The sequence below is a fragment of the Xenopus laevis genome, chromosome 5L (assembly GCF_017654675.1).
Source record: "Xenopus laevis strain J_2021 chromosome 5L, Xenopus_laevis_v10.1, whole genome shotgun sequence".
Taxonomy (NCBI): domain Eukaryota; kingdom Metazoa; phylum Chordata; class Amphibia; order Anura; family Pipidae; genus Xenopus; species Xenopus laevis.
Window position 1 is genome coordinate 80,506,330 of NC_054379.1, and position 72,089 is coordinate 80,578,418.

A 72,089-nucleotide genomic window follows, 5' to 3' on the forward strand; every position below is an offset into this window, starting at 1 on the left:
CCTGCCATCTCTGTGGAGGGTCAACTCGAGTACGAGGTGGAGAAAATCTTAGACTCCAGGATCTCCAGAGGGTCCCTTCAGTACCTCATTCATGGAGGGGCTTTGGCCCTGAAGAATGCCCTGTTGCCTATTCCTGTTATCCCTGAGGATATTCCTGTTTGATCTCTTGTTGTTGACCCCCTGCCTGGACTTTGGACTTTGATTATATTCTGCCTGCCTTGTGACCTGTTGCCTGAACTCGATTACCCTTTCTGCTTAATCCCTGGATACCACGATCCTGATCCCTCCTGAGGGGCTTCCTCCTAAATCTGGACTACTCCCCAGAGGGAACTCCCGGTTCCCTGACACATAGTTGGTAAGGTTGGAAAATTTTTCATCTACATCCCCACCATTGACAAGGTCTACAGGCAAACACACCTCCCTCCCAAACATCACCATGAATGGAGAATATCCTGTGGAGGACTGTACACTGCTACGGTATGCCATCATAACATATGGGAGAATGTCATCCCAATCCCTCTGATGGTCCTGCACAAATGAGGACAACATAGTGAGGAGGGTGTGGTTGAACCGCTCCACAAATCCATCAGACTGTGGGTGATAAGGGGTAGTTCTGGTTTTGTGTATGCCCAATAGGGAACACATGTCTTTAAAGACTTTTGATTCAAAATTCCTACCCTGGTCTGTATGGAGGGTCCTGTCTTGTGTCAATATGATGCTGTGCGGCTGTAGTACATCCTAAGTCATTGTCTCCAGAACTGAAAACACATTCGTATTGCATTAAGAGATTAATAGCATTTTGCATCTGGCCAATGTCTAGTCCTCTATTATCAAGTCCAAGTTCTTTTGTTAGTAGGTCAGGTGTCCAGGTGCGATGGTTGCTGTGACCAGAGTTAAAGCTGGTAGTCTGTACCTTTGCCTTTTTAGAAGTGGTTAAAACATTTGAAGAGGCCACAGAAATATCATGGTGTAGAACACCCAACAAGGTTCCGGAATACATGACCTGAGTCTCTGACGTTACATTTGCTACCCGGACAGGTAATTGGCTATGATGAGTACAGGCCCGAGATCACCCAATGATGAGTTCTGATTTTCCATTACAGAGAGGTTCTAGGAAGACCTCCTTCCCGGAGTATTGTTGGCCTTCCACTTTGCCATGAATGATGACTTCGCTTCTGGGTGGTATAACTGTGTTTTTATCAACCACCACACGTTGAATCTGAGCCCTATCATCTGAAGATATCAGGGAAAACATTCGTCCCATCAGTGTGCAGGATCTGTCAGCTATATTAATGGTTCCAGCATACTGCTGTAAAAAATCAGCACCAGCCAAGGCATCTTGAAGAGCATCTTCTGCAACAACAAATTCAACTGCAAGGTGCAAATTCTGAATTGTCACAATAGTTTTCCATTTACCAATTACATGCATAGTTCCACCATTAGCAACTGTTAGTATGGTATGGCATGTCTGCATTGTTTGAGGGTTTCTGGAGTTAATCGTATCCCAAACACGCTTGTGAATAATGGAAACTTGTGCGCCACAGTCAATTAACAGATGACATGGAGCTTCTCCTATATGAACAGGTAAGAAGTAGCTGCATCCTACAGCTTGGAGAGTACCGCCTTCATTAGCACTGTAAGACTTTGGAGATTGCGTGTTCTTTGGTGCCTTACAATCATTTTTGGTATGGCCAAATCTCTCACAGTTCCAGCATTTTATGTTACTTCTATGGTAGCCTCTGTCTTGCCCAGCTACAGGTCTATTAAATGTTTTATTTCCTGATAGACCTTTCAATTCGGAGACTTCACGACGTAAGTTTTCAATAGCCTCCATGACTTCGCAGTTAGAGGGGCTACTGACAGGCTGAGCAGTAGTTGGAGAGCATTTGCTACTTTCTGCTAAGGATCCTGACTCTATTTTTTGCAAAATTTCTAGCTCGATAGCATGTTGTATGGCATCGGATAGTTTTTTTGGCTTAGATAATCTTAGCTGCATGCGTAATTCTTTATGTACTCCATGCTGAAGGAACTGGTCTAGAGCTAGTGAATCATGCATCTCTGGTGTAGCCTGAGGGAAAGCTTTTACTGCCAATTTCTGTAGTTCATATCCAAATATTGCAACAATTTCTCCTGGTTCTCGCCTTTTATTAAGAAAATTCTGGCGATGCCACTCTATCCCCAAGTCAGGATCAACAACTTGCTTTAAAGCAGCCTTAAGCAGTTGGTAGTTCCCTTTAAGTTCAGCATTAAAGCCTTGATACACTTGTCTGGCTTTCCCTTGTAGCATAAGGTGAAGCACTTGTAGCCGGGCAGTTTCATCCCAGCTATTGATAGTCGCAGTGAGTTCAAACTGTTCAAGCCAGTCAGTCCACTCCCTAGTAACTCCATCAAATGGATCAGGTCTAAAAATTGGTTTATGGATCTGGCCCCCAGTACCTGCAGGGCTGACCTGGGCGGGTTGGATTTCAGGTACTAACACTGGGGGGTCAAGGAATAAACTGGCTTGGTGATTTTCTGCCTCCATTTTATAATACAATGCAAATTGAAAAACAGAAGATTGCAGAAGTAAAGCAGAAAACAATTCTGTATATAGTAACCACGCTGCCACCAATTTGTACCAAATTACTTGTTACCTTCTGGGTAGCCTGGCAAGGTATGGGTTCCTTTAACAGCCTGGTACAAAGTAAACATGACACACTTGCTGAGTTTATAATAAAAGTGAATATGGACCATTCTGTTTTACTAGAACATGTAAATCAGAAGCATGAACAAACACAAACATTATCAGTAAAGAACAAAGTAATAGTCATTAACTGTTTATTAACCTCTGTGGTGCACCACATATAACTGACAGTTCAGGCCTGCTTGTTGTGTAACTTTACGTTGGTGCGCACTTATCTGTAATCCCTGATGTTGCATCCATGAATTCCAGTACATTTGTAATCCATATGGTTTTGCCAGGGAGTGCAGTGTCCAATAGTTAGTCCTGGCTCTCCTTTGGATAGAACTGGGCCAGTAACTAAGCCAGGGTGACTGATCCTAACGGGCGCTGGAACCTGGGGTCTAACCTACTCCGCTCAGATAAGGGGCCTGACTAATGAACCTTCTGGTTCTTATGGAGCAATTCCCTGAGTCCCTAACTGGGCCCTACATCTGCAATAGCTACAGTGAGGCCTATTGGAACAGGAACCTAAGGGGCCTAAATGGAGGGTGAGGTCCTTCCCTGACTGACAATCACTGACACACTAAGTGGAATCTGCAGTTGGTGCAGCTTTCCCTGCACTTTACCAGCTTTACCTCACAGGGGATCTCTCTCCCCCTGCTGCTGCCAGATCTGTGCCTGCTCTCTCCTTGCCTTCCTGTCTTGTCTTCCTCTTTCCCAGCATTCCTCACACAGTCACATGGCATCAGCCTTACTGTTTCCGGATTACCTAACACTGCCATCTGCAGGCTGGAAGTGACCTTTGCATCATCCTTATTTGCCTGTCTATTACAATATATAGAGGCTATGTATGAGCCTCTGAGTGGGCTCCCCTTATACTTATCTAGGGATGCAGGAACTTTGTAATTTTAAATAGCATGGCAGCAGCTCATACGCAACTTTTTATTAAGCAGAGTTTAATACACCACTGCAGCCCCTCCAATATTTTTATTGGCAGGTTTGGCTTCCAGAAAAGGTCATTCCCTAAAATGTATTTTAGCAGTGCAGGATCCCCATAACTTTAAACTGAAGATCAGAACCTCCTCCTTATGTCTAGTCACAATAGGACCTAAAGTTATGTACTGAAAGCAATGAATCAATTCTGGAGCACAAGGTGAGTGACAGGGTTGGGCTCCAGCTAAAGGGAAATGGCACACTGTCATGGAGTCAATAGTTGCCTTCCAGTCAATCAATTGGGAACATGTTGCTGATGTGGATTTGGGTGTGTTGCATATTTTATAAAGGTAACAACTTTTTTTATTTAGATTTTTTTGATAATGCATTGTTTTGTTCATATTTTTCTTTTATGCATTTTCCCCCATATGTAACAAAAGGCACCAAGTTTGCCCTAGTGCACCAGTCCATAGCATCCAATAAGATGATTTTAACAGGTGCCCAGTAAATGCTTCCAGATGATTGGTTGCTATAGGTGATTACACCAACTTTCCACCTTTTATTATATTTTCCTAGTCATTTAAAAAGGTAGTTCACCTTTAAGTTAACTTTTAGTATGTTATAGAATGGACAATTCTAAGCAAGTATTCAATTGGTCTTCATTATTTATTTTTTTATAGGTTTTTATTATCTTTCTATATAGGCCCTCTCCTATTTCTGTTCCAGTTTATTATTCAAATCAATGCATAGTTCACCTTTAAGCTAACTTTTAGTATGTTATAGAATGGACAATTCTAAGCAAGTATTAAATTGGTCTTCATTATTTATTTTTTTATAGGTTTTTATTATCTTTCTATATAGGTCCTCTCCTATTTCTGTTCCAGTTTATTATTCAAATCAATGCATGGTTGCTAGGGTAATTTTGATGCTAGCAACCAGACTGCTGAAATTGCCAACTGGAGAGCTGCTGAATAAAAAGCTAAATAACATAAAAAACACAAATAAAAAATCAAAACAAATTGCAAATCTCTCAGAATATGACTCTTTACATCATAGTAGTTGGTAGTAGGAGTAGTTGGAACTTCTATTTGCTACTCTGTGATACCAAGTAAGTTCACAAAATAATGTGATATCCTATTTAAAGCCGTCCTGTGCATCTGTATCTGAATGTTTTATTTCAAAATGTCATCTTACCTATGTACAAGTGGAAAGTGAAAGCAGTAATAAACATCAAATTATGTCAGGTATACACATAAAAGGATAATAATCAGGTTTAGCTACAGTACAGTACAACTGCCATTACTTTACATTACTGAAAAAATGTATTTGAAAAAAATATGGCATTCCACCATCTGATGCTTCCCTCATGGCTAAAAATAAACACATGGTTATCAAATTGCGGAATTGTTTCTGGTAGCAGCAGATGTCTGTTTCCAATGGAAAGTAAATACTTTAGTGACTACTAAATAAATTAACTAGATCATAATTTGGTTCTGTTTCTCATCTAACTATATTCTATTACCCGCTCTCTTGCAAAACAACAGGATCATGCCAATGAACTTTCCTTTTAAAACAAATTTTAAAAGCACCATATACAATGTTAAACCTCATTTCGAAATATAAATTGATCGGGGAGGCAGCCTGGGATGAGCAGCGCACCGCAGATATGACAGTCTGATTTAAGAACATACCCCTTCTGTGGTGTTTATACAAATGGCCTGTAGATGTCACTGTGCCCAGACTTATACTGTGCATACTTCCTGGACATCTTAAAAAGTGAAAGTTACTGTTGTGCAATGGCTGCATGAGAGCTTGCTAATAAAGCACTGTTATACTCTACTCATCCTCGGCTACCCAAAACTTAACACCTTCCTCTTCAAAAACGCTGCTTTGGACTACCATAAACACTGGGGCAGAGACAGTTAACAGTTTTAAAGTATCATGTAGTGTTGTCCTGCACTGGTAAAACTGATCTGTTTGCTTCAGAAACACTACTATTGGTTATATAAACAAGCTGCTGAGTACCAATGGCAGAAATTGAAAAAAGGCTATATGGCACAGGTTAAATAGTAGATAACACCATTATGTTCTACTGAGCTTATCTGCGATCTTATTTATATAAACAATATTAGTGTTTCTGAAGCAAACACAGTAGTTTTAGTAGTGCAGGACAACACTGCAGTATATTTTTATTACTTTAAAACACATCATTTTTTGATGTTACTGTTCCTTTAAGTCCCAAAACGTGCTGATGACAGTTGACACATACAGTATACTCTTTGGAAACTTATTCATACTCTCACTAAAATGTTTTGCTGTGGATGGGGTGTACATTTTTTTTCTCTCTGTCTCAATAGCTAAAACCCATTAGATATTCTGAACCAAAGATTCGGTTGGCAGATAAAGTGAAAAGCATAACTCCTTTATTTACAAAATCTGCCACCCTGATGTTTATTTTGCACCCAAGCAATATTCAGAAATTTAATTTGTGAGGACAGTGTTGCTTAAATATGTGAGTGAGCTGGAAAGTATGTCAATAACATTACCAGAGTTATACGACCTTATACAGCACTTGTTTGCTGGAAATACATGCTCTGTCTCCTTACAGCACAATCATCTGCTTAGCACCCAAGAAGTTAATGATTTAGAAATTAAATGTGCCATAATGAGAAGCTGTTTGAGAAAGAATATATCATCTTTTGTTATAATAATAATATTTAGAAACTTCCATTCAATTTCATGATAGTTCCCTTTTAAGATACCATAGAACAAACTATATATGGGCAGTCAGCAGTTAATAGGCAAATAAAATGTAATAAAAAAATCTTGTCAAAGATCAGCTGTCTCATAAATACATATTTATTTAAAGTATGTTTCAGGCAAACCTCCCCCACCACCTTTCAAGCTATCTACAGTACACCCACCCAAGTCTGCTTCCTATAATGTTACATCCCTGCCTCACAGCAATATGGGGTTGAAAGAATACACAATTTAGTTTCTAATGATATTGTAGTCAGACAAGTCTGTTATGTGTTTCACATCTGTGTATTAATATACCACTCACTAGCTTTATTTTTTTTAATTAGCTCTGTTCACTGCAAATTTGACATGACCTAGTGTTCTTATTCCTGTTTAATCCTATCCTCTGGCTAGTGAGCAGTGGGAGTAGATTATATGACATTAAGGGAGGGTGGTTAAATATTTCATTTTTAACTTCCCATGGCTTTAAAAATAGCAGTAGCACTTCGATAATACAGCCATAAAAAATGAATTCTTATTTTCTATCATCCCTTAGCATATTGTTGCTGTACATATGAATGGGAGAGACCATGCTGCTTGCCTCCCCTGTGACATTCTTTACCAGAAGCATTAACAAATCAAGGCACAAATAAATGCAATACTTAATCAGGCTTTATCCTTTCTTTTGCAGAATACTTAAAAATAACATTCTGTATTACTGAATAATAAACGTGTGTCTTTCAGAACACTATCAAAAAAAAGAAAAAGACTATGCAGTTTTGTAATGATAGTCAAAATTCACTTCTGTCCTTATAAATACACATACTTCTCGCTGATTCTTAGTTTTCACAGCCATCATAGAAAATAAAGGGGAATAATGAAGAGTCTTGCAAAAACCTGGAGCTGCATATACATAAGTTTGTATTAATGCAGCAAACAGAAGTACGTGATGTGGCACAGCTGCAATATTTCTTTCTATAACACTTCCCAATCTTTGTGACACCAGATACAAAATGAAATGTACTTTATGGTTGGACCTAAAAATCTTTTAACCTTATTGGATACAGTACATAAGTCCAGCTTTTCGATGTCTGGTTGTACAAATAGCACAAATTTTTAACAGGAAGCAATCGCCAAAAGCAGCAGTCTTTTAGCATGGCCTGATCCTGCCATAACTAGTTCACAAACACTGCAGCATTCCAGCTTTGGTGGCACTAATTCTGCTTAGCTTTCTTTGTGTTTGTTATATGTTCGCCTTCTGCTTCCATTATGTCTGTCTCTCTCTTTTTCAAGCCTATCATTTTTCTTATCTGCAGTTTACTAAGATCTTGCTTTTGCGTATGGATGCGCCCAAACTTGGTACCAAAAGCATCATGAGATATGTTCTTTTTCTTCTTTGCCTGTTCAAAATGAAAAAAAGTCAAAGTAAATAACTAACACTACAAGATATAAAAAAAAACCCTCATGGTGGATGAGATACTTCTAATTAGACAAATCAGCATGTACACAGTAACTCCATAGCAGAACATGGTAAAGAAAGTCTTATTCATAGAGATGCACTAAATACACTATTTTGGATTCGGCCGAACCCCCGAATCCTTTGCGTAAGATTTGGCTGAATACCGAAGCAAATCCAAATTTGCATATGTAAATTAGGGGAGAAGGGGAAACATTTTTTACTTCCTTGTTTTGTGACAAAAAGTCATTTGATCTCTCTCCCTGTCCCTAATTTGCATATGATGAAAAAGGCCAAATCCTGGCCTAATCCTGAACCAAATCCTGGATTTGGTGCATCCCTACTTATATTTGGGTCAAAATTTCCTTGGAAAAAAAAAAGCATGATTTAGATCCCTGATTTTTGCTAGGAGTGAGACATTTAACTGATGCACTGATCAGTCATCCTTTTATTTTAAACTCACTATTCATCTTTAAACTTTCATCTATTCTGGGCTCTCTTCCTAACTTTTAAGTGCAAAAAAATAATAAAGGAGGCCATTAAAAGTAATTTGTGTATTTCCTTTGATGACAGTAATGCTTGATACTGATTGAATATGAATTAATTACTTTAAGGACTTTGGGTTGTTTGAGGAAAAATCTATCCAAGTCATCAGAAGCCAGATGAGTCCTCCTGACCATAAAGTCAAACGAGGGTCCTATTTCTTCAAGTTCAATTCTTGGTGTCCTGCATCCAGATTTCTTCATTAGCACCCTAAAAGAGAAAAACATGTTTTTAATTTTTTTTCCTCTGTATTCCCCAGACACTGGCAAGCAAGCAGTAAAAATATAAACCTTACTTGTAGCTTTCCCATCAACTGCTATGAAATGCAAGACATGCTCTAGACCAGCCAGACGAACCCCAGTAATAGCGGGTCCTTGAAAGAAATCTGAAAATGTAAACAGGCATGCTAAGCAAAGCAAATCTATGCGTCGGTGACCCACCACCACCAGTACTATAGAAAACTGGAATTTCATAAGGCACAACAAATGTCTTTAGACTGCTAAAAGGGAGTTGTTTTTTTACAACGGTATTCTATATTAACAAAGTAGGAGTTGCAGGGCACATCACGGCTCTGCTGATGCAGCAGAACTATGCTCATGGGGTCTGGCAACAGTTGAATAGATTATTTCTCCCCACAGAGCAATTGGATCAGAAGATGACAATATGGGCAATAATGCTTTAACCTGCCAAGATGCCCAACCACATTAGTGTGGACAATCTGAGATAAGAGGTCGTACATGTCTTTTTACTGATTAACAGGTCAGAGGGCTTGTACTGGACATCACTCTATATGCACCTTGGTTCTCATTTGCAGCTTGTGAGAAACCACCACAACAAACACAGTATGGATATTTTATTCTATTCGGATACTGTTAAAATCCCTACAAGGTATTTACCAATGAGCAGACTTTTCAGCCGTCTGTAGTCTTCACTCATTTCAAAAGCATCTCCAGCAAATATCAGAAGTGGTTTGGTACCTTCAGGACACTTGCAATTCTGCAAAACATGGACTTGGTATTACATCAGGAATCTCCATTCAAACAGTATGATATACTAGTCTATTAGTTGTCCAGATAAACATTATAAAATTGATAACAATGCACATGGTTTAGTGAATAAAAGTATCTTTTAAAAAGCAAATCCAAAAATATACAGCCATGTTTATACTTGTATAGTTCCTACTATGCACAGGCTGCTCCATTTTCTTCCAGGAATAAACCATATTGAGTAACGGTAAACTACATGGGTGATTTTGATCAGGTTTTGTGGAAGTTTATCCGATCTTGCCACGCAACACCAGACAACAGCACAAGATATTGTAGGATGATATGAAATCTGATCCCCTAAAGCGAGTCTTTTGTTCATGCGTTTACATTCGACAGTCAATGTATTTCAATGAGAGAAAAAAAGTCTTTCCATCACCATCAGTTTTTCGTATGAAGACACAGCATATGTCGTATGGCAAATGTTTCATGTAGTTTACACATCATATTTTTGTATCAGTCTTGTTATATTTTAACCCATGCAACTACATCCGATTTGTAGGATGCATTGTGGATCTGACATCTGATATAATCGGACACAATCACTTGTGGAGTTAAACCATAAAGGTATGGAATCTATTAAGCACAATGCTTAGAAAATGGAGTTTCCCAGGGATTTTTATATCATGTGGAGCGTCATTCCTTAAGGCTACTATAAAAAAACAAATAATATTAACCCTATAGTACTGTTTCACCAGCAATACAGACTTATGCTTATAACTATGAAATGGGGAAAATTGTGCCCTATAGCACAATACATGCAAAAGAACCTGGCATATAGCAATGCCTATAGCAGAGCACGAATGAAACAACCAAATAGTACAATGATCTGTGTGCAGGTGGATCCTTAAAGGGGTTGTTCACCTTTCAGGTAACTTTTAGTATGAAATAGAGAGTGATATTCCAAGATAATTTGCAATTGGTTTTCATTTTTTATTATTTGTGGTTTTTGAGTTATTTCTCTTTTTATACAGCAGCTCTCCAGTTTACAATTTCAGCAATCTGGTTGCTAAAGTCCAAATTACCCTAGTAACCATGCATTGATTTGAATAAGAGACTGGGATATGAATAGGAGAGGGTCTGAATAGAAAGATGAGTAATAAAAAGTAGCAACAACAATAAATGTGTACAGAGCGTTTGTTTGTAGGTGGGGTCAGTGACCCCCATTTGAAAGCTGCAAGGAGTCAGAACAGGCAAATATTTCAAAAACTATAAAAATAAATAATGAAGACCAATTGAAAAGTTTTTAGAATTGGTAATTTTATAAAATACTAAAAGTTATCTTAAAGGTGAACCACCCCTTTAATGCAGATGTGCACTGCCAGATATTCAAGATGGGCATTTTCCTGCACTCATGGATCATTGCACAGTAATAAAGTGTCAGAATTCAGCAAAGTAAAAAGAGAATTTAAGTGTTGTGCAGTGGTTGGGTACAGGAGTGATTTAAAAAAAAAAAAAAGTAGCAGATAATAGTAGGTAAATATATTAGAGCATACATTTATTTCCTGTAATGAAACATACTTTTCCACTCCCAACTCAACCATATCTAGTACATGATAGTCATACATTCGGCCTGGCAAAAATAAACAAACATTAGTAGTATAGTACAGTATGCAGTTCATCACTTTGGCTAGAATGGCAGCCTAATTGTACTCGGGTCCTGACTAGGGCACTATGCCCAGTTTTTATGTTCTTCTAGTGTCTGTATGGGCTTCCTACAGGTACACACGTTTCCGCTCACACTCCGAAACAATGCAAGGGGGGTAAGCTCTAGATAAAACAGACCCTTGTGTGACCTATGCTGTACAGTGAGGCAGTGACTGCAACAAATAGTTTTTTCTACCCTTGCTTTCTTGTCTGCCATGGGTAACGCCATAGGAGAAAGGCCAGGGAAGGAGGGAGACTTAAAGCACGACTGGAGATTGAAGGCGGGAGGGGGAGCAAGAGTTGAGAGAGAGAGGTTCATTCCTTTAAAATAAATCAAGGATGAAAGTACAAGCTGTTTTGTATTTGCATTTTTTACCCAAGGGAGAGTGCCTGATCCCTTATCCAGAAAGCTCTAAGTTACGTGAAAACCATTTCCCAAAGAGTCCATGATGCCTTATCCAGAGAATCCCAGATCCCAAGCATTCTGCATAGTTGATCCCATACCTGTATTTGGTGCAGAGATCATACATGAGTCTTGGTGCAGGAAGGAAGGGTTTGGGTTCCTAGAGCACTGGGCTGATTTTTCGTTGGGGTACAACCTATACAGTCGTGACGGTTTGCACCTCAATGGAAGGGGGTCCGCGGTGCTAGGGGAAAGAATGGCTAAGAGGTTGGAGGAGTGTTTAAACTAGGCAAGAGGGGGGCGGGTGAGATAAAGAATTATGGGGAAGCTAGGGTAGACGGGGCAGTGGGGTTAGTAAGGGGTCATGGGGGAGGAGTAAGGGGGGCATACAGTTTACCAGCTAAGGAGGTCCCTCTGTTACAAGGAAAACAGAATAATACTAACTTAACGTATAATTCTTCACTAAGTAATGCAAATCTCAAAAGTAAAAGTAGTAACTTCCGTTGTATGCTGGCAAATGCACGGAGTTTGTCAGGTAAAATGGGAGACCTGGAATTAATTGCATGCTCTAAAAATTATGATATAATTGGTATCACTGAGACCAGGCACGTTTCAAGGGCTGCTGCCGCCTGAGGCAGCAGCCCCAATGCCGCCCCTCCTCCTGCTCCGCTCTTCTAACTACCAGCGTCGGAGCGGGTGGAGGAGGGGCCGCATCGCTAGTGCAGTGAGCGCTATTGTGCTCGCTGCGCTAGAAGAGCCGAATTTCCGTTTTAAAAAACGGAAATTCGGCTCTTAAAGTTACCAGAGGCGGCTTTTTGCCGCCCCTGGTAACTGGCCGCTCCGTGCCGCCTGAGGCAAGATTCTCACCTTGCCTCATGGCCGGAGCGGCCCTGACTGAGACCTGGTGGGATGAAACATGTGACTGGATTGTGAATTTAAATGGTTACACCCTTTTTAGGAGGGACAGAGGGATTAAAAAGGGTGGAGGAGTGTGTTTGTATGTAAAGCCTGAATTAAAGCAATGCGCTAAAGAAATAACAATAGCTGGCACTGGTGAGGGTGTAGAATAACTCTGGGTAGAGATTTTGACTGGGCAAAAGGTAACAAAAAGAATTATCATTGGTGTATGCTATAAACCACCTCGTATAAGTGTCGAGTATGAAGCCCAGCTACTCTTGCAGATACAAGCGGCTTCACAGCTGGGTCAAGTTGTTGCTATGGGTGACTTCAATTATCCAGACATTGACTGGGGTAATGGGGTTGCTAAGACAGAAAAAGCTAGTAGGTTTGTAAATATGCTGAATGACAACTTTTTATTCCAGCTCGTTCAAGAACCTACTAGGAATAACTCTCTTTTGGACCTTGTAATAACTAACAATACTGAACTCATCTCTAACATTTGTGTGGGGGAGCATTTAGGGAATAGTGATCATAACATGGTCTCCTTTGAGATTCTGTTGCAGAAGCAATTCTATAAGGGAGTAACTTAAACACTGAATTTCAGACATGCAAACTTTGACAGTATAAGGGCATCTCTGCAACATATTAAGTGGGAAATGCTTTTCTCAGGGTTAAACACAGAACAAAAATGGGAAGTCTTTAAAATGCTGCTTAATAAATATACTTGTCAGTATATTCCACTTGTAAGCAAGGAACGTCGTTGAGGTGGGTAAGAAAAGACGTGCTTTTAAGGCTTTCAAGTTAGCTGGTACAGCCGAAACATTTATAATGTACAAGGAGGCCAATAAATCATGCAAAGAAGCTATAAGGCAAGCTAAAATTGCTATAGAAAAGGATATTGCAGCAAGCAGTAAAAAAAATCCAAAATTATTTTTTAAATATGTTAATAGTAAAAAATTAAGCAGGAAGCGGTGGGACCCTTACTATCAGAGGGGGGTCAGCTGGTTGATGAGAACAAAATAAAAGCGCAGATTCTGAACTCATATTTTTCATCTGTCTACACAAATGAGGAATCAGTAAGTGAAGGTTTCCTTCTTAACAGTCACACATGAAGAAATTCAAAAGAGACTAGAACATGTTAAGATTAACAAAGGTCCAGGGCCAGATGGTATTCATCCCAGGGTAATTAGTGAGCTTAGCTCTGTGATTCCCAAACCTCTTTACTTAATTTTTCAGGATTCATTGAGATCTGGCATAGTGCAGAGAGACTGGCGAATTGCTAATGTGGTGCCTCTATTCAAAAAAGGATCCCGTTCTCAGCCTCAAAACTATAGGCCAGTTAGTCTGACGTCAGTGGTAGGAAAGCTTTTCGAAGGGTTAATAAAGGATAAGATACTGGACTTCATAGCAAATCATAATACTATGAGTTTGTGCCAGCATGGTTTTATGCTAATAGATCTTGCCAGACTAACTTAATTTCTTTTTATGAGAATGTAAGTAGAGACCTCGATTCTGGGATGGCAGTGGATGTGATTTACTTAGATTTTGCTAAAGCATTTGATACAGTGCCACACAAAAGGTTACTGGTTAAATTAAGGAATGTTGGCCTGGAACATAGTATTTGTACCTGGATAGAGAACTGGCTAAAAGATAGACTACAAAGAGTGGTGGTAAATGGAACATTTTCTAATTGGACCAGTGTTGTTAGTGGAGTACCGCAGGGCTCTGTACTAGGTCCCTTGCTTTTCAACTTGTTTATTAATGACCTGGAGGTGGGCATTGAAAGTACTGTTTCTATTTTTGCAGATGATACTAAATTGTGCAGAACTATAGGTTCCATGCAGGATGCTGCCACTTTGCAGAGTGATTTGTCTAAACTGGAAAACTGGGCTGGAAAATGAGGTTCAATGTTGATAAATGCAAGGTTATGCACTTTGGCAAAAATAATATGAATGCAAGTTATACACCAAATGGCAGTGTGTTGGGAGTTTCCTTAAATGAGAAGGATCTAGGGGTCTTTGTAGATAACACGTTGTCTAACTCTGGGCAGTGTCATTCTGTGGCTACTAAAGCAAATAAAGTTCTGTCTTGCATAAAAAAGGGCATTAACTCAAGGGATGAAAACATAATTATGCCTCTTTATAGGTCCCTGGTAAGGCCTCATCTGGAGTATGCAGTGCAGTTTTGGACTCCAGTCCTTAAGAGGGATATAAATAAGCTGGAGAGAGTGCAGAGACATGCAACTAAATTGGTTAGAGGGACGGAAGACTTAAATTATGAGGGTAGACTGTCAAGGTTGGGGTTGTTTTCTCTGGAAAAAAGGCGCTTGCGTGGGGACATGATTACACTTTACAAGTACATTAGAGGACATTATGGACAAATGGCAGGGGACCTTTTTACCCATAAAGTGGATCACCGCACCAGAGGCCACCCCTTTAGACTAGAAGAAAAGAACTTTCATTTGAAGCAACGTAGGGGGTTCTTCACAGTCAGGACAGTGAGGTTGTGGAATGCACTGCCGGGTGATGTTGTGATGGCTGATTCAGTTAATGCCTTTAAGAATGGCTTGGATGATTTTTTGGACAGACATAATATCAAAGGCTATTGTGATACTAAACTCTATCGTTAGTATAGGTATGGGTATATAGAATTTAATTAAAAGTAGAGAGGGGTGTATGTATGGATGCTGGGTTTTCATTTGGAGGGGTTGAACTTGATGGACTTTGTCTTTTTTCAACCCAATTTAACTATGTAACTATGTAACTATGAAGCAATTAAGGCAAGTTTACACTGCTGTGGTTGTCCACAAGGAAGGTCAGAAGATACACTTTGTCTTTGCCCCCCCCCATGCATATTTGTTGAAGGAGTACTTCATTCTCTACTGCAAGCTTTAGTTTTAGTTGTTGCTTTGTGTCCAACATCAAGGCTCTTGAAAGAAACTAAACCTCATCACGTAATTGGGTTCAAAATGAAGAAGATCTATACCTTCGATAATGCCTGCATTAGCACATAAACTTTTTTTCCTGGGCTTAGGGGTCAACTCACACTGTGCATATACAATATAAAAGTCACAATAAAAGGCTGAGTTTCACATTACATAGCAGATATAACCTCATTTTTTTCTGCTAATGATTTCCCACAATGCCTAAGCTTAGCTTTTCAAGAGCAACACTGAGCATGTGTAGTGCCACTGACATTAAAAGATGTGGAGCTACTGAGAAGAAACTTGAACACATGTTTCATTTATTTATAAGGCTGGAGCAGAAAGTTCACAATATAGAATGCAGCATATACTTTTGTAGGCTTTGGTTTTCCTTTTAGAATGTTAAGTATGTCAATCCAGAAGAGTGTTTGTCATTAGGGTAAATAAAGTCTGTGGCTGAAATCTAATGTGTCAAAAGCTTCCTTACAATAGACTAGCATTGACTAGGAGACATAGGCTTCAGTAATAGTGATAAGCAAGCTGGCCCTAACCTCTGCCAGCCCAACTTGAGACACTACAAATACTTAAATAACCTGTGCCTGCCATCACCAAAGAGAGCAGGGAGAGGCAGCCACAAATATATAAATTCAATTTGGCAGCAGTCTTAGACCAGGACAATTTGTTAGAGACAGCTAGAGTAGCAGTGTGGAGGATTCTGACCCTCTACCCAGTAAAGAGTCAACCTATGCACTGTGCAGGCCCGGATTTGTGGCAAGGCCACATAGGCCCGGGCCTAGGGCGGCGCAATTTCAGGGGCGGCCCAGCCGCATCAGTAACTAGCACTGGAGACTCACGTCAGTCTCCAGTGTTGTTCCCAAGTGTTAAGATGTGCGCATGCGCGCGCACACTGAGGGGGAAGAGGACGGCAACTGGAAGGGGAGGGACATCGCTGGACAGGGGGAAGCGGAAGTGGAGGTGACAGTGCTGGACAGGGGGAAGCGTAGGGGACAGCACAGTGCTGTTCCTGAGTGTTAAACTATGGTCCCTGTATAGGCCGAAGGCCCTGGAAGGCAAGGGGACATCGCTGGACAGGGGCAAACCAGAAGTGGAGGTAACAGTGCTGGACAGGGGAAGCGAAGGGGACGGCACCGGCAGGGGAGCGCAGGCGATGAGTAGAGCCGGCCTAGGGGTGGCAAGTTTGTAAATCCGGGCCTGGCACTGTGGATACTTCAAGTTTACTACCCAAATAATTCTCACCTTGGTGCTGAACACACAGTGTAGTAATTGCAGAACACAGAAATATATGCAGAATGAATGCATGGCCCATAGTGATACATTGTATCTTTATTTAAAAAAATATTGACAGTTCAGAAATTTCACATTTGGATGAGTGTTACATATTAACATTGCTCCATTTTCAGTACCACTTGCTGCACTAAAGTCCACATATCCGTATAAAAATGAAAAAAATGCCATGCAGCTTTATAAAATATCTCCGTTCTGGAATCGTGCAGCATTACAGCAGCATAACAGGACAGGGTTCTGGGGCACTGCAGGCACGGGAACGGCTCATAGAATTTAGAAGAGAACATAAGGCATTGGGAAGGAACGGGAACACAGATTTGGAGCAGACAACCAGCTACAAAAATATTATGGATATTCTTCCCTAAAAATCTGATTTTTGGTTTAAAGGAACAGTAGATCCAAAAATTAAAGTGTAATTCAAATAGAATGTACCGTTGCCCTGTATTAGTAAAATTGGTGTGTTTGCTTCAGAAACTCTACTATAGTTTATATAAACAAGCTGCTGTGTAGCCATGGGGGCAGCCATTTGTATTTGCCCAATACAGATGGTCCCTGTATTGTTAGAGAAGGTCCTTATACAGGATAGGAATTAACTTGTTCATATATGAACTGACTATTTTCTATCCCTGTACTGGACCTCATATGAAGTAGCAATAAAACAGCTGAGCACAGGATGATGGATTTCACACATCTTATATAAGAATAACTACTATCTCTAAAAATATGTCATTTAATGAGTTGCAAATTAGTTTCTATCTATTTAACATACCAAAAGGTTAATATATTGTGTGGGCCTTTACAAGGATGGGAAATAGCCAGCTCTATTAGAACAGACTAGATTCTATCCTTATTTGGGACCTCACTTTGAAGGTCCTTGTACTGGATGACATTTAGCTTTGTCAGTTTAGAATGGACTAATTCCTATTCTTTACTGGTACCTCACCACTAGAGGCATTTAGGTCCTTTCTAGGGATAGGAACTAGCTTACTGCCATATGAATCGTCTATTTCCTATCCACTAGAAGGATAAGCCTTTCTGAGGATAGGAACTAGTCACTACTGTATAGAATGGTCTAATTCCTATACTTTCCTGGTACCTCACCACTAGAGGCATTAGGTCCTTTCTAGGGATAGTTCACTGCCATGTGAATTGGCTATTTCCTATCCACTAGAGGGACAGTCCTTTCTGAGGATGGGAACTAGTCGCAACCCTTCCAAATCCTGGACTTGACCTGCTGACGTCATACGCAACGTCCGTCTATGGTACGCTCACCCAGGAACAGGAAGTGATGGCATACGTATAAACAATGCATTGTTATGAACTGATTAACTGGTACCATTTTATAGCTCATCTTCATAGTCACTGTATTGGGGTTGCTGTGCTATGCTTTTCACACAAGAATATCTCCTTCTGCGTTTTGGTTGATTACACAATACATACAACTTTTTTTCTTGCAGTGAATATAAAAGTACTTTTATTATGCTTATTTTTTTAGTTTCAGAGTTATTAAGCTTTTTAGTACAGGTAATGGGACCTGCTATCCAGAATGCTTGGGACCTGTGGTTTTCCGGATAAATTTATCTTTCTATATTTTGGAACTTCATGCCTTACTTATGATAGAAAATCACGTTAAACATTAAACGAAAAACATTAAATAAACCCAATAGACTTGCCTCCAATAAGGATTAATTATATCTTAGTTTGGATCAAGTACATGGTATTTGAATAATAATAATTTCAGATCACGTTGGTCAGCACTAGAGACTACGGAGAAAGGGAAAACAAATACCACTATACAAATACTCATCTAATGCAATATGTTGGTTTTTATGGAGAAAAAAAAAAAAAAAAAAAAATATATATATATATATATATATATATATATATATATGCACAGTTAAGTGTCTGTGTGCTGGAACACTGAGATCTATCCAACGTATTGCGCTAGGTGTGGTATTTGTTTTCCCTCTCTCTGTAGCCTCTGCCGCTGACCATTGTGATCTAAAGTTACTCTGTTTAGGAAAGACAAGAGAAGGGTCTTTTGAGGCTTCTGATCTTATGCCGAAATAGAGCAGATCAGAACAGTTTTCTGTTTTTGTTCTGAAATGTCTCTCCGACTGTATCCTCAATCTCAGTTACAGTTGGAGAAACTGACCAGTAAGTGGCAAATCATAATAAAAAATCATATAATTAAAAATCTTAGAGGAATTGTCATGGTTTTTATGGCATACTTCCCAACATGTGGCCCACACCCCCATTTTACACAATTGGAAGTTTATGGAAAGTCTGAACACATTTCTGGGGTTTTTAGGTTCGTGTTTTATGTGTTATTACAGTTTTGCTAATGAAGGTGACTTGCTTATATTAAATAGTTAAAATAGTATCTTTGCTTCTCTTATTAGTTACAAATGTATGTAAGTGGAAGCGCTGTGTATTTTGGGCTCTTTGCCAAAAAGCTTCTTGTTTAATTAAGTTTTAGAAACATTGTATCTTTTCCTGGCTTCAGTGCAGGAGATCAAAGGGAAACTCTGGACATTTCAGAAAGAAATCGAGACTGTCCTGGAAAAATGGGACAGTTGTTAGGTATGTCATGGTATAGTTTGTATTACTGAATTACACTGTGTACATTGCATGAATTCATTCTAATATTTAAAATGTTATTCTTGAACCAATAAATACATTTTAAATCTAAAGTTGTGTCTTAAAAGTCATTGGGGGAAATTTACTAAAGGACGAAGTGGCTAATGCTGGCGAAAATTCACCAGTGTGACGTCATTTCAGCACTTCGCCGATTTACTTACAGTCGCTGGCGTAATTTTGCAAAGGAGAATACATTACTGGCCTTGTGTAGTGTAATGTATTTGCTGCAGCATATACGCCCATTGTACTGTAACTGCACACCGTATGCTAATTAGCCAATGGTAGCGTAGCTTCCAACTGCTGAGCGTATTTTCACTAGCGCAAGTTCACCAGCATTCGTTACCCTGTGTGCAACTTCGGATCTTTGTGAATTAGTGTTGTCCAGGTGACTTTATGCCTGGCGAAGCCAGCGCTGGCAAATTTTCGCCAGTTAGTGAATTTGCCTCATTGTGCCTGGTCAGGTCTTTTCAGAAAGAGCCAGCATGTCACAATGGAATTGTATTCAGATAAGCTATTGTTTCTCCTACTCAGTGTAACTGAAGGAGTCTCAACTTGGGTTTGTCAAACTAAGAGAGAATTAATGAAGGTGTCAGGAAACTGTTAGCTGTTATCTGGTTACCTTCCCATTGTTCTATTCAGGGGTCACATGTCACATGACTAAGGTCATCTGGGAATCTAAGAACACAGATGTGTGTGCTTCAACCACCTCGTATAGGTTCCTTTCGGGCAGAGTGCAAAGCAGTGTATAGGCCCTTGCCATAGGCCAATTGTACAGCAAAACAGGAAAAACTGCAGCACCTCTTGTTTGAAAAATGTGAAAAATTTATTAAAGTTGGTCAGTAACAGGCAACGTTTCGGGCCTTGTCTTGCCCTTTCTCAAGCCTGCCTGATAGTGTGTGATACAAACATTTATCCCCCACACTGGGGGAGTGCACAATATCAGGACCCACCCCCAATTAAGTTTAACCCATCAAGTGAAGACTTCATGAAAGTCCAGTAAAGTCCAAGCGTTATGCATTCTCCGTGTATCTTGTCAGTCCAATTCCTTACTAGGTATTTAGTTGTACTTATAAGACAAAAATTTAAAAGTGACACTTAGTGATAAAAGTAAAACAATATATAAGGTTATAGACACTGCAGTACCTTTTACCCGGAGAGGATGGTTCCAAATGGAATCAAATGGAATCTCCTCGATGCAGTCCGGGATCATGTACCCATTCTTCATAAATGTTGATAACCTTAAAAGACAAAAATCATGTTCAGAAAATTGTAAAAATACAGTAAAAGGTTAAAACCAATCAGAACAAAAGAAGGTGTTGTCTGACCTAGGTGGAATAGAAAGGGTATTATAACTTAAATAAAGCACATAGGTGTATATTCCCTATTAAGGCCCTTGGGCCAAAGCGTACCCAATTTATTTATCCAGTACATTTCTTTTCTTTTGAGGACTTTCAACCGATCGCCCCCTCTTCTTAATTTGGGGACACCATCAATAATCTGAAATCTCAGCTGACTTGGTGTATGTTTTGCTGTATGGAAGTGTGCAGGTATAGGGAGTTCCAGGTCTTCGCATCTTATGGTTGATTTATGTTTTGAGATCCTGTCTTTTACTTTCTGGGTTGTTTCTCCCACATATCCTAGTCCACACGGGCATTTGATTAAATAGAACACATATGTAGATTCACATGTAAAAAATTCCTTAATACTGAATCTTTTCCCAGTGTGGGGATGTGTGAAGCTTTGTCCTTTGGTCACACTGTTACACTGTGCACAATTTAAGCAAGGGAAAGTTCCCGGTTTAATATCAGCTAGGTATTGCTGGCCCGTTTTTTTAGTTGGGCCAATATCTGCTTTTACTAAGGTGTCTCTGATATTCCTCCCTCTCCTATAAGCCATCAGTGGAGGAGAAGTGAACTCCTCAATGTCTGGGGAGCATTTTTGTAGTATATGCCAGTGTTTGCGTAAAACCATGGCTATGTGTTTACTGGCCGATGTATATTGGCTTACAAAAGCCAATCTCTTTTGTGTTTTGGGTATGTTTGGGAATCTAAGAACACGTCTAGCCTGACAGATTTCAAAATTCAGAATCCCTTTAAGCACTATTTTTAAAATATGTATATTGCTAAATTGCTTAAAAAAGCACCCTGAGCTATTTTACATTAAGCTTGAGTTTGGACAAAGTTGTATGTAGATGTATTTACCTACCATAGATTCTAAAAGCAGAACTATTGCAACAATGAAAATTTAATGAGTCATTTCATGGAAATAAGAGCTTTTCTAAATAGAAGTAAACATTCTGTACCTCTTATCAAATAGTTATTCTTTTCTATCCCACTCTTGCTAAGTTGTCTCCCATTTAGGAGGATTTATGTCAGTCTGTTATTTTGCAGCTAGCTATTATTGCTCACCCCAACGTAACCAGAAAGAGTGCACTTGATTTAAATGAATCACTTCTATAAACCTGCTTACTACATTAAAAGCTAATTCCTCATTGTGTTGAATGGGAATCACCGTAGGTAAAACATTTACATCGTTGGCAATTCCTGTTTAGCATAACAAAGAGGAATTCTTATACAGTGTTACACATTTAGTACTGAAGTCAGCCTGCAGGTGGCAGCTAAGGACTTCTAATGTGATTAAAAACTAAGGAAGGGGAAGAAAGCGGAGAAGAGAAATATTATTAAAGGGATACTCACAATGAATTTCTAGCTCTGCTTTGTTTTCAGGGCTACAGTAAACTGAATAAACAAAGGTCCGGGACTAGGGGTGCCACCTTTTAAAAAAAAAAAATTAACGGGCAGTGGTGGGGGCGGGAATTAAGGGGCGGACAGTGACGCAACAGGGGTGGAGCCATCGAGACGTGCCGCAAAAAGGGGCGGAGCCACTGGGTAGTGCTGCAACAGGGGTGGGGCCACGTCGCTTGAAGCTGAAGAAAATGTACGTTTTCAGTATTTTTTTTTTAATGTCTATTGGTTGACCTGTTTTACCAATATTTATTGAAATTGTATATGATCTGGGCCTCACGGGGCCCCTATAACTCCTGGCCCCCCCCTGCAGGGTCTGCTTCCTCTGTAGTTACACCCCTGGGACGGTGCAAGTTGGTGATCAGTCAGAGACATGGGTCTCCACAGATAGGGGCAAGGGCCCCCCTGGACATGTGTGTACGTGTGTGTGTGTGTGTAGGAACAGGTTGGCTGTGGGTTTTGCCTACAACATTCTCTTAGTGCATTTGCCCCTACAGTCCCTTGCCCTGCTGCTCCATTGTACCCCCCACCTATCCATGGCATCACTCTCTCTTTCCTCATTCTGCTGAGTTAACCCCACACTCACCTCTCTGTTGTTAATAACTCTCTGCCTCACTCTATATATCTGTATAGATAGAAATATCAATATTAAAGGAAAACTATACCCCCCCCAAACAATGTAGGTCTCTATAAAAAGATATTGCATAAAACAGCTCATATGTAAAACCCTGCTTCATGTAAATAAACCATTTTCACAATAATATACTTTTCTAGTAGTATGTGCCATTGGGTAATCATAAATAGAACATTGCCATTTTAAAAAATAAGGGCCGCCCCTGGGATCGTACGATTCACTGTGCACACAAACAAACCAAACAAACTATACTTGTTTGGTCACATGAGCCAATTAACAGACAGAGTTATGTCTTTTGTTTCAACACTTCTTCCTGTTACAGTTAGAGTTGTAGTATCAGGTGATCTCTGAGGCAACACACAGACCATCACAAAATGGTGGTTCAAGGCAAGAGATATAAAAGGGCAAGATTTGCTTAAATATATAGACCAGTTTGGTAAGATTCTTTAATATGCCCACTTAATATGTTGTAAACTGTTGCTTAAATATTCATTTTGGGGTATAGTTTTCCTTTAATATAATACAGTATATATTGTGCACCTCACCCCCTCTCCTGTCCTTTATCCACCTCATTGTTTTTTTTTGGATGACTTATCTTTTAACCTTTTTGCCACTCTGGGAACAAAGCAGCTTTCCCCTAGACTGAAATAGAATGTATAAACAGATTTTATACTAGTGAAATTTAGTTGTGCACAACCTCTTCCTGCTAAGGTTAATCTTCTTTATGTACAGGTTTTACATTTTTCAGAGCACCATAAAAAATGGTGTAGTCAGGAAATGTATTATGCATTTTATATTGGTGGGACCACAAAAAATGGTATAACATATGGAAAAATGTAACATTTTCTGCAGACGCCTATGGTCAGAGAAATGACTCCTAGCAACTGGTCAATGCCAGAATGTACTGTATATGAGTGGAAAGCAGCATGCTCAGTAGGATGTGGTATATGTGTTAACGGCAAGAGCCATTTGTCAGCCAATGCTTGCCTTCTGGGCACAAAGTCCGACTTGTTCAGGTCGATCAGGTTTTGTTTGATCTCTGCGGGTCCTTGCGCACCATTTTGGCATTCAAAGATTCCTGCAAATAAGTACTGTGGCATGACATTGTTTGAACACTACGGTGCAGCTTAAAGCAGATTTTTTTTTTTTTTTAAATGAGCCCTTTTTGAGGGTTTATTTAATAGCACCTTCCTGTACTAGCTCCTCCAATAATCCAAGGAGCACTGCAGGAGTTAATTATATATTGAATGAAGTACCCCCGATTGTAAAATATAAGGATATTATAAGAGTTGCATGATCATATAAAAGCACAAGGACGAAGGACTTCAAGAGGCCCATTTATCAAAGGTCAAAATTTCATGTGAATTTGAATATTCTCAATTCAACTAGGAGGTTAAGAATTTGAATGTCTAATATTCAATCAAATGGTTCCGACTCGAAAATTAGAATCACATTCGTTTTGTGCGAATAGTTTTTTCTCCTGAAAAAAAAAAAAAAACTCGAATGGCTCAACAGACCTCTGCCATTGATTTGTACATAAACTCGGCAGGTTTTAGGTGGCGAATATTCGAATTAGGACTGTTTTCATGGTCAAGGTATGATAAATCTCATTTAAATTTACATTCGAATAGGGGGATTCAAATTTTAATGAGTGAATTTTGAAACTGTGTACTTTATTACAATACACCATTTTCAGTGAATTGTGTGACAGAAATGACATCAGTAAGCACTGTTTATAAGTTATATATGAATTCCCTCAGATTCCTTTGCATGGGGATCCTTCACAGTTTATTCAGAGAGTGAGCCTAGTACAGAATTTTGGCTTCAGATCCCCTGCCGCAGAACTCTCTAAAACAAGAAAAATAAATGCTGGAACAAAAACAAATACACACGGGGTGCAGTACAACATCCAAGATGATGCAGGTTTAATTACAAATAAAAATCCTAAAATCAGGCCACTCTTCATGCACTGGATTAAGCATTATGTCTGCTGTATTTTCTGCATGTAATAGTATTTGCAACAGATGTAACGTCCCTGAACAAGTGTAGTTTAACCTTTAAACATTTAGCAAGTTGCGTGTTGCTTTCTACATGCTGCTGCTGTGTGTAATGCCAATAATCCAATCCCATGCTTGAAATCCTTCTAAACATTAACACTATCTCAATATAAAATCCACATATTTTATAAGCACACACAGCAAGTGAAGGGCACACCGTTTAATTTAAATTTTAAGAGCAAATGCCAAGGTTTATTGTTTGTTTAAATAGTTGTCCTTGAATGCAGGCATCTTACCTTTGTTATAGATTGCTTGCCGCATTCATTTTGTGTCCTGGATCATAGATTTTAGCAGACAGCCTAAAGAGTATATAGTGGGGGTCACAGTGGTGAAAGTCCAGGGATTTAGATATAATAATGGCTTAGGGGTAAACACATTTTACACATCATGCTAATATAAGAAGTACACAAAGAAGTCCTTATACAGTAGAACCCCAATTTTACATTCCCTGATTTTAAGTTTCCCCTCATTTTACATTGTTGTTTTGTGGTCCCACCTATATATTATGCAGAATACATTTCCCGGGATTTTACAGAATTCTTTTCTGGTCCCCTGAAAAACTTAAAATTGGGGTTCTACTGTAGTTTTAAATGGTGGGCAAAATGAATACTGGATGCATTCCAATTAAATACATTGGCTAACAGAATGTTTTTGGCCAATGGGCTGTGCAGAGTATAATGGACTATACAATCTGAACAGCAAGAAGAGGATAAACTGCATTTCTTCTCCTGCCACAGCACCATCCACTGACTGGCAGCAGATCACAAACCTGATGGATCCCTGAACTAACTAAATAGATATAGATTAAGAATGGCAGCCCACCATACACCAAAATACTGTTTCTGTACGGTTTTATTGATATGTATATGGCCTGCTTAAGATTGCACACATTATATTAAACACAACTTCTGATTTGGTCGGTTTGGGCGACCACAGTGGTGCAATATACCTTAAGTTAAGTTGGGAAATTTTTTTTTAAAAAAAACCCGTCCGTCAAGATCAACCCTTTAAGGAAGGCAAAAAACCCCATCTGAAGCCTCTTCAATTTGCCTCAAGGGGGGGATTATTTCCTCATTTCAAAATGGCAACTTGTATTATGGGGTATCTTCTATCTCCAGCTTATCTATCTGGGAATGAATAGATTTAAATGTTTTAGATTGCACAGTAACCTGAGGCAACTTTGGATTGAAGGAAGAGTAAACTAAAAATATGTAAAAGCATAAAATGTGAAGATCGCAAACAGCTGGCTAAAGAAACAATGGGATTTACAGAACATCTACTGTACTCCAGTATTGGGTCACTGACTTTCATATGAGTGGAATGGAACTAGTCTCCCATCATAGGGTCTGCCTAAAATGTTTCTTTTGCCCAACTTGAATAATGAGTAAACAGGAGTCCTGTAGGTTTACAGTAAGGTAGAATGGTCTTGTTCTGTTTGCAACAACACTACACCAATATCAATTAGCAGCTGCAGAGAGTCAAAATAATTAATTAAGCACTGTTTTATTTAAGCATTAGGTAGATGGTACAGAGATTTTAAGTACATTACAATTGATCAAGAGTTTAACAAAGATTTGAGACAAACTCCCCTCTCCCCAAGAGAACATCATTTTTTAGTTTTCAATTGTTTCTTTTGATGTGTACATAGTACCTAGGGATGATTCAGTATAGTGCAATATAATGGACTTTTCAATGTATAAACCCTTATGGAAAATGCTTTCCCAAACCGACTTTAACAGAATTCATCTTCCAACAGGTTGCATTTTACAGGCATGGGAATCATGTGACTTTGATAAAAGGCAGCCAAATACAATGTCTGTTTGGGATGTCATCACCATGACCATGCTCATACTCTGAAACCTGCTACAATTGCAGCCCATTGTTTAAGGGGTTTGCGTTATTTAGACAGCAAAAACATTAACTATGCAAAATATTGGTCCTCAAAAAGAAGCACTAGAAATATCCCAGAGGAGCAACAGAAAGCTTTAAAAAAAATGTATGCTTACAAAAAATAACAGATGGTACAACCCCTATATTATTGTTCTAAACACTATAAAAAGTGTTGATAAAGACATGGAATATAACTGAACTATATGCAAAAGGATATAGACAGTATTACAGAAAGACAGTGGGAATGTCAAAACAGTTCAAGAGGTCAGTTCAGAGCTAGGCAAGTTTTGGAAAGCCTTATCTAACTAAGGCTAACCAACAATTCATTTCCAATTGAATTACAAAATAACGAAGCCTAAGCATTTGAGCTGTCCCAGTAAGTCCCAATGTTCATCACATAAAGCTACCTAATCATGGTATAAAGGAAATCACCACACCAATTCACAAGGGAGAGTGCATGAGGTTACAGCACTGCCAAATACAGCATAGTTGTCACATGCACAATGTCACAGGTTTCCTTTTTAGACAGATGAAAAGGCATTCATTTCAAATGGGATGCAAACTGGAGCAGGATCTGAGCTGGGTTACAGCATATTGTTTACAGTTAGAAACAGCTAATGTTTTGCAGAGAACACTCCAGTTAAAGACAAAAAGGCCTGGATCATGTTAGATTTCATGAGGTTGATCTTTCCTGCATCAATTTATCCTATCACTAGCGTATCTCTACTGTTTTAATGAATGATGTTTCTGTAATAAGCCTAGCACCATCAGTGAAATACATTGAAAGGATATAAATCCACTCCAAAGAAATAACTTGAGCAGGTGCTAGCACCAAACTGTTGGATTTTGTAATAAAACCGTTTTTTTACAGTGAAAAAAAATACTACTCATGGCCCTGCAATACAGGCCTGATTGTATGAGGATTACCATGCAATTTAATTCTAAGACCAAAATTAGGGTGGCCGAAAACCTTGTCTGTGGTGAATTTTTGGAGATGCCTGTAAAAAACAGATGCGATGTGTACAACAATGTGCATTTTTACATGTGCTATTGAGTCTCATACAGTCTGTGTTTAACGCATCTACATGCACTTTAATTTCACAGCAAGAGTGGCATAGAATACCTACACACGGGAGAGAGCATTCATGCAAGTTATCTATCTCCTTGTTATAATAATGGATACAATTTAAACTCATACTAGGATTATATTTAGGGCTTCCAGCAACTACTAGGTGATGGATGTAGAAAGCATGGCCCCCGGTATCTAAAAAGCACCCACCACCTCTACCATTAGTTTTCTTTTTGCGTTTCTTCTTCATTACTTCTAATCAACTCTGCTGTGGCTGGATCTTGGCAAAACTGGTGAAAACAAAATTGTAGTCATTGAACTGCGCAAACTGCCGATCCACACGTCTAAAGCCTTCAATCTTCTGAGCACAACTGAATGTTGTACGACATTTAGAACTCTTTATTAAAAAAAAAAAAAAAAAACACACATGTAAGATTCCATTAGAAACGGCAGATCAGACTACATTTACCATTTCCAAGACAAGGTCCTGTTTCCCCCTAGTCCCATCATATAATATGTACGGTGTATACTAGTTTGACAGGCTCAGGCTGGTTGGTAGTTGCATTTTCTACAGTGGGAGACAACCAGAAACCAGAGCATGCAGCTCTTAAGTAATATAAGCACTAGGTGCCATTTGCACTGGTTTTTAAGGGATCTGAGAAGACAGCACAGTTGGCAATCATAGTGGGTTCAACCTTATCGCAAGTTATGCATGGTGTTCCCTCTTACTGTAAAAGGTCTTCCAGGAGGTAACAAGACTGGCCACAGGAGACCATGGCTGCTTCAGGCCGCATCTGAGTTGTGCCCTGTACACAGTTGATCCCGAGGTACCTGCAGCTAGAAAAACACTAGAATACTGCCTGTAGATTGAATTTTATTGGGGTGGTAACTTGATTGATACTGGTCAACCCTACCTACAAGGGAAGAAGTAGCTACGGTTTGTGCTGTCTAAAAGGACACTAGAAAAAGTTGATTTATAATAGGATCACTGCAGGAGCAATTAGGAAAATAATAGCCAGCTTTGAGCTTATCAAGTTGTAGGTATACAACTCAGAACAGGAATTGCATAAACAAATCAATGGCAGAAGTACCTTAAACCGAAAACAAAAGTTTTTTTTTGTCTAGATTTTCTTGCCCAGTGACAACTGAATTCTACTGCTGGTCGTTATCATATGTTTGAGAATGTTGGTTACACCACAGGACTTTTGATTCATAACCCACAAACTAAAACAAAACTTTTTGTATTAGAGTAGATATGACCGATTCTTTTAGAACCAAATTAGACATGCTTCTATTATTGCTACTCAATCAAGACTAATATTTTGTTATGTAAATCCATACCTGATTAACAAAGAGGGTGGTCACAAATTTCCTTGGCTTGAAAACATCCACAACTTTACTAATCAGATCATCGTAGGTTGTTAGAGATACATTTGTTTCAAAACTAACATATGAAAAGTCTGGTTCTGGAGTGATGTGAATAGTCCAGTAAGTTCCCTAAGAAGAAAATAGTGATCAGTTTTCGGAAAGGACTTTATACTGCTCAGTCACAAAGTTAAAAAATACATTTTTAAGGCACTACCTACCTACCTACCTCATTGCCAAGGCAAATGCTTTACCTTTCCCTCTGCATTAAGTCTTCCTGTTGCAACGGTTAACTAGAAAGGATACCCCCACTAGTTTTGATATAAGCTTGTTCAGTTGGGCATATGAAGAATAGGTGCACAAACATGTTAAAAAGTTTTTTGCTTTTTTTTTCCCTCTTTTTTTTTTTTAACACAGCCATACAATGACAATGTGCACATGCTGCAGGGATCAGCTATGACAATGTGCACATGCTGCAGGGATCAGCTCCCCATCGATCTCAAAGTCAGCCAACCCCTTCCATATAGTGTTCCAATGTAAAGTAGGGATGCACCAAATCTAGGATTCTGCCTTTTTCAGCAGGATTCAGATTCAACCGAATCCTTCTGCCTGGCCAAACCGAATCCTAATTTGCATATGGAAATTAGGGGCAGGGAGGGAAATCGCTTGACTTTTGTCACAAAACAATGAAGTAAAAAATGTTTTCCCCTTCCGACCACTAATTTGTATATGCAAATTAGGATTTGGATCGGTTCATTATTCGGCCGAATCTTTCGTGAAGGATTCGGGGGTTCGGCTGAATCCAAAATAGTGGATTTTTTGTGAAGTGATGGATTCGGGAACTTGAAGCATTTCTGCTTTCCACAGTAGATGGTGCACAGATTCTTTGAAAAGCAGAGGGATGTCAAGTCCCAAAATCTATCCAGACAAAGGAGGGATTTGAAAATGATCAAGTTAACATTGTCCCTTTCAATCTGCTGTATCAGATATGTCTGTGTAAAAAAATAAAACATTTTTATGAAAGTTAAGATAGTGTTTATGAAGTCTTACTGAATGAGCTCGTGTCAAAATGAGGGTACATTAAATACTGCCCATTCCACTCACTAATATGGATTTATTAATTTTTAACCAACCAAACTATGCTGTTGTTATGTCTGGGTAGGTAAAACACCATGGATTGATTGCCTTTAGCGAGAAAGAAAAAGGCAATGAAAATTTGAGTCAAAACTCAAGTTAATGGCAAAGAAATGCAAAATTATATACAGATGGGAAGATGGAGTAATGTAAAACTGTAAAACATATGACCAAAGATGAAGGAATGAAAGTTAAAAGCATGTGGTTTGTGATCATTTAAATTCAGAACCTAAACCGGCCAACGATGGAACTAAGAGCAAATGCAGCCATGTTTTACATTATGGCAAAAAGCTGCAAACAGGGAATCCTATACTCAAAAAGTAATGATCATCTTTTGGCACATGGTTGGTGGATTACCAAATTTAAAATGTTTGTAGACCAAACTGAAAAATGTTGCCATGCTTAAGTTTATGGAGCGTTGAGTAGGCTGGGCATCTTAGAAACCACTTGGAAGGCATAGCTGCAGATCATTGGAGAAAGTGACAATAAAACATGGGAACTTATATAATTATTCTGCAACACCAATGAATGTAATTATTCTTCAACACCAATGAATTTCAGAATCCAAAGTTTCACAGATCATTAGAAGCCTCAAGTGTGTTTTTAAGGTGAATTAAAGGTAAAATCACTGGGGGAATGCAAATTTGGTAGACAACCCAAAAGGGATTTCAATTGCTAAACTGCTTAATAGGGACAACACTCCAATTATTCAAACTCTGTATTGTTAAGGGGTAATTCTGCCATATTTTTGAAATTTACCAAACCTACTTGCTCTGCCCTGGGCAATTGCTTGTGCGGTACAGAAAGTCTCTTCAAATAATTTTGTACTGCCTGTGCACCAAGCTACAATAGGTACAGGGTATGCCTGAGAACAGTGTAGTAGATTGCAGAGCTCAGACGTACCACTCAGTACATTTTTTGTTTTGAAGAGGAGGATTGTCTGACCAGGAAAGCAGGCAAGTGATTAGCTAACAAACTGGCTACTCCCCTCCAGTGATTTTACTTGTTCTTCTTTACGCTCATTCAATTCAATACATAATTCAACAGAGCCTTCCCCTTGAAAATGCCAGGTATACGTCAGAATTAAAAATACACTACTTACATCTGATTTCATCCCATTCATTGAATAACCACAAGGGCTGAACATTGTAGCATCAATGACAGAACCTGTTATCAGGTCACGAATTCCACTCACCTAGGAGAAAAGAAACAATATTTACACTTCTTACCAAAACAGGTCAGCAAATAGCTACTACCTTAAAATAAATTAGAGGCAACCCCAAACGGAAAGTGGCAGAAATGGAGGACACCATGTCTGGTCCATCCAGGCTCCACTGTGCATGCTTCTGGTTGACTGTTGCCACGACTTAGGAGTGACATGGCTAGAAATGGTGGTCACCAAACTGGCTACACTGCCTTTTGAGTTTAGGCATGAAGTAGCAGGACAATTGTGGGGAGTTTGGTTTGTGTGCTGGAAGGGAGCATTTGCAAGTGTTCTCGTTTTACAATACGTATTAAGGTTTCATTATAGATGTAAGGTCATAAGACTGTTAAACTTACACGAGTGACATCATTTGCAGTAACACCCTCTTTCATGTAGAACTGGTCCATAACTTCTGGGTCAAGCTCACTCATTAGAATTTCCAATGTCTGATCTGGTTGACTGATAACATATTCATCTGGAATGTCCAGAGTATACAAATACCTATGAACAGGAAGACCAATAAAGTGAGACACTTCCATTTAAATGTACTTTCAATTTTAACAAATATTTTAAGCAAATACTTATAAAAGAATGTGGTTTAATTAGCAAAATCCTGCCCAGGCCCTCGGCCTACTGGAAATTCACATGATGCTCTTCTGAAGGTGCAAAATGTATTGCTTGAAAAATAAAGAAATCAGACATATTTCATCTTGAAGCACTCACTGCTTCCCAAGTAGAAAGAAAGAACATGACATTAAAGGGCTACACTAGGCCTCCTCAATAACATGGATTTGGCTACTTAAAACAGGAAGGAAAAAAAACTGCAATTGCCAAAGTTGCAATACCCCCTGCAACACCTCTATGAAATACAGATTATTCTTTTGGCTTAGAAGGTATTGCCCTAAAGCAGGGGTCAGCAACCTTTAATATCAAAAGAGCCATTTTGCCCCCTCTTCCACTAAAGAAAAATAGTCTGGAGCTGCAAAACATAACACAGCTTATAAACTTTAAAAGTTTTAACCTTTTTTAATTGTAACTGTTACAACAACAGAATACAACAAACAGAAGTGCAGTGTTCATGTGTAAGCCTACTTTGAAATAAATTAAACGCTGAATAGCCCTATTAAATGCTAATGTTCTCATATGTTTAATGTGACTTCTGTTTCTGAAGCTCCATGCTGAATCATCTTGATGCGGTTCAATCTTGCCTGTCACTCCTGGGACGTCTATACAGCCCTCACACATGATGGCGGCTTCCTGAGTGTGCGACAGCGGTAAGCTAACCGTTAGGTTACCACGGTCACACACTCAAGAAGCCGTCAGCAAGTGCGAGGGCAGTATAGATGATGTGACAGGCAAAGCCACAAGACCGAGCCACAGCAAGCAGGATGAAAAGTCGCATGAGGCTCCGGAGCTGCGGGTTGCCTACCCCTGCTCTACAGCTTCTCTTTACTTTAGAATGATAAATGTGTCCTTTACACACTCAGGACAACTGAAATAAAACCTGTTAATTTTTTTTTTTTTTTTTTTAAAAGATGTATTTTATGCTACTTTTATTAGGATGACACATTTTGTGACCATTCCTGCAGTATGACAAACCAAATCATTTTCCACTGCTGGGAATGGGATTGATTAATATTATGACAAATAAGTAGCAGGTGATTTCTTAGAATTTATTAAATTGATAGCTTGTGCAGTTTACTTTGGGAATTTTGCTAAAGTTGCTACACCTGGTGAACAAATAGTTCTAATTGACTTTCATTACTCATTGGTTTAAGTAGAGAACACTTACCAGCAATCAGAATTTATTCGCCCCATGCAATATGCTGCTCCATCTGTAGAGAATAATCAGAAGTGTTAATAAAAGCTGTATTTCTCTGTCAAACACTAGATGGTTTATCATAATGGAAACACAGCACTAAATGGTGTATATTCAAGGAAACTGGTCTACGGTGTTTGGGCACATTTCCATTATAATGAATAACATACCTCTAATATAAAATGACTTAAAGCAGACAATTAGTAAAGAAAAAATACATTTATGGCATGTGAGAGCCTGCATCCAGAATCATTGTGTCTTCCCAAGTGCAGGTAATTACATTAACCGCTAAATTAGGCTGTTACATTAAATTTGCAATTTACTTACTGGGAAAAATTTGATTTAGGAATTCAACTTCTTCGTGGAAATTCCGATGCGGGTATTCTTGATGGTTTGGTTTCATAAAATTCTTGCGGGAATAAAAAAAGTTCTGGAACACAGGAATATATTGGCAAATTAAATTTCTTAACTTAAGCTCCTACTAAGGCTTCCAAACAAAATGCTCTAAGAAGAATTTCGATTTGAAGAGACGGCACAAATGTGCTCTCTCTTCTTATTGGCAATGCAAAGTTATACATGTAGGACAGAACTAAAGATTGATGACTTAACCCACTCCCTGCCAATAATGTGAGTTTTAAGTAGTCAGCGATAAGGTTATGCCTTTAGTGGAACATTCACTGCTTAGTTGCACAGAGACCACATTAGTGGTAAGATGAAAATGAAATAGTTTAAACTTCAAAACTACTCAGGAACTAGATATTAAAAGCCAGTACTCAACCTGCTATGCAGCACAAAATTTAATATATAATTTTAATCTGCAGGTAAGGACATTTAATTCTATTTTCAACATTACATCATATCACCCTACATAACTACTTTTGGAATGAAATATAGAATGTACACAAGTTATACTTTCAATAGCTTTTTATATTCGTATTTGGGGAATCAACTTCATGACTTCCCAAGCATGGGGTGTAAGGAATCATGCAGTACTTCAAAAACACACAATTTACACAAGAAAACAGGAGAACTGCATCAGGAATCAGGAAAGGAAACCAAATGTATAAAAAAAAATGTATAAATTCAAGAAAGAATTTATGTAAAGAGTTCCTTACGTACTTGGATGCCATCAAACCCGCAATACTCTCTGGCGAGCTCTAACAGGGGAACCAGTGCTTGCAGTAAGAGGGTGGTACCACATGTCTTCAAAATGAAACGTCTCTTGGAGACAAACATGCTACTCTCACTGTAAGAAAAATCAGTAGGAACATTGATGCACATTCTTCACATCTTCAAAAACATAACTGCCTCAGTGTTAAGAGCGCACAAAGCTGAACCTTGGCTTCACTCTGCAGAAAAAAAAAACTGGCAGAGAGAAGCCAACGTGCTCCCATCTGCTCTGTCATTTCTCTGCAATAACAGGCACTGCGCCGGTCTGTGTGCAAATACACGAAAGTGAATTTTGGCACGAAAATGCAAAAACATGCATTTTCTTACAGGAGATCTTACAGTGCAGTTGCCCAACTTTAAGTTGTAAGACACATTAGGGAAAGATTGGATGTGAATAAACAATCTACACTGAGGTGTGTACAGGTGTGGAAATTCAAATTTTGGAAAGATCCTTATCTGGAACCCCCTGGACCGGTTATCCAGAATGCCAGGGAACTGAGGGGTTTCCGGATAATGGATCTTTCCATAATTTGAATTTTCACACCTGTACACACCTCAAAGTGTAGATTGTTAAAAATAATTTTAAAATTAATAAACCCCAATAGGAATGTTTTGCCTCCAATAAGGATAAATTGTATTTTCATTAGGATCAAGTACAATGTATCGTATTGTTATTGCAGAGAAAAGGGAAAATGTTTAAACATTTGAGTGATTATGATGATAATGGAGTCTATGGGAGATGGCCTAGCCATAAGTCAGTACTTTCTGGATAACCGGTTTCTGGACAATGGATCCCATACCTGTACTATGAATATCAAAGAAATAGAAAAGAAACAAACCAAAAAGCATCTATATCACAAATGTACTTTTAGTATTCTTGTTAAAAGGAATAGTGTATGTCTGGACTTCTGTGGTTGCCAAGCCTAGGATGTGCGCAGGGCGACCACATCATTAACATCAGCAGTATCAATAGCAGTAACTTAAGAGACACAGTCATGGTAATCATAACGTGGTTTTATTTATAATGCATGGTCAAATGTATGCCTGATGGTACTAATATGCCTTTTTCTTTTGTTTTGTTTCCTGTAAATTTCCCGGTTACATTTAATAATAAAACTTCCTTGAGCAAAAAAAAAAAAAAAAAAAAAAAGGAATAGTGTAGTTCTATTATGCTTGTGAGAACATACCTGAGTACATAAGCTTCCTGCTTGTCAGTTTTCGTCACACTTATGATCAAACAATGCACATTCTCCAAAAGTTTGTCCCACTCAAACCTATGGGATAAAAGTCAAAACTTAATATTTAGAATATGAACAGCAGTTTTGGTTCCTAGAACATAATTAAATATTCAAATTATAACTTCAAACACTTTAATCTGGACAAATGTAAATGTCCCTATTAACTTGTTTTTGACAGGAGAACAGGGAACTTGAAGGAATATATTTAAAAATACTCATGTTCAAAAAAAAAAACCTAGAACCTTTACTCTGACATGTATCTCTTGCTTCTCTTAAAGATTTTCTTTAAGCTTATGAGAAATCACGCTGTATGTAAATGGTAGTTAATTAGAAGTGGCTTCTGCTACTCTTCAAACCAAGTCTAAGCATGCTGCAAAAAGCAACCGGTCTTCAGTGTGTCTCAACCATGTTAATAGACAAGTTACAAAGAAATGTGTAATACAGGACTTTATACAAGCTTTACACAATTTAGGACAGAAGCATATACAGGCATTTATGTGTAGGAGAAGGGATGGGTGTGTACTGATGAATAATCAGGGAGATTTAAGGGTATAATTGAGCACCGACTGTATCCATGGGCCCTTGACTTTCCAAAGGTTCCAGGTTATCTATAATTCCAGTAAGTTCACTATAATCAAAATGTAATCAAATCTGAATTTAGACACTTTGATATCAAACTTTTAGGTTTTCCAAGCTTCTGCTTTGCCACAGATAATATATACCTAATTAATGAGTGTACATATTTGATGCCTCCTGCAAACTTTATGCAACAGGAACTTTACTGGGAATTACATTCCACTTGTAATCATAATATATACTCTATAGTCAAGAATCTTACAGCTTTTGGGGACTGCCACCAAACATGGATATAAACTCACTCTGCCCACAGCCTCTGTGGGTTAAAAGGATAAACATTGTGTCAACTGCTCTGGTACCACCACTTTTAAGTTCTTTTTAATTCCAGGTTGGAACACAAAAAAAATGTGGAAAATTGCATGGAACGGCCCAACACACTACACTCTACTACATCTCACAAGCTGCTTGTGCTCCATTATAGATCTGCAAACCTAAGCAACTTAAGTTTCTGGTACTATCAACCTTAGACTAGAAATTTCCAACACTCTAGTATTTGAGCAATGATGAGGCAACACATTAACATAGGAATTACGATTACTGTTTTTAGGCACCACAGCAAAACTGCCTGCATATATATATATACACACAATATTAGCCATCCTTTCCAGTGAAACCGCAATAAACTTCCCAAATCAATTCTTTATGGTAAAATAAATGGATTTGTACCATGTAATAGTCTTAAAAATGATTAACTCATGGCTTAAATAAAAACTGATAATTCATTGTTTTAAACTAGTCACGCCAAGCCAAACATACAAACCCACATCAACCAAAATATACTGGGATGTAATAATGTAAAAGTGGTTTTATTTATGAGAACTGAACTTTGTGGTCTTTACAAATGCCATTTACAGGACATTCGTATACTGGTCCATGACTAAGATTCAGAAAACACATGTTTACCATTTTAAACCACTAATTCAGTTTTAGTATGTTATAGAATGGCCAATTCTAAGCAATATTTAAATCTGTCAATTATTTATTTTTATAGTTTTTGAATTGTCTTCTTTTGACTCTATACAAATATATAGTTTTTGCTCCTTTTTATCACTCAACTTCATATTCAGACCCTCTCCTATTCAAATTCCAGTCTTATTCAAATCAGAGCATGGTTGCTAGGGGAATTTGGACCCTAGCAATCAGATTGCTGAAATTTCAAACTGGAGAGCTACTGAATAAAAAGCTAATTAACTCAGACCACAAATAAAAAGTTAGATTTTTGTACTTACCGTTAAATCCTTTTCTCTCATCCTACATTGGGGGACACGGGCACCATGAGGATGAAGATCCTGCAGCTTGGAGAGCGGGACACTAACATGTTAAAAGTGACTCCTCCTCCTCCTCTTGCTCTGGGCTTCATCCCCTGCCTCTTCCTTCAGTTTCTCACAGAAGGAGTAGATAACCCAGATGACCCAACGGAGACGGAGTCCCTCCACCTCTTAAACTGAAAACCAAGACAAAATTTCAACCATATAACAAATGGTTCAAAATGACCAACACGCTGAAATGAACAGGGAGGGAACGCCTGTGTCCCCAATGTAGGATGAGAGAAAAGAATTTAACGGTAAGTACAAAAATCTTCCTCTCACCTATATTGGGGGGACACAGGCACCATGGGGATGTCCCAAAGCTACCACTGAGGGTGGGAACTGTTCCCCCTTAACAGGTGTTCAGATTAGTACTGTCTGTAACACCTTCCTCCCAAAGCTGGCTTCTGCTGATGCCAGTGTGTGCAACCTGTAGAAGCGCGTGAAGGCATGCAAGGAGGACCAAGTGGCGGCTCGACACACTTGTTCAGCTGATGCCTAATGTCGAACAGCCCATGAAGTGCTGGCTGAACGTGTAGAATGGGCTCGAACCCTGAAGGGAGGTGCCTTGCCCTTTACTGCATAGGCTCTGGTGATGGTGGACCGAATCCACTTAGCAATGGTTGTTTTGGCGGCCTTCATTCCCTTCTTAGGACCGTCTGTGAGAATGAACAGCCATTCTGTCTTACTGATCTTCTTTGTCACTTTCAAGTAGGGATGCACCGAATCCAGGATTCGGTTCGGGATTCGGCCTTTTTCAGCAGGATTCTGCCAAATCATTCTGCCTGGCAGAACCCTAATTTGCATATGCAAATTAGGGTTCGGATTCGGCGGAATCTTTCCCGAAGGATTCGGGGTTTCGGCCGAATCCAAAATAGTGGATTCAGCGCATTCCTACTTTCAAGTAGGTCGTGATGGCTTGAGCAACATCCAACTTGTAGTGTCTCTGCTCTAGAGTTTTTCGGTTCTGGACAGAGAGATGGAACCACTAAAGGTGGCCATAGACACACAGATCCTATTGTACGAATCGAGGATTCGTACGATTTTCGGATCGTGTATGGCGTGTGCCGATATCCTTCGTCCGGCGGAGATCGGACGTTTGGTCGATCAATCAGGTTTGATTTTGACCCGACCGATCCCGCCGGAACCCAGGGCACATCGTAATCGGATCGTTCGGCCATGCAGCCGAACAATCAGATTACACCCGATATAGCCATGTTTGTTAATGGCATATCAGGGAAAGATCCGCTCGTTTGGCGATGTTGCCAAACGAGCAGATCTTTGCATCTATGGCCACCTTTAGTCCTGATTTAGGCGGAATTCAGAGACTACTTTCGGAAGGAAATCTGGTGTTGGTCTTAGTACCACCTTGTTCTGATGTATGATGGTGAAGGGAGCCTTGCATGCCCAAGGCTGCCAGTTCGGAACTCTGCGTGCTGATGTAATTGCCAACAGGAAAACTACCTTCTCTGTAAGGGTGGACAGCGGAATAGACTAAGGATTCATAGGGGTCCTCCTGTAGTACTGAAAACACGAGGTTAAGGTCCCATGGAGGCACTGGATCTCTATACCGTGGGGTCTTTATATTGCTGTTCAGTGCCATCCTCTTCTGGAAGAGAATGGAGAGTGCAGATACCTGAACCTTCAGAGAACTTAAGGGCTAGTCCTTTTGCTATACCTTCCTGTAAGGATAGCATTTCCCTCTCCTTGACCCTTCTTTGGCCTAGGCCCCTAGATCCGCAACATCCGATAAAAGTCTTCCACACCCTGTAGTAACTCTTTGCCGAAACTGGCTTGTGGTCCCGTAGCATGGTAGGAATCGCTTCAGGAGGGGCTTCAGCTGCCTCCAGTACAAAGGCTTCAAGAGCCACGCCATTAAATCCCACATGTGTAAATTCTGGTGGACCATTGGCCCTTGCGTAAGTAGGTCTTCTCTGAGGGGTAGGTGAAATGATTCGTCTGTCACCAACTCTAGGAGATCTGCAAACCAGGCTCTCGGGGGCCAATATGGGGCCACTAGGATGATTTGAGTCTTTTCCCCTTATCTTCTTTATGACTCTTGGAAGGAGTGTGGAAGGAGTGCTAGGAGAGGAAAGATATAGGCTAGGGAGAATTTCCAGCTGATCACGAGGGCATCTACTGCCCAAGCTTGTGGATCAACGCTTCTTGCTATGAATCTTGGGACCTTGTGAGTGTATCTGGAGGCCATTAAGTCCACTTACGGGTTGCCCCATTTGTTTACAATTTGCTGGAACACTTCGGAGTGTAGACTCCACTCGCCTTGATCTATCGTCTCCCTGCTTAGATAGTCTGCCATCCAGTTGTCTACACCTGGCAGATATACAGCGGAGATTGCCGGAATGTTTTCTGCCCAGGTTAGTATCTTCTGTGCCTCTGCTAAGGCGGCCTGACTTCTGGTGCCTCCTTGATGATTTATGTAGGCCACCGCTGTCATGTTGTCTGACTGTACTCTTACTGGCCTACCCTGTAGAACTGCTGTCAAGTGTTGTAGTAAATAAAAAATTGCGTAAAGTTAGGATATTTATCGGGAGAAGCTGCTCCGTCTGGCTCCAAATGCCTTGGACCGTTCTCTGCTCTAGCACTCCTCCCCAACCTCTTAGGCTTGCCTCAGTTGTGATCACTGTCCAAGTGTGATTGGGGAAGAGCTTTCCTGACATTCGGTAGGGATGGAGCCACCAGATGAGGGAACTTTTGACCTCCTCCGAGATAGTTACCCTTCTGTCTAGGTTCTCCTGATCCTTCCTTTGATATTGGAATTATTTGATTACTGTCATGAATTCTTGACTCTACATGGACATTACTACCGATTGTACTAATTCCATCTTGAAATGACGTGTTCTTACAGTAAGATTGAGGGCTTTTGGGTCCAGTACAGGTCTGTAAGAGCCATGCTTTTTGGGGACGATGAAAAGGTTTGAATAGAAACCCCTTCTCTTGTCTGTTTGTGGAACTGGTTGTAGGACTCCAGACTTTGCGAGATCCTGGACAATCTTAGGAACGCTTGTCTTGTGTGTTCCCCCTTGGGTAGACGACATATGAAAAATATATGAGGTGGGATTCGTGACAATTCTATCAAATATCCGTGGGATATTACTTGGAGAACCCACTGGTCTGTTACTTGACTCTGCCACACCTCCTGAAAGGTTGTTAGGTGGCCGCCTAAGGGAATCCCCCCAGGGGTGGGCACACCTTCAGGTGGAGGAGGGTTTGTCCTGGGAGGACTTGGTAGACGTCTTGGAGGAATTCCAGGGGGATCCCTGCTTGTTGTGGTACCTTGGGTGTGAACCCATATTGTTTCTTTCAGTCTGTGTTTTGGTTCTATGGCCTTGACGAAAAAAGGGTCGTCTCTTGAAGGGAGGTCTTTTGGGCTTACTCTGAGGAAGTAAGGTGCTCTCTCCCCGTTGCCTGAGAAATCATCTTATCCAGTTCCACCCGAATAGTAGTTTGCCCTGGAATGGTAAACTGACGAGGGACCTCTTTGATGTTAGATCAGACGCCCAGGTCTTGAGCCAGAGAAAGCGACGGGCCGCAATGGATTGTGCCGATGCCTTGCCAACAGTTTAGCGGCATCTAGAGATGCATCACAAATCTAAGCTGTAGCATCCGCTACCTGGGAAAGTAGGAGATCTGTGGTAGGGTCTTCTGAACCTATCAGCTGCACCACCTGCTCGACCCAGACTTCCATGGCCTTAGCCACCCATGCAATTGCAAACATTGGTCTGAATGCTGTGAAGATTGCCTTATAAAAACCCTCTAATCTCTTATCAATTGGGTCCTTGAAGGCAGTCGCATCTGCTACCGGTATTGTAGTGTTCTTGGACAGCCTGGAAACTGGGGGGTCCACTAGAGGAGGAGAAGCCCAGAGATCAATACACTCCTGTGGAAAGGGATAAGCCTGTGTAAAGCGCTTGGAAACTTGTACCCTATGGTCGGGGTTCTTCCACTGAGATTTAATGATCTCCTCAAGTTGATCATATGCTGGAAAAACGCATGAGGTTCTCTTTTGTCTCTTGAAAATATTCTTTCCTGTCTCGGAAGCCGAGGTTGATTCCTCGATGTTTAGGGTCTTAAGGACTGCTTGTATTAGGCCCTCTACTTCTCCCTGTGTTCTAGGAGTTTCAGTATCTGGGTCAGGTTCCTGTTCCCTCCTCATCTGAAGAAGGGTTGGTGCCACCCGTGGCTTCTGGAGGGGAATCGGGGGGGCGCTTGGTAGCAGTAGTGCCCTTGCTCTGAGTTGGTCCTGGGGCAGATAAGACGTTCTAGAACTCTGTCTAGGTTCTCGGGAATGCAGGCTTAATTATGCAGGCCAGCAAGTGAGAGAGCACGCACTAATTCGGAGTCAGATGTACCTAGTGATGAAGAGGCCATGCTGCTCCCAGCAGAGAAAGTGTGTGTGTCAGTAGGGGTAGTTGGTCTACATGCTGTACACACTGGGTCAACAGAGGCCGTGAGGAATTTTGCTTTGCAGCTTGTACAGGCAAGGTAAGACACCCTGGGTGTTGGCAGTGCAGCTGCTGATGCCTTGGCTATGACAGCCTCATCTGCTCGGTCAGACATGAGTGACCTATCCCTTCTAGGGTGCCCTGTATGTGGGTGGAGGCAGGGGATGTAGAAGGTTAAGATTGTGCCTTGCGCTGTCTGTGTCTGAAAGACAGAGAGAGGTGGCACGTTACCCTTGTGAAGGGGGAAGTAATGCATAGCAGTACTGGGTTACCACTTATATAAGAAAGGACTTGCCTTAATCCGGATATTTCTGCCTGTGGTAAGAACCATCACAAGAGACAACCCGCGACGCAACCGCTGATGCAGAAGAGAGCGTGCGAAGGAGCACAAGTGCTTCTAAAATGGCAGCGATTGGCAGGGCTGAACTGCGTGCGGAGGAAACGCTGGAAGTAGTGATAAGGGCCCGCAGAGGGGCCTAACTGTCTTCCTTGCCTGCCGGTTCTGTCAGTAGGGTGATATCCAGCGAGTGGGAACCCCCTAAGTAAGTAGTGACAGTGGCCGGTAGGAAGCGGCAGCCTCGCAATGCGGTGGGAGAGAGAGGCGAAATATAAAATGAGGGCAGGTAGGCACCCTAATATGGCCTTACTCACACGGCGGTGTCCTACCCGCTTAGCCAGTCTTGTGCCCTGGGTAGAAGCTTCCCTGTAATTCTTAGGCTGGTGCAGACCTCCATAGAGCAGGAACTTAACAGCCCTGGGAAGAGTGGAGCTTGCCTGCAGTTCTCGGGAGAGGGGCAAGGCAGAAGAGCAAGTTGTATTAGGTGCAATACCTAGCTGGCTAAGGGGCACTGGAGTCCTACAGCCCTCTGTCCCCAGTGTGGCATTACCTGAACTGAAGTCCCTAGATCAATTGCTCCATCCACCATCTATGTCTTGTCTCCTTCTGAGAACACTAAAAGAAACTGAATAATGAAGGCGGAGGCAGGGAGCAGGAGGAGGAGTCACTTTTAACATGTTAGTGCCTGCTCTCCAAGGTGCAGGATCTTCATCCCCATGGTGCCAGTGTCCCCCAATACAGGTGAGAGAAAATGAAAACGAATTGCAAATTATCTCAGAATACCACTCTCCATATCATACTAAAAATTCTCAGTAAAAAAAAAATAAAAAAAATAAAAACCTTAGCCATAATTGTGCTTTGAGGAAATCTGTTACTACTAATTATATTGTTACAATATTTCTGCAAACCATAAGCTTAGTTGAATACAAAATTTATATTGTAATAAAGCCAGGTTTACGAATAGGCAATTAACTACATAACACAATTAATTCATTTATTACTTATACATCAATCATCCATCCTTATATCACTTCATTTTTTGCAGGATAAGTTGCATTAAAGCAACATAAAACATTACAGCAATAGCTTGCAAGCTTGAACGATTCCAGAGAAATTACAAGTAGGACTTGTTTTTTAGTTCTACGGAAGGGTTAAACTTGAGATCTGCAAGGGGGCACATTCCTGAGATTAACATAACCAAAGCCTAAGTTGATTGGCTGCTTGAATATGACAAAGTAATAGGGTGGAGCTATGAAGGAGCACTCACGTGTATCTGCAGTAGGCACACACTTGCAAGAATGGTTTCACGTGTAAAAGGCAAGAACAAAGCCTTAGTTCCCCTTTATGTTTTAATGCCACGTACATGTTTTACATTTTGCAATTCAATGGGAGACATAAAAGATAATGTACAATGGCTCATCCTAAGCATGCATTTAATTAGGAGGGAATATTAAGTGCAAATATAAAGTTCATTGTAATCCTGAGATCTGAAAATGTCAGTTGGTATACAACACGTACATTGCAGCATGAAACCTGGTGAATTATAAGTTAGGTTTCCATTTTTCTTACACCATGTCAGAGTTTTTCTACGCCTAGTCAACACTCGGGTGTGTGTGGCTATCTGCAACCTTGCATTCTATAGATCAAATCAAGTCTTAATAGGTTGATGGAGGAGAAAAAAAAAAATCAATAAGAGAAGCTCACCCCACAGTTACTGCAGAGGTAATATATCTTCCCTTGTAACTACCCACCAGGAGCACTGCGACACAAAATAAAGTCACTCCCACATTTTTCAATAAATGAACTAAAAACAAGTTTCAAATGCACATCCAAAGATTGATATGGATAATTTATTCAACCTTTAAAATTAGAGATTTGTTAAGGACAGCAGTAACTAATGATTTTTTAAAAATGTAATATTAGTGCATATATAACAAATCCTATTTTTTGAGCCTGAGCTTTGTCACCCTGTCTGAAGATATATAAATACACAAGGTACCAAGTTACCTATACATTGTACCCTTATAAGGCCACATAAAAGAGGGACGCCATTTGGCAATGTGTGCAGACCAGGAACAGGCTCTGACCCTGAAACTCTCACTGTGCTAATAACAGGACCTGCAGCCCCACCCTCCCCACACATTTAGGACACATCAGGATTTTAACCTGAGCTGAAAGACTTCGCCATATGTCAAACTACTGACAGATTACAACACAAAACAGTCATCTTTTTGCACATTGTTAATTAAAATTACCTTGCTTATGAGATTAATATAGACTGTCGAGAAAGCCACTAAAATAGTATTAAGTTAACTGAAGATGTCGAATAGAGAGAGAAATATACAGAATACAATTTCTGGGGGTTATGCTTTTTTAGATAAAAAGAAGCCACTTAAACCCTTTAAGTCAGATTTTAGCCTGTTCATTTTATGGAAATGGACAATAGCACTCAGCCAATGAGCATGGACGTTTGGATAGTTATAAATGCAGGAATTCCTCTGGGGGTCATTGGTGGGAACGGTTTTAGGATGACAGATGCAATTCTTATAGGGCGTCCTTTGGAGCAGGGGTCCCCAACCGCGGGGCCGCAGACACTGCTGAACTGGGCCACTAAACCCAGCCCTCAATTAACATAGTGCGCCGAATTTAATGCAGGTGCACCCAAATCGGACAACCCCAGTCTTTGCAAAAAGTCTTTGGCACCTGTCCCCAGTCCAAAAACGGTCGGGGACAACCACTTTGAAGGACTGTAGGTAGGGTTGCCACCTGGCCGGTATTTTACCAGCCTGGCCGGTAAAAATGATGGTTGATCCCAATGTTATGAATAGGGAAAAAAAGATAAATATGTAAGAAGGCTGGTAAATTTTTTCCAGAAAAGGTGTCAACCCTAAGTGTAGGCCTAGTCCTTTATTTGTTGGTACAACACTGGGGTAATTGCAACTGAGAAGCTACTAATTAAACCTAAAAAGTCAAGGGTTGAATGTACCAACAGCAGTGCCCGAGGCCAAACAGGGAGGGCTGAAGGTAAGGCAAGTGCATAGGGGAACACAAAATGGAAGCTCGAAGGCTTTGCCTCATGCTCCAGTCTAAAAGGAATGGAAGGGGGGGGGGGGTTAACAACTGACGGCGCCTCCCATCCCCTGACACAGCACGTTAGCCTGACTGCTGTGAGCACATGGGAAGCTAACTAACCCTCCTAGTTAGAACCCTGTTGCAACCACAGAATTAATAGAAATAAGGGGCAGAATTGAGTAGGCCTAAAGCAACGGGAGGCAGCACAAATGCGCAGCTCTATCCTATGGTAGTGCAGGAAGCTCCGGCTGGATTAGCTCCACAGCAAAATGGATGAATGACCTTGAACCGAATCTATAAAATGTATAGGGAAAAAATTTGAGGCACTACTTTACATGAGAGGAAAGGGCTGAGCCTGGCCAGCAACAAGTACGCAGCGGTAACATACACGTAATAGAACATCTAATATTCCTGAGCAAATGTCAGTTTGTACTGAATCCCCCGCCCCGTTACCTTGGGATGTCACGGAGGTCCCCGGATCCTTTGCTCACGTCCTGTTGGCTAAACCACAACTCCAGCAGCTTCTCGGTTCCCTCAAAGAAGTGCGCGGCGCTCTCCTCCATCTTCATCTTGTCGCCCGCCTCTCTCTCTCTCTCTCTCTCTCCTCGGGCAGCCGGAGACCCACCGACAACGCAGAAAATAACTTCAAACGGAAAAAAATAACTACCTGCTGATAATTTCCTTCTCGGTTCTTTTTTTTTTTTTTCTGGTCCGTTACTTAAATAGAATTCTTAGCTTCTAATTAGATTTGAAATTCAGCCTGTAAATATTTTACGCCGATAATTGCTTTATTGAAGGTGACGTTCGGATATTATCGTTGTTGTTTACGATGGATAGTTAAATTCTCCGCTAAAGTCTATTTTTTTTTTCCCTGTTTTATTCCCCGTTACAGAGAACGCGGTTGAGCGAGCGCTAGCTAATATCGCCGGCCATACTGTGTAAAGCGACGAATAGCAGCCTGGAGACGTATTTTATACCCGGCGCGTCAGTGGGACTGACGTAACCCTTATCGGATTGGTTAATATGGCCCCGCAGTCCCTCAGCCTATACACGTGCGGCTAGCGTGCAATCGATTGGCTCCTGCCAATGTATATCAAATTATTTCCCACCCCTTCTTCACGATCAGTCAGTGGAGTGCAAAAGGCAGCAGAGTGAGTAGTTATAGGGCGGTGACTGTCACTTACTGCAGGTCAGTAATAGAGATGATGGGAAGATTAATGTTTTTTTAGTGCTGGTCTGCGGCGTTATTTTGTCTTCTCTCCAGTATGAGGCAGTCGTGACAAGTCACCTAGATAAGCGGATTGATATAAACAATTTGCCTTCAACATTCTGGCTTATTAAATAAGAGTGATGAGCGCAATATCATTGTGGCTTATCAAACACACGGTTTCTGTCTGTTGCCTCAGTCATGATATCCTATTACATTATTGACTCCCAGAAATGCAGCTCCTAAAGTGCTGAACTGATAATGGGCCACCAAAATGTATGATCAGAGAGCCCATTGTTTTTTTTCATGTATTTGACATTTGGAACCAGGTCCAGACTGAGAATTAAAATAGGCCCTGGCATTTCAGGTAGACAGAGTCTCAATCGAATCAGCCCCCACCAGCCCACTAAATACTGACTTTCTATTGCACCTAATAGCAGCCCCTCTGCTGGCATTTGCCAGAGCCTAGTCGGGGCCTGTTTGGAACCCAGTTTTTCCTCAACTCAGCATCTGTCAAAACCTGTTCACAACTAGACAAGACTTTTTGTAATTATGCCCCCTTTTTAATGCTGAGATGCCAACCTGGTTTTATGCTCCAGGTCTTGACCACGTTCTGATCATGCCACCGCCCCCCCCAATCTTTTGTCTGAAACTTTTCGGTCTTGCTGTTCCTAGGGTTGCAGCCTGGCCTTATGTGGCATAACATGTAAATCACCAGTAATGTACTTACCGGCAAATTTGTAAGACCCTGTGAATCCTTCCCCTACCTGACCAAGCTGCCCGATCAAGTCCAGGCAGTTTTTTCGAAGCATCTGCCACAACCAGTTTCGGTTCACATCTGGACAAATGGCAATACTTTAAAGGAGAAGGAAAGGTACCAAATCAGTTTATTGTCAATAGATTAGCCACAATAGTGCAAGCTATAACACTATTTATTCTGTAGAATGCTTTACCATACCTGAGTAAACAAAACTATAAGCTTTCTGTTTGTTTAGGATAGCAGCTGCCATGTTCACTTGGTGGGACATCACATCCGGCCTGAGTTTCCCTGCTCAGTCATAGCTCTGGGCTCAGATTACAGCAGGGAGGGGAGGAGGTAGCGGGAGAGGAGCAAACTGAGCATGTTCAAGCCCTAGCCCTGGAGGTTTAAAGGGACAGTTCAGTGTGAAAATAAAAACTGTGTAAATAGATAGGCTGTGCAAAATAAAACATGTTTCTAATATAGTTAGTTAGGCAAAAATGTAATGTATAAAGGCTGGAATGACTGGATATCTAACATAATAGCCAGAACATTACTTCCTGCTTTTCAGCTCTCTAACTCTGAGCTAGTCAGCGACTTGAAGGGGGCCACATGGGACATAACTGTTCAGGGAGTTTGCAATTGATCCTCAGCATTCAGCTCAAAAGCCACAGTTATGACCCACATGTCCCCTTCAAGTCACTGATTGGTTACTGCCTGGTAATCAGTCAGTGTAAACCAAGATAGCTAAAAAGCAGGAAGTAGTGTTCTGTTATGTTATGTTAGACATCCAGTCACTCCAGCCTTTATACATTACATTTTTGGCTAACTTACTATATTAGAAACATTTTTTATTTTGCACAGCCTATCCATTTACCCAGTTTTTATTTTTACACTGAAAAATTCCTTTAACACTGAAAAAAAGCTGCAGTTGTTGGTTGCACAAGTATTCCCCCTCTCCAGCCAATGGTTCAACTACTTTTCGCTGCAGTTACAGTTCTGTCTTTTAGATGCAAGTCTCTACCATATTTGCACATCTGAATCCTGCAATTTTTGCCACTTCTTTTTGGCAACATAAGACAAGAAGTCTGATACAGAAGCCCATGTATACACAATAGAAGGAAAGAAATGCTGTGTTTCTTTTGACACAGGACTCAGAGCAGCATTATTTTGAGGGTTTACTGGTGTATTTATATAGACCCTTCTGATAAAGCTTACTTAATTTTAGCCTTTCCTTCTCATTTAACAATATACTATACATAATCCACAATTATACAGAGCTGCATAAACCAAGGCAGAGTTTTTTTTAGACTTTTTGTATTCATTGCCCGTTTTTAAAGGAGACATATATCATAACTAAAAACCCCTCCTAATCTTGTAGGCAATAATGAATAATATATAGTGCCGTTTTCATTTTGGGCTAAAAAGTAATATTATCTTTAAAAATTGCCCATTGATGGGAGCTCCCTATAGATCTGTTATAGTCCATGTCCATATTTTATATGAAAGGTGGGCGTGTCCTAACAGTCCCTGCCAGAAATACTGTAGGAGGGGGATAGCTAATAACAGCCCTGAAGTCACACAAGCAAAGAAAGGCTTCAGTTCAGCCTAGCTGCTGATTGGTTCCCATCCTACAGTGCAGTGTGCTTAGTTCGATAGGCCCCCCTGAACAGCCTGGGAAAGGAGGCAGCAGGAAGTGGACCAGATGGATGGTACTAGTAGGGTTTTTTCTTTTTAAAAAAAAAAAGCCAGAAACACTACTTTTTAAGCATATTCTATATTTATATAAGTACTGCCACGTTCTTATTTTTTACACAATAAATCTCCTTTAAAGGAAATATGTGGTATAAGTGAACCCCCCAATCTTGTAGGCAAAACTTAATAATATATAGTGCTGGTTTCACTCAGGCTAAAATTATCATTTACTTCAAAAATGGCTTCTTTATTGGAGTTCCCCATAGATCTGTTAGTCCTTCTTCATGTTTCAAATGAGGGGTGGGCGTATCCTAACGGTCCATGCCAGAAGCACAATAGGAAGGGGATAGCTAATCACACCCCTGCCTTTACACAATCAAAGTCATGCTTAAGTTCCCTATCAGGCCCAGGACTAGTAGGATTTTTGCAAAAATGTTCATTAAATCAACCTGAAACACTACTTTTTTAAAGGGGTTGTTCACCTTCCAAACACTTTTTTTTTTAAATTCAGTTCAGTTGTTTTCAGATTGTTCACCAGACAGACCAGACTTTTTTCAATTGCTTCAATCTTTTAATTTCTACTTTATTTCCAAAATTAAAGTTTAAAGGGGAACCCCAGCTTCCAAACCAAAATTTGATAAAGCGGCCCATATAACACATAAACCCCTAATATACCCATCACAGTTGCCTGTTTATTCAATGAATACATGTCATTTTCTATGCTGAAAGGAGGGACTAAACATTGATGTTACAAATTGTAACAACTTCTCCACAGTTTACAGACAGCATGCAGGAACTACATAACCCACAATGCATTGCACTGTCATGTTCCTTTCCTTATTGAAATCATGACAGCTGGCTGTTGATACAAAGTAACAGTAGTCAGACAGCTCAGCAAAGTTGTCAAACAGCTCAGTGATCCAGGTACAGATTCTGAACTCTTTCATTGCTACATTAGTTGATACATTTCTCAGCATCGTGGAGTATTATCAACCACTGTATCAAGTCTATCAGCTGCCTTTAATGAAGTGACTTGCTGCAGAATATGGTGATGGAGCCTGGAGGGGAAGCATTCACGAATTTCAGAACTCTCATACTGGCATGGTGTATATGAAATTCAATTATTCTAATACAGGCTTACCAATATGGCAACATAGGTGGGCCATCACCATGATGTGTGCTAAGGGCACAGAAACACTGAAATCCACCCCTGGACATATATATGATCACCATAAAGGGGTATTCTGCTTCAAATGATTTATACATTTTTTGTGTTGCGGTCCTTTTAACATTTGTCATTTGGTGGTCTTCCTTTCCATTATATTTATGTGCCAACTTCCAGGTTCTGTAATGTTGGTTAATATAATATACAATTTTGATACATATGTTGACACTGCAGTGCTAAGTATATATTTTATAGTGTTTAGTTAATTAATTGGGTCTATGTTACTATGTTGCTCAACTCCTCTACAGATTAAAAGGCCACACGTCAGGAGATGTTTTTTATCGAAAGGTGTGTTTTTTTTAAAATGTGGTGAGAAGAAGAAGAAAATTGAACATATAACCATATATTTTGCCCCCACACCAATTCAGTGCAACAGGTATAATGGTGCTGTGCAATCCTTTACTGGAGGGCAGATAGGAGCAAGCACTGCTTGAATAGAGTTTTAATGGACACATTTACTGTATGTGCCCAACAATGTACCTAGCACCGGAGACTACCATAGTAAATAAGACATGAATGTATTAATGAATACTTGTAGTTCAATAAGATCTAGTTTATCTTACCTCACCATGTGAGCATGTTTAATTCTGGGAAATGCTTAGCATAGCTGCCAGTGAATGTAACAGCATTTCAGGGAGTCAACACCTCCCTACGTCAGGGAAAAATGCCCAAGTGTACATTATAATATTTTAAATAGTCCAAAATGAATAATTACACAAAAAGCTAGAAGATGTAAATTCTTGTACTGTATCTTGTATTCTTAATGGTCTAGTGTAAAAGATCTGTGTATAATCACTTTGTTAATCCTCTGTAAAAGATGGAATAGAAAAGAAAACATTTCTTTATCTTTGGTTATATTGTCTGCATCACTCTAACAAGTGTTGCATGATGAAATAGTTGGAATGTTTCTAAATAGACTTTCTTAGGGAAAAGGTCTTGAAACTCTGGCTAAGGGTAGGACTACACAGGCGTTTTTGGCAAGTTCCGACGCACTGCGCAAAAACGCAGGCGTCAAGTCAGATGCAACGGATATAAGGTAAGTTATGCAAATGTTGGAATGAAGTTGCATCGTTGATCCGACACGACAAGACTGTCTGTCGGATGCAGACGCAGCGTAGCGATCCAATGCAGACACAGCACAGCGATCCGACTTGACGCCTGCGTTTTTTGCGCAGCGCATCGGATCGTGCCGAAGATGCCCATGTAGGGCTAAACTACCTAGGAGATTTTGTATCATGGTGTTGGAGTGACAAAATGCATTCTACAGGTCATATATAGTCCCTAGGTTCAAAATATAATGGAACTGATGCAGAGCACCTACGCACTGGCTAATCACACTGAACTGGTGGCTGCTCTTCTGCAGTTATCAAGTGCTGAAACTAGCGGCACGTGTTGTTTCCTCCTTGACAGCTTTGTTGTACCCCTTGTTCCTGAGTAAATGTATCCCCAAAGGGCATTTCCCACTATTTGGGAAAAGCTACCCTAGATCAATAACAGGTGACAAAATCGGTTTGGACATTTTCTAGTAAAGTAGCATAGACAAACTACTATAAACTGTAGAGCTAAATGGAAATGTCAGTTTGGACCACCTACCAAGCCATTGTTTGATCAGTGCAGTTTGGTAATCCTGCTTTCTGGACAATTTAAATAATAACACAGACTCGTTAGTTTGCTGACAGAAAAAAACTATTGTGTTTGGCCAACTTTACTCTGGAGTCCATTGCATAAGCAATATAACCAAAGAGGCTGCACACTACATACAGAGCATAAGGCAATATTCTTGGCAGTGGTTGTTAGAGAAAATTTAACATCCTGACTGGAGTCAAGCCAGTGACCTGGTGTTTCTATGCTGTCTTTATAACCTCTAGTCTAACATATGTGAGCAGACAGCTAAGGTCCTGGATCACTCCTATTGCTTTTCTTGTAATTGGACATAGACATGGCCTGTTTCACTTGTTGCCAATCAGGCCATAGGTGGCCACAGGTGATCTGTATTAGTCTGGCTATAAAACCCCCATAATTTGCACTGACTTATTGTCCAATGTACTGTAGGTCTATTTCATGTCTGATTATATATTCCTGACTCTTGCCTGATTTTGACCTTTGCTGTACCCTTGTCTTTTATTGACCACTCTACAGGATCCCTACTCTGTACCATGTACTGACCCGGCCTCTTCCACAACTATGCTCTCTGTTACCCGTCCTTCCTGTATACATTACGGTTCCCTTGCCTGCCCAGAACTCCCCCCTTTGTCCTCTCACTTTAAGACCTGGCGGCATCTGAGTAGCAGATGGCTCCCCCCGAAGCTAAAGGCGGTTGTTAGAGGCAGAAGCGTGAGCCGAGAACAGGACCATGGGGTTTGTTCTGGGTTTTGGGAAAACCAGACTGGTCACATACCCTGATAGATGTGCATATAGGGTTTTTTTGTTAATCTTTGTGTGAAGTCAAATTGTATGATATTAGATCAGTGTAACACTGCATTATGCAAATCTTACCCAATGTCTGTGGCCAGACTTATGGTTTCAGGCTAAAATTCTGTGAGTCTAAAACGTTTGTGAGAAGCAGGTGTTGGATAAAGGTGGCCATAGACATAACAATTCCAATCTTTCTTGGAAAAGATCTTTCCAATAAAGATCCTTTGTTTCAATACACACATGTAGAGCTGAATCGTCAGATATACAGACAGACACAATAGAACTCTACCTGTATCTGACGATTCAGCACTAACAATTGGCTTCAAAGGCACCCGATCAAAATTTTCTGTCCAGTCCGATTGACAAGCCGACCGATATCCAAGTCTTCTGCCGATATCGGTTGGCTCTTTTCCCACCATACACGCACCGAATGACGTACAAAAATTTATTTTGTATGATATTATCTATGCATCTATGGCCACCTGTGGTCATTGCATTTTCCAGAGAACTGTCTGTCACCCCTTGTGCTGCCTCACCCTTGGCGACAAATTAATTTTGACCCAAAAATGCATACAATTTTACTTCCATATCAGGCAGCCTGTGCTCTGGTAGGAGCAAACACCTGGTGATCCATCAACCTTAAGCTAGCCATAGACGCAAAGATTTGATTGTACGAATTGAGGATTCGTAGGTTTATCGGACCGTGTGGAGAGTCCCGACATTTTTTGTCCAGCGGAGATCAGTCGGTTGGTCGATCGGACAGGTTAAAAGACTGTCACTAGCTTTGGTCGGACTTAACTTTCGTATGATTGCTGTCAGGGGGAGAACATCGGCTGTTCTTTTGTAATTTATTTGATCAGAATGGTTAGTGGCAGGTCGGGAGATGGGGAAGTCCGATCGTACGTTGATTCGTATGATCGGATCTTTGCGTCTGCGGCCAGCTTTTGTTATATTTTGTGGGATCTATGCAGGCTGCCCTGAATTATATAAGAATGGATTACCATGAAATAAGTAGTTTAGATGAGAAGCTATAAAACGGAGCAGCATTGTAGCATTGTAGAAGTGTGAAAAAGCAAGTGTAATGTCATTAGAACAAATCATCTTAAGAATTAAAGTAGTTGAGACAACTGTATATATAATATCCATGAAAGGAATATAACTGAAATTAAATATTGTTTTTAAAAAAATGTAATGGATTTCTCCCAGTCTCTAGATGTGTTTTTCTTTGCCAATTCCTCTTTATGACATGATACAGCAAAGAGAAATTTATTTACCTCAAAACAAGGCTAAAGGTAAATGAAAAAAAACATAAACAATTCACTTTTTCTACTTTATAGTCGATAATATCTAGGACAGCAAATGTTGACCTCAATTCTTAAATTAATTTATATTTGGACTAAGGCCCAGGCTGCATCTTTTCCAGTGTGGATGTCCTTGCAACATAATTAGGAAAAATGATCCAGCAACCTCCCACCTCTAAAGTAAGTAAGTGCAATTAGAAAAGGCAGTACTACCTGTGAGTTAGTGGACATTCGCCTCACGGCAGTTTTAACATTAAACACATATTGTAAAAAGGTCTTTACTTGCCCTTTAAGAAATTTGAGACAGGGCCTGTTCTAATTTGGGTGGAAGCTATTTTTAGTATGCATTGGCATAACTGTGATCCATCAGTGTAACTGCAGAGCATAACAGTACGAAGACCTTCTCTGCTGAGCAGAAACTGATGATACTAAAGCGCTGCAAAATATGTTGCCGCTATATAAATACTGTACATGTTATTAATAATAACAATAATAAGCACCTTTTCTTCCACAGTAACCTTGGTTTTTACTACTGAAACAAAAAAGAAAATAAATCTCAAAATTACACCACTATTCTGTGTGAGTGTTTTGGAAGGCAGTTGGTCTACCTATTAGGTGACCATATATTGGCCAAGAAGCTGTCGACTTGGCCCCACCAGTCAGTTGCCTATCTTACATGTTTGAAAATCCCATTGAGTGAGGACTACATTTGCTCTATGTGGACCTGTAGTATGATCGACTAGGTGCCAGGGCTTGTCCCCACGGTGTGTGGTGGTCAGAAATAAGCAGATCTCTATGTCAGGGAAGCCAGTTGGAGGGCCCATACACAAGCCACAAGCTGTTGACTTAGTCTGAAGGAAGCACTGCTCAAGAATGGCTACCTTAACTGTTATCTGCACATGAAGGAGGCCATGCAAGAAGTTACAGGGCCTCACCATAGACACACTCTTATCATTACCTAGGCCTCTCCATGTGAATTAGACAACCCACTTATCTCAATTTTAGATTGTTCCATAGATCCAGATGCAATCCAGTGAGAAAACTATATCTCATTGTTTATCACATGAAAACTCTTATAGTAATAATATGATTATCTCATTATTACACTTGTGTTACTTATCTACTTCTTATCATACCTATTTCATTTGTTGTGGAATTGGTAGTTGATTAATAAAGATTATTAATAAAGTAGACCACTGTGTTGAGACTATCTAATATAAGATGTTACAGATTGGTAAACCTAGATCTCCTCTCTTGATGATTCAGCTGTTATATACTTATGATCTTAGCATGATACTTTTTCTGAAATGACAGGTGGACATGTGCTATGTGGTTAGGGAGCAGGACACTGGCCTCTTGCTTTAAAACCAACTTACCTTAAAAAGACAGATGCATCTGTATTTCTAAGGTTAGAGAGAGATAACTGGAATAATGGCATTGGCACTATAGAGATAGCTATATAAGCTATAAATTAAAAGGAAAGGAGATACAAACGTTTGTTGTTGGTTGAGTTCTCGAGTAGCTTAAGAAAAGAAGATACAGTACAGAGAATTAGGTATATGCATAATTGGGTGCTGAGGTTTTGGCTGATAGGACATGGTAAGGAAAGTGAAGGTAAGCTATAATGTTTACCTTAAAATTAACTTCACTGTTCAATTGCTTATATTTATTCATCTTTTGATTTTTTTTAACTTTTGGTTTTACAGTTTTTAATTTAAAATGTTTTCTGTCCCACTTACCTTAGTAACCAAGCATTAAGACCAAGGGTGCAAGTAGTGGAGCATCTACTTTCCTTTGTCTCTATTTTGTCTACAGGCTAAGGTAAAACAGATATGCTGATATGCTTTCATGTACTCTTTAATGTGCTCCACAATGTTGGCCTGTGTAAGAGCTACACTATGCGTATATTGGAGCAAAAACGTACACTTTTGCATTTCTGTGTAGATATCTGCTTCCCACCACAGTTAATTGCATGATCTGCTGCAAAATCACTTAATTCTACATACTAACTGCAGTAGATTATTAAACCTGGCGAAAACCTATAACCCGTTATAATTTTTTAGCTCTACATACGTTCTGCTAGAAGGGTGCAGGTACTGAGACTATTATATATATTATGCCACCATGCTCCACAAGAAAGGTATAACTCCCAACTACGAGAGAATGAGCGAGTAATACTCACATTCATATAACTGAACAACAAACAGTGAGAGAGTAAAATTAAGTACTTTTTAATACAGGTATGGGATGCTTTATCTGGAAACCCGTTATTCAAAAAGCTGTAATAATAAAACAGTAACTTGTACTTGATCCAAACTAAGATATAATTGATCCTTATTGGAAGCTTAACCGACCTACATGATTTTCTACTACAGGTACGGGACCTGTTATCCAGAAACCTATTATTCAGAATGCCCATCTCTCATAGACTCAAGTTTATCCAAATAATCCAGATTTTTTTTTGCGTGCATGCGTGTGTCCAGTTCCTTATCCTGTCATCCCTGTTAATGATGTGTGGGTTTACTTGGTTGGGTTGGTTCGAGTTGAAATGTGGCCAACCATTGTGACTTAGTTGCCAACTCAGCTTGTCTGTCTATTTCTCTACCTATTCTTTTCTCACGTCCACTTATGTACCTGTTTCCTTCTCCCTCCACCAGTATCGGAGTGTAATTTATACATTGGCGAATGGAAAATGTAGCTCAGCATGAAGGTGGAGAATGAGCACAAATAAACGATCTGATAATCAGGCTAACGACCATAGTATAATCCTCGTGAGGTGGAATAGTTCACCTTTAACTTAACTTTTAGTACAATGTTAACAGTAATATTATGAGACAATTTGTAATTGCCATTCATTTTTTTTATTTTTGTAGTTAATGATTTCATTAGAAATAAACCACTTTGCAGTGTATGTGCCATGCACAAGCCAGAAGGCGCTTCATTAAACCGTGCTTTAAAAGGTAACTATTGCAAAAATTATAAAAGTTTAGCTTAATTTAGCATAATTATAAAAGTTAAGCTTAAAGGGATATTGTCATGGGAAAAATTTTTTTTTTCAAAATGAATCAGTTAATAGTGCTGCTCCAGCAGAATTCTGCACTGAAATCCATTTCTCAAAAGAGCAAACAGATTTTTTTATATTCAATTTTGAAATCTGACATGGGGCTAGACATATTGTCAATTTCCCCGCTGCCCCAAGTTATGTGACTTGTGCTCTGATAAACTTCAATCATTCTTTACTGCTATACTTCAAGTTGGAGTGATATCACCCCCTCCCTCCCCCCCCCCAGCAGCCAAACAAAAGAACAATGGGAAGGTAACCAGATAACAGCTCCCTAACACAAGATAACAGCTGCCTGGTAGATCTAAGAACAGCACTCAATAGTAAAAACCCATGTCCCACTGAGACACATTCAGTTACATTGAGAAGGAAAAACAGCAGCCTGCCAGAAAGCATTTCTCTCCTAAAGTGCAGGCACAAGTCACATGACCAGGGGCAGCTGGGAAATTGACAAAATGTCTAGCCCCATGTCAGATTTCAAAATTGAATATAAAAAAATCTGTTTGCTCTTTTGAGAAATGGATTTCAGTGCAGAATTCTGCTGGAGCAGCACTATTAACTGGTTCATTTTGAAAAAAAATTGTTTTTCCATGACAGTATCCCTTTAATCTTATGGGAATAAGAAGCTTTCAAAAATATAATCAATAAAAATGTCTGTATTGTTTCTGAAAACCCCTTCCAGCATTATGTTCCTTTAAATGCAGGATTCAGATTTGATCAACAGTTTAATAACATACATCAGTTATGTCTAATACATCAGTTGCCTAGAAAATGTATGAGAGCTTCTTCTCATTCAAAACATCCAACTCCCAAATCCCATCTCTCTAAAGGATTTGTGCCCCAGTTGGTTATTATGAAAAAGTTCTAATATACATATTTATGCCTTATCACTGATGTATTAGACCTAACTGTCAATTGAAGTCTGATTGGTTTGAGAGGGGATATTGACAATTGTTTTGATTATTTGTAAATAGTACAACATAAAATGTTTAGAAATGTCCTCCTTTCAGTTGAGTTTAAGATTTCCTTTTGGTGGCTATGTGATCTCTGTGAGCAGATGGATGTAAAACACAAGTCTCCAAGCTGGACTATTTCATTCTGACAATATTTGCGTTTGTGTCAAATAAAACACAATGACTTTGGCCCTTTACCTGGAAATGAACTCTTATATGTATATACAGTTACACACACACATGCTCAAGCACACTTACAGTATTGTAAAGCAGCCAACAGATTGCCAGGAAGACTACATACTTCTCATTTATTATTCAAGGCTGGACATTTATTATTTAACATATATACATATTTTATCTTAGACAATACAATCCGTCCCTTATTCTGTATATAAACATATATGCATATATTGCTTTATTTGTGCAGATTAAATATTACTTGTACAGTACTGATGGGTCGCCATTGATGGTGGCAAATTGACAAAAGCAGCTGAAGTTTGTCAACAGATGGAACACCTCTGTCTTATAAAGATTTGCAAGCAATGACTCACTAGTAGCCGCTGAACTACATCCCCTGGGAGATGCTTATTGTTCAGCAACCTGCGTAGGTGTTTAGTTCACCTACTCTTTTGTATTTTATATCTGTGAGGGATTACACACCCATAGATTCAACTTAATGCCTTTATAGCAGATGAGTATAGTAAGCAACATATCAATGGTCCAGGCCCCAACTTTCCAGCCACAGATGTTCAGACCCCAGAAATCCATGCAGACAGGGAGAAAACATTCACAAGCTTAACTGAACAAACTGGTTTACAAATAACTGCAGGGTGTTAGCTGAAATGCTAAGTATTTGCTGTGGTTTATCATGTGTTTGGATGTTGTTCTGCAGCCTGTTCTCCATATGCAGCAATTTTAACCACAGTCTATATGTCTTCAGTTGATTCAGATCACAAAAACAAGTTATAACCAGTGTTCAGATAATATTTCAGGGTGCAAATATGCCATTAGTTTTGTCCAATTACATTACACGTATCCATGATATGTTATTACAGCTAGTCACTTTAGGGCAGGGGTGTCCAAAAGGTAGATTGGGATCTACCAGTAACATAGAAAGTTAAATTGAAAAAAGACACACGTCCATCAAATTCAACCTTTTAACTTTTTTTTAACCTGCCTAACTGCCAGTTGATCCAGAGGAAGGCAAAAAAAAAACCCATCTGAAGCCCCTCCAATTTACCTCAGAGGGGGAAAAATTCCTTCCTGACTCCAAAATGGACTAGTCCCTGGATCAACTTGTACTATGAGCTATCTTCCATAACCCTGCATTCCCTCACTTGCTAAAAAGCCATCCAACCCCTTCTTAAAGCTATCTAATGTATCAGCCCGTACAATTGATTCCGGGAAAGAATTCCACATCTTCACAGCTCTCACTCTAAAAACCCCTTCCGAATATTTAGGCGGAACCTCTTTTCTTCTAATCGGAATGGGTGACCTTGTGTCAGCTGGAAAGACCTACTGGTAAATAAAGCATTAGAGAGATTATTATATGATCCCCTTATACATTTATACATAGTTATCATACCGCACCTTAAATGCCTCTTCTCCGGTGTGAACATCCCTTTCTTCATAGCTAAGATTTTCCATACCTTTTACCAGCTTAGTTACCCTTCTATGTACCCTCTCTAATACAATAATGTCCTGTTTGAGTGATGGAGACCAAAACTGTACTGCATATTCTAGATGGGGCCTGACCACTTCCTGCTGTGAATCAATGTCCCTTTTAATACAGCTCAAGACCTTATTTGCCCTTGATGCTGCTAACTGGCATTGCTTGCTACAGCCAAGTTTATCATCTACAAGGACTCCAAGGTCCTTTTCCATAATGGATTTGTCTAATGCAGTCCCATTAAGGGTATAAGTGGGTTGCATATTTTTACATCCCAGGTGCATGACTTTACATTTATCAACATTGATTCTCATTTGCCACTTAGCTGCCCAGATTGGCAGTTTGTCAAGATCGTATTGCAAGGATTGCACATCCTGGATGGAATTTATTGGGCTGGATAGTTTTGTGTCATCTGCAAACACTGATACATTACTTACAATACCCTCCCCTAAGTCATTAATAAACAAGCTAAATAAAAGTGGACCCAATCCCGAGCCTTTTGCAACAAGGTGTATTAGTCTAAAAGTTAATAATAACCCCCTCCAATCACTTTGAGTTAAAAAAACTTTTAAGTATAAGTGCTTAAAGGAATTGTTCAGTGTAAAAATAAAAACTGGGTACATAGATAGGCTGTGCAAAATAAAAAATGTTTCTAGTATAGTTAGTTAGCCAAAAATGTAATGTATAAAGGCTGGAGTGATTTTATGTATAACAAGTCAGTCAGAGCACTACTTCCTGCTTTTCAGCTCTCTTGGTTTACACAGACTGGTTACCCTGGTTACCAGACAGTAACCAATCAGAGACTTGAGGGGGGGCCACATGGGTCATTTCTGTTGCTTTTGAATCTGAGCTGAATGCTGAGGATCAATTGCAAACTCACTGAACAGAAATGTACCATGTGGCCCCCCTTCAAGTCGCTGACTAACTCAGAGTTATAGAGCTGAAAAGCAGGAAGTTGGATTCTGGCTGTTTTATTAGACATCTGTTCACTCCAGCCTTTATACATTACATTTTTTCCTAACTAACTATATTAAAAACATTTTTTATTTTGCACAGCATATCTATTTACCCAGTTTTTATTTTCACACTGAACTATTCCTTTAAACAACTAATGAAGACTGGTAATCAACATAAATTCATCCGGACTTAACAATAATTCATAGAATTTAAAGTGCTTGATAGTGCTTTGCAATAAATTATAGTTGAGGTAATTAATTAAATAGAGACCGCAATAAATAGGATAAATATTAAAAAACACACAATGCTCTGGTTCAGGAATTAAGTCAGAAATGGAAAAGAAGAGGAGGTGGAGTTGTCCCAAATCTACTACCTAGTTTTTTTCTATCCCTGGGACACCACAAAGACAAAGAAGGCAGAGTACCCGGGACTGTGTTCTCGATTGTTAATCTAGTCCTAGACTTGAAAAGAGCTATATAGGCCTAAAAAAACACAAATCCACGGGCTCTTGTGAGCTTTAGTATCAGAGAGAATAGCGAAGAACCGAGCACTGGTTGAGGTTTGAAACCTCCCCACCCCTTCCACTACTTTGAAAACCCAATTGACTTTAAATCTTAAAAAGTTAAGGTTAAAAGGCCTTGACAAAGCCAGTATTGCGAAACGCGCGTCGGCGTTCTGAGTCCTTTTAACCTTCACTTTTTAAGATTTAAAGTCAATTGGGTTTTCAAAGTAGTTGAAGGGGTGGGGAGGTTTCAAACCTCAACCAGTGCTCGGTTCTTCGCTATTCTCTCTGATACTAAAGCTCACAAGAGCCCGTGGATTTGTGTTTTTTTAGGCCTATATAGCTCTTTTCAAGTCTAGGACTAGATTAACAATCGAGACCACAGTCCCGGGTACTCTGCCTTCTTTGTCTTTGTGGTGTCCCAGGGATAGAAAAAAACTAGGTAGTAGATTTGGGACAACTCCACCTCCTCTTCTTTTCCATTTCTGACTTAATTCCTGAACCAGAGCATTGTGTGTTTTTTAATATTTATCCTATTTATTGCGGTCTCTATTTATTTAATTACCTCAACTATAATTTATTGCAAAGCACTATCAAGCACTTTAAATTCTATGAATTATTGTTAAGTCCGGATGAATTTATGTTGATTACCAGTCTTCATTAGTTGTTTAAGCACTTGCACTTAAAAGTTTTTTTTAACTCAAAGTGATTGGAGGGGGTTATTATTAACTTTTAGACTAATACACCTTGTTGCAAAAGTATATAAATTAGTGTGAAATAGAATTGATTATAGCTAAGGTTATATTAGTACAATTTTTAAACCCCTTTATATATAAAGGGGTTATATATATATATATTCACTCTCTCATCATATCGCGTCTAGACTACTGTAACTCTCTTTTAATTGGCCTCCCCCTCCAGAGACTGTCACCTCTCCAGTCCATAATGAACACTGCTGCGAGGCTCATACACCTCAGCAACCGCTCCTCCTCTGCCTCACCATTCTGTCAATCCCTGCACTGGCTTCCGTTACCTTTCAGAATCAAATTCAAATTAATGACACTGACTTTCAAAGCACTTCATAACTCTGCCCCACCCTACATCTCTAAACTCATCTCTATATACTCACCCACTCGCTTACTACGCTCCTCTACTGACCTGCTACTCAACTCTTCTCTCATTACCTCCTCACATGCTCGCATTCAAGACTTTGCAAGGGCTGCACCCCTCCTCTGGAACGCTCTCCCACGGTCTGTCCGACTTTCTCCCAACCTTTCTACTTTCAAGAAATCTCTGAAAACGCACTTCTTTCGAGAAGCCTACCCTCACTTTGCTTAACTACCAAACGCAATACCACATTTCTCACCCACTTAATTCGATCTTGCCCACTCCCACACCTTGTGTATTACTCCCTTCCCTCTAGACTGTATGCCTATGCATAGGGCCTTCCTCACCTTTTTGTACCTGTATTGATTGTGATGTTTGTTACTCCATATATTCTATGTATGTAATTCATGTGATGTAGTTGTATAATCACATTTACTTTACAGTGCTACGCAATATGTTGGCGCTATATAAATACATGTTAATAATAATAATAATAATAATAACAGAATGAATTGTATCACATTTATTTAATTAATTCATAATCAATTGGGATTTTAACCAGTTAAATTATAGCACTAGCATTTTTCTTGAATTCATACGATTACCACTAAGTAATTAGTAATTTTGCACGCAATTGAGATTATAATAATTAGGTAGCTGGAAACTAACTAGAGACTGCTGAGCGAGTTTGAAGCAAGTGGGGTACTTTTTTCTTTCTTTTTAATTTATTAGTTTGTACTGACTAAGGTCAGACCTCCGCTTCTACCGCAGGATAAATAAATTTGATAAGGGATCACTTTTTTTGTTTGAGATCTCAAGACACTGTCAACAAACAATTTGACTAAATTACCCTTCTGGTTCATTCTTTTCATTCAGATATTTATTCTGTTAAGATTACATGAGAAATAGTAGTTTGTTAAATATAGAAATATATATTTTCTCATAAATCAATATTTAAGTAATATTTTCCATGAAACATAACGCTAACTATTCTTTTATGGATGTAGATAAAAGATGTATTGATGTAATTTATTAAAGTCCATAATACTTCCACATGGTTGTTAATGGGTCCATTCTGATGCTTTTGACAAATGTTGCTCAATTGCACCTAATGACACCAGAGAAGACTGGATCTATGACTACCCTTGACCTGGTGATAGCTCCAAGGTTTTAACAGCGGCTCACAAAAGTTTCATCCAGCTAAATGGATACAAATATGCTATGAAAGTCATGCAGCCCCCTTTCTGTAAATGCTACAAACTTCCACCCAAAATGCAAGTACATTTTTTTTCATCTTAGGGCCATAGGGCCAGATTCCATTCAGTGAGAAAAAGTTATCTCACTGATTACCATGTAGAAACTCATGGCCCAGATTAAATTTGAGCAGAAATTCAGTTCCAGTTTTTTTTCCATAGACTTCAATAGAGTTTGCACATTATAAACAGTGAAATACATTTTTTCTAAATTGAATTGCATCTCTAATTTAAACTTTTTTCTCACTGAATTGAATCCGGCCCATTAGGTGTAATGTGACACAACTAGTAGCATTATGGGGGAAAAATATGGTCATTTCTGTCAGAAGTTGCACTTTTGCACAATGCATTTGTGTTTGCAAATAACCCTTCTCACTTGTTCCTGCTTATAGGTAGTGCCTGCTAATACAGTTTTTTGGTGCATCAAGTTCTGACCTTTAAATACACGTAGAAATTATAATACAATATAGGTGATTATAGTCCTTCAGAAAAAAAGTTTTCTTCAACATCAAGATCTTACTGTGACTGGTTTGGGTACATCTGATATCTGTGAGAAACTATATGACATTGGTTATATAATGAACTGTAAGTTAAATATTATCTGCAATATATATATATATATATATATATATATATATATATACTTTTATTATTCCACATCACATATAAAACTGTCACAAGTGGGAGAACTGAGGCTTCTGACAAATAAACTGCATAAATGTATGTCTCTTGTGAGTATCCAGGCACAATGCATGTATAAGGAGTGCCACATCATCAGAGAGTGCTGAGCGCATAATGTTTAATGAAATACAAAATACACATAAATAAAAATTGCGCCTTCCTTCCTGTGAAATGCCCTCTGCTCTTACATAAAGCTGTAAATATCCTTTGACTTATTTAAATGATTTTTTGTATACTTAAGGTATGGAGATGAAAATTACAGAATTTACAGAACCCCTTATTTGGAAAACCTCAGGTCCCGAGCATTCTGAATAACACCGAAGAAATTAAATCACATGCAAGGTAAGAATTAATAACATTTTGTCTGATGAGAAGTAGAAACATTATGACTGTACTTACATACCTTATCATTAAAGAGAACACCTCTGATGGGTAAGATCCCTATATAAAAAGACTCAACTCCAAAGTGTGGATAATCCAAAAAATGTTACTCACATAGCACATAGTTACTGTAAGAGTGTCTCGCCCGCAGCCTTCCACCGTTGGCGCACGCAGTCTTGTTCCTGGCGCGTGTCAGTTTTGCGTTTGACACACGTGTTGCATCTTTTTTGCAAAGTAGGTCTGTTGTAGCTAGTTCCTGGGTGCTCTTCTAGTCTCTTTTCTCTGTTCCTTGACCTTGCGTGTCCTTGACCACCGCTGTTTGCTGCCTGAACCGACCTTTGCCTGTTACTGACTATTCTTCCTGATCCTGACTCTGTCCTGACGCTTATCTCTAACCCGTCCCTCCTGTAACACCTCACGGTTCCCTTGTCTGCCCAGAACTCTTGCCTTTTTTCTCTCACTTTAAGATTTGGAGGCATTCGAGTAGCGGAGGGCTCCTCCCAAAGCGAAAATTGGCTAATGGTCCAGAAGCATTAATGCAAGATTCCTGGAGAAAATAACAAAAAGAGAGACCTTAAACATTTCATTCCCTTACAATTTTAAAGTAATCCAGAAAGTGGACTTTGCTTCTTTACAAAACTTTGTATACAATACCTGCGACTGTAGTAAAGGTGGAAAGGTTTGAGGATGCTTATAATACTTTATAACACCAATAAATGCACTCTCTGTTTATTGATAACAGACATTGTCAAAGCTCACCTGCTGTTCTCATTGTTAGAGTATATAAGAATCTGTGAGTGGACTGTAATATGCTTCATTATAGAAAAAAACGTTAGCGACCATGTTTGATCCATTTTTGACTGATTAAGACCTCAATGACTTCCTCGCACAATTTGCGACCTAACTGCTTATGGGAATGTTTGTAGTGTATGTATTAAAATTTTGCAATTGCAAACCATTTTTTTGCGACAAAATATTTAACAAAACTCCAGAGCAATGCAATAAAAGCATGCAATAAAAGATTTGCAATGCAATAAAAGACTAACAAAGAATATTACATTGCGGCAGGCAAATTTTATTACATTTTACACTGTGTGTCTTAAAGAGACTGAGCTGCCAGGTTGAAAAATACTGGGACTGATCTCCACATTCACCCACGGTTTGGGGTATACATTTCTTTAGGGAAATAATAAAGCTCAGAATACTAGTTCTATATAGTGACTTAAAAGTAACATAATCACAGTTATTCTGTCATTGCGTTTAAAGTTATTGCTTCATCGTGCATTTAAAGATACGCTCGTACAGTAAACAAAACTATCCCTCACATTTATAGGCAGGATAAATGTATGTAAAATGATTTATCTCCCCGCATTGCTTTATATACTGAACAATACCCCTTGCCATATACCTAAGAAAGCCCTACGGGACATAGACCGTACGCAATCTGAATTTATTTGGGGACATAAAGCTCCTACCTTATCTAGGGCTACCCTAAATGCCCCGCAAGACCATCTAGGATTAGCCTCTCCCAACTACGAACTTTACTACCTAGCAGCCCAGGCCTCCCATGCAGCCAGCTGGAAGGTGTTCAATGCTGAAAATCTGGCGTCTATATTAGAGGCTTTATACCTGGTATCTGTTGAAAGTCTGCACAATGCTTTATACAGGACCAGAAAAGATGTTAGCCCTTTACTGCCTGTGATAGATGCTGTCGAAAGGGCTTGGGATGCTACAGTACATTTAACTAATGCAACTAACCTGTGGTCACCAGACACCCCACTGTGGGGTGATAGTAACCTTTCACATTTTGCAGTGTTTCCTGAAGCTGAAACATTTTCCAGGTTGGGGGTGAAGAGACCAGGGGCGGATTTACATAGCGGGCGCCCCTAGGCCTGCTGTCATTTGTCGTCCCTCTACCCTCCCCTTTATTCACGAACATTTTTGGAGAAATGGGGATTGTCACAAGGGAAGTTTAAAAAACGATTGTATTTCCTGCACATCCCCAGTCTTTCTGAACCAATGTGGTTGTGGTTGAGCAGCATGCCACCCCCCTAAAATCCTGCCGCCTTGGAGGCCTTTCCACAAATCGGGACCTGGAAGAAAGTGTCACACATTTATACTTACGGGGAAATCCATACCTCTTCTCCTCTAAACCTTCGCTTTGCCTGAACTGTCAGAGTTCAGATAAACACAAATTAGCCACGTTTGCTCGGCACAATTCTCAACTGAAGGAATTATAGACAACCTCTTCCTTCCTTTAGTGAGTACAAGAGATACAACAATACGACATAAACATAAAATGATCCATCAAACATATCTTACCCCACAGAAACTGCATGCCATGGGTAGGATGGGTTCTCCCAATTGTCCAAGGTGCACATCCCTAAACTCTGGTTTCCTGCATTTAATGTGAGATTGCCCTGCTGTATACACATTTTGGGAGAAAACTCTGACCTTTATGGCTAGTTAACTAGCACAACCCCAAGTGCTCAACCCAACTACCAGCCTGTTAGGCCTCCTTGATTACCTGGTGCCCAGAACACATACCAGATGCCTAACGAGAGTGCTGCTATTCTACGGCAAAAAGACAATTACCCTACATTGGATGGGCCCATCTCCTCCAACTCTCAATCGGTGGATTAAGCTTGACAACTGGAACTGTATAAACTAACATATCTAGCCAGAGGCTACCCAAGCAAGTTTGAGAGCATATGGACTCCATGGCTTGAATCACCAGCTACCTCCATCAACTAATGGACAAAAAAACCTTCCTTCCTCTATCTTTCCCTTTTCTAACTGTTAAAATTCAATAAAAAGCATTCTATTAAAAAAAATTATTGCTATTTTTTTTTTTTTTTTTTTTACATATTTTGACTAAGGAATGACAGATAGCGCTCAGACTGCCTGTGCTATATACTGTGTGTAGGGTTGCCACCTTTTTATAATAAAATTACAGGCCAGTGGTGGGGGCGGGTACTACAGTGGCAGACCGTGACGCAAAAAGGGGAGGAGCCGGCAGTGACAACCCAAAACACAGCCCGCAGTCCAGAATCGCACCTTCCATGTCACGTAAGCGCCGTGGGATTTCAAGCAGGGAGGGAGGAGGGAGCAGTGAAGCTGCTTAAAATTAACTGGCGGTTCCTTGACCGGCCTTGAGACCCTTTTTTCCGCCTGGGCCGGTTAAATACCGGCTGGGTGGCAACCCTAACCGTGTGAGAAACTGCACACTGTTCACTGGATGTAGGTATATTTATAAAAATGTTATTTGAAGGCCAAATCTATAGTAATTAATTTTGTTGTGTCTCCTTAGTTCCAGTCCCATTTTTATTGCTCTTTTTGCTTTCATTAGTTCCATAATAATCCTTTTGTTGTTATCCACGGAGTTTGGTTATCCTATACCCATAACATAAGGATGCTCTGAGATGTGCCCTAGTGGGGGTCAGCATGAGTGCTAAAGGGGCAGAACAGATATAGATCAGACAACACCCTGTAAACATTTAAACATGTTCATAAACTGAATAGCAACAAAATAAATTACATTTTCATGAAAATATACCTACAATTACTTACAATGAAACAAGTAATAATATGAGATTTCAATAATGTCGAATTATCACATACTTACAAGCTATATGAAGAAACACTTTTAATGACACTTCTTTTAAAGCAATGAGGAAATTGACACCTACTACCCGTAATTGTAAATCATTTTGTGGAGTGTAATTAGTACTGCAGTATCTTTCTTGATTTAAACAACATACATACAGTATATATATATCCAAAATAATTTCATTTTTTAAACATGATTTCCTTTTTCTTCGTAATAATACAACAGTACCTTGTACTTGCTGCAAACTAAGATATAATGAATCCAAGCCTGTTGGGCTTAATGTTTAAAAGATTTTGATGATCCAAATTACAGAAAGATCCATTATCCAGAAAACCCCAGGTCCCGATCATTCTGGATAACATGTCCTATAACTGTATATGTAACCATTTAATTTGCAACATGTCCTGCGCTCACACATATAATATAACTGCAAGCCCACTGGAGACCCCTAGCTCTTCACTTCATGTTTGACTCTGAGAGGTGTGTAGAAGTGTTATAATGCAATATTAATTTAAGAACTTAAAGGGATACTGTCATGGGAAAAAACATTTTTTTCAAAATGAATCAGTTAAAAGTGCAGAATTCTGCACTGAAATCCGTTTCTCAAAAGAGCAAACAGATTTTTTTAAATTTAATTTTGAAATCTGACAAATTTTGTCAATTTCCCAGCTGCCCCAGGTCATGTGATTTGTGCTCTGATAAACTTCAATCACTCTTTACTGCTGTACTGCAAGTTGGAGTGATATCACCCCCCTCCCTTTCTCTCCCAGCAGCCAAACAAAAGAACAATGAGAAGGTAACCAGATAATAGCTCCCTAACACAAGATAACAGCTGCCTGGTAGATCTAAGAACAACACTCAATAGTAAAAACCCATGTCCCACTGAGACACATTCAGTTACATTGAGAAGGAAAAACAGCAGCCTGCCAGAAAGCATTTCTCTCCTAAAGTGCAGGCACAAGTCACATGACCGGGGGCAGCTGGGAAATTGACAAAATGTCTAGCCCCATGTCAGATTTCAAAATTGAATATAAAAAAATCTGTTTGCTCTTTTGAGAAATGGATTTCAGTGAAGAATTCTGCTGGAGTAGCACTATTAACTGATGCGTTTTGAAAAAAACATGTTTTCCGATGACAGGATCCCTTTAACTTGAATCTTGCTGGAATACAGCTACCAGCATGCACAGACAACCGCAGAGTTCATGTAAATATGTATCAGATTAGATAAAAAAATATTTGCATATGAAAACAGTTTCAAACACTACCTTTCTTGTGCTGATTTATCTTTATCATATCTAAAATCCCTTAAAGTGATACTGACGCTAAAAAACTACCTTTTAAAATACGAATGTATGGGGGGCGGGTCCAGTGGCAAGTTTGCATGCGCCATGTATAATTTGGCTGTGCCGCGTTAATTGTGGGCTGGGCTCTGTGGCCCAGTTCAGGAGTGTTCACGGCCTGGTTCTGGGCCGTGGCCCAGCGGTTGGAGACCCCTGCTTTAATAAATTAACATTCATAAGTCATAGAGGAAACAAATATTTGTATAATATTTGCAGTAATAAAAAATGTACAAGTGAAAAATTGTGTAGAGCCAATATTTATGAGCCACCTTAGACCAAAATGAGTATAAGTAGTAAGCAAACTAGGAGCCTGACAATTACTCAGAGTCTTAGATTTACAGGCCACCAATTTGCAGCCCCTTGCCAACATTTTCTATCTTACTGTCTGATTATGGGATCTGAGAGTATCTGTTATTACTTGGTATGCAAACAGTTGCTACTGGCATGACACCTTGTGTCTCATAGGTCTCTTTTGGGTGTGATCCAAGTAACATGGATCTGAATCTTATCACACTCACATTAAACACATTAGTCAGAAATGGGTTTAGAACAGTGACATCCGCTGTTGCTTGACATGCAATGGAACAAGTACAGCAGTTTTATATAGATAACTAGCCACTTCAAAGTATTCATAGAACAGTGTGCAGTGGAATGTGACAGATTGTTCAATGTAATATAATATTGCAAGGCTGTGACCAAGGAAATGTTTCATTTATGATCATGTTTTAATGGTGGAGAAACCTGGTTTTCGTTTCCTACAGAGACATCACACAGCATCCTAAACCTGTTAAATTTCCATCTAAATTTAGATCTCCTACTGCTTTGACGCAACCACTACGCCAATGATGACAGCAGTTTAGCTCCGACACCTACTTTAAGGATGCAGCCGTAAGCATTCTCTTGTATGATTATGCTTATCAGACTTTATATATTCTACTGCATGTTACGATCAATGACCCTAATCTGCATCTTCTTCAAAGGCATATTGGCGGGTACATCATTTACTATGTGAGCTATCCCCCTCCTCTAATCATGGTTCAGATATAGGATCCATTATATGTAATGCTTGAGACCTGGGGTCTTCTAGATAAAGGTTCTTTTCATAATTTGGAGCACCATACCATAAGTCTGCTAAAAATAATATATTTAAATAAACCCAATCCAGCTTTCTGGATAAAGGCTTTCTGCACAACAAATCCCATACCTGTATTATGTATCAGGAATGATTCATTCTACACCAGTGAGCAGGGATCTGAATTGCTAATTCATATTGTATTGTACTTTACAATACTACTATTCAGGCCCTATCCTATACATATTCCAGTCTCTCATTCAAACCGCTGCCCGTTGCTAGGGTAAATTGGACCCAAACAGACAGATAGCTGCAGGGCAGCAGGACTTTAGGGGTGGCATGCCACCCAGCCACACACACATTTGTTCCTAAGCACTGGGGAGACAGAGGAGATTTGATAGTTCTTCAAATTTCCCATGTGACAATCTTCAGTGCTCTGGACCTGATGATGGAAATTTGCACATTTCATTCAAGGGGAAGGGGACATGGGCAATGAGCAGTACCATCCCAATATGTAAATCTGGCCATGGATAACTACCGAGATTCCAAACTAGAGAGCTGCTGAACACAAAGCTAAATCATTTAAAAACTGCAATATTAAAAAAAAACAACTACAAATAGTCCTAGAATATGAATGTCTATATCATACTAAATGTTAATTTTTAGATGAAACACCCATTTAAACCCTTAAAAATGATGGATTACAATTAGAATTTACTGGCCCATAGAACAGTACTGTGCTTACATGTATGCCTATGAGGTTGAAATGCAAAAGGCATTAGTATGGCCTATCTCAATATAAAATAAATAATTATAGGAGAAATCACCTGACAATTAAAAATTCTGTATCGTCAGAAGGGTTAATGGTATTGTTTGACTGGCCTGCCGGGGTATTAAGACTTTTCCGGGTGGGTCCTGTCCTTAGTGGGTCCTTTGCCTTTTCCAGAGCATAGAACATTAACTCATTTCTAACTTTTCCAGGATTTGCTTGTGTTTCATTTATTCCAAGCGGTCAGAAGGATAGGAAAAAGTTAGTTTAAGAGTTAGTGATGGGGTCAGAGAAATATCTAAGGTCAAATTTATTGCCACAGATAAGCAGGGAAGCTGTTAATTATATAGGGCTGGCAGGGAATGGGGGGCCGGAGACCATGAACCAACAGATCCCCAAACATCCATGATGTGAGCTGTAAACAGCATGGGGATAGAGCTATTCCTGTCTCTCTGTCTATGTTATCCTCTTCAGTCTGCCTGTATCCACTGTCAATATTGCTCTGTGCTTTCACACAACATGTACTAGCAATAAAATAACAAACAGAACACACAGGAGAGGCCACGGCTGCCCACATAGAATTAATCCTTTGGAAGTAGCCACTCTGGATACTGTAAAATCACTATGAATAAAATGTTTCTCATAGACTTCATTGAACAGGCATCTAGTGGGCAAAAACAGTGCCTTCTGAGCTACTGTATATTAATTTACAAGCTTTATTAAGTTTTTAAAGCTATATTAACTGACATTTATTTTCATTTTAACTTTATTTTCTAACAATAATTTTAAAAATAAAATTTGAGGAACAAACTTCTCAAA

The 72,089-nt window shown here is 39.6% G+C and overlaps 2 protein-coding genes across 4 annotated transcripts; both read right to left on the reverse strand.

Annotated features, from left to right (window-relative positions):
- Positions 1 to 7,170: 7,170 nt before the first annotated feature.
- On the reverse strand, positions 7,171 to 23,672 carry LOC121393903 (ribosome production factor 2 homolog). Its single transcript, XM_041563748.1, has 5 exons — positions 23,560 to 23,672; positions 20,338 to 20,432; positions 9,230 to 9,343; positions 8,399 to 8,718; positions 7,171 to 7,734 (listed from the first exon to the last, which is right to left on the reverse strand). Exons 1-5 carry the CDS (start codon positions 23,670 to 23,672, stop codon positions 7,549 to 7,551), a joined length of 828 nt encoding a protein of 275 aa, XP_041419682.1. The 3' UTR covers positions 7,171 to 7,548.
- A 2,441-nt stretch (positions 23,673 to 26,113) lies between these two features.
- Positions 26,114 to 46,283, reverse strand: amd1.L (adenosylmethionine decarboxylase 1 L homeolog). Of its 3 annotated transcripts, XR_001935612.2 has the most exons (10): positions 45,787 to 46,283; positions 35,468 to 35,554; positions 34,230 to 34,356; positions 33,438 to 33,540; positions 33,084 to 33,126; positions 31,648 to 31,792; positions 31,190 to 31,282; positions 28,930 to 29,085; positions 28,318 to 28,425; positions 27,843 to 27,985 (listed from the first exon to the last, which is right to left on the reverse strand). XR_001935612.2 is itself a non-coding variant. In XM_041562083.1 (9 exons), exons 1-9 carry the CDS (start codon positions 45,900 to 45,902, stop codon positions 28,372 to 28,374), a joined length of 924 nt encoding a protein of 307 aa, XP_041418017.1. In that variant the 5' UTR covers positions 45,903 to 46,283; the 3' UTR covers positions 26,114 to 28,371.
- Positions 46,284 to 72,089: the final 25,806 nt, after the last annotated feature.

Excerpts from the sequence above, each read along its gene's own strand:
- LOC121393903 (XM_041563748.1), bottom strand. The coding sequence starts at position 23,672 with ATGCCACAGTACTTATTTGCAGGAATCTTTGAATGCCAAAATGGTGCG. Across the intron at positions 20,433-23,559 it reads TCGGACTTTGTGCCCAGAAG|GTTATCAACATTTATGAAGA; the intron begins GCAAGCATTGGC and ends TTGTCTTTTAAG. Across the intron at positions 8,719-9,229 it reads GCTGAAAAGTCTGCTCATTG|ATTTCTTTCAAGGACCCGCT; the intron begins GTAAATACCTTG and ends TTACATTTTCAG.
- amd1.L (XM_041562083.1), bottom strand. The coding sequence starts at position 45,902 with ATGAAGATGGAGGAGAGCGCCGCGCACTTCTTTGAGGGAACCGAGAAG. Across the intron at positions 33,541-34,229 it reads GCGGGTTTGATGGCATCCAA|AACTTTTTTTATTCCCGCAA; the intron begins GTACGTAAGGAA and ends CCTGTGTTCCAG. Across the intron at positions 28,426-28,929 it reads CCACCCTCTTTGTTAATCAG|CTGCAGGTACCTCGGGATCA; the intron begins GTATGGATTTAC and ends GTGTTTTTCTAG.